At 46.8% G+C, this 69,851-nt stretch overlaps 2 protein-coding genes and 3 long non-coding RNA genes across 10 annotated transcripts in view; 3 read left to right on the forward strand and 2 right to left on the reverse strand.

Moving 5' to 3' along the window:
• Window positions 1–2,164: 2,164 nt before the first annotated feature.
• TSN (translin) lies at window positions 2,165–10,466 on the reverse strand. Of its 3 annotated transcripts, none has more exons than XM_008543544.2 (6): window positions 10,090–10,466; window positions 8,795–8,888; window positions 7,712–7,808; window positions 5,611–5,726; window positions 4,826–4,905; window positions 2,165–4,161 (listed from the first exon to the last, which is right to left on the reverse strand). In XM_008543544.2, exons 1-6 carry the CDS (start codon window positions 10,153–10,155, stop codon window positions 3,928–3,930), a joined length of 687 nt encoding a protein of 228 aa, XP_008541766.1. In that variant the 5' UTR covers window positions 10,156–10,466; the 3' UTR covers window positions 2,165–3,927. The 3 variants fall into 3 exon arrangements, with proteins under 3 accessions (XP_008541766.1, XP_070437127.1, XP_008541768.1); XM_070581026.1 differs by having other exon boundaries at window positions 5,599–5,726; window positions 10,090–10,357; XM_008543546.2 differs by lacking the exon at window positions 4,826–4,905 and having other exon boundaries at window positions 10,090–10,356.
• A 15,534-nt stretch (window positions 10,467–26,000) lies between these two features.
• Window positions 26,001–36,752, forward strand: NIFK (nucleolar protein interacting with the FHA domain of MKI67). 3 transcript variants are annotated; one of them, XM_008543542.2, is made up of 7 exons: window positions 26,001–26,213; window positions 27,143–27,280; window positions 32,029–32,137; window positions 33,888–34,099; window positions 35,431–35,493; window positions 35,633–35,689; window positions 36,193–36,752. In XM_008543542.2, exons 1-7 carry the CDS (start codon window positions 26,109–26,111, stop codon window positions 36,379–36,381), a joined length of 873 nt encoding a protein of 290 aa, XP_008541764.2. In that variant the 5' UTR covers window positions 26,001–26,108; the 3' UTR covers window positions 36,382–36,752. The 3 variants fall into 3 exon arrangements, with proteins under 3 accessions (XP_008541764.2, XP_070437128.1, XP_008541765.2); XM_070581027.1 differs by having other exon boundaries at window positions 26,003–26,213; window positions 35,610–35,689; XM_008543543.2 differs by having other exon boundaries at window positions 26,039–26,213; window positions 35,636–35,689.
• A 14,259-nt stretch (window positions 36,753–51,011) lies between these two features.
• Window positions 51,012–52,435, reverse strand: LOC139076741 (uncharacterized). The gene is made up of 2 exons (XR_011528648.1): window positions 52,221–52,435; window positions 51,012–51,699 (listed from the first exon to the last, which is right to left on the reverse strand). It is a non-coding gene; the product is annotated as an uncharacterized lncRNA (long non-coding RNA).
• LOC139076740 (uncharacterized) lies at window positions 51,523–53,839 on the forward strand. Its single transcript, XR_011528647.1, has 2 exons — window positions 51,523–51,673; window positions 52,410–53,839. It is a non-coding gene; the product is annotated as an uncharacterized lncRNA (long non-coding RNA).
• Window positions 53,840–68,532: 14,693 nt separating this feature from the next.
• The window catches only part of LOC139076745 (uncharacterized), a 145,356-nt gene continuing 144,037 nt past the window's right edge, over window positions 68,533–69,851 (forward strand). The window contains exons 1-2 of one of the 2 annotated variants that reach the window (XR_011528652.1): window positions 68,533–68,617; window positions 69,789–69,851. The exon at window positions 69,789–69,851 is cut by the window's right edge and continues 132 nt beyond it. This is a non-coding gene — a long non-coding RNA (uncharacterized lncRNA). Of the gene's footprint in view, window positions 68,618–69,788 lie in introns of those variants that run through there. The other variant, XR_011528651.1, reaches the window with a different exon arrangement.

Raw genomic sequence — 69,851 nt, forward strand, 5'->3', positions numbered from 1 at the left:
AAACACACATGCACCAGAGAAATGTCTTTCAAACAGGAGAATCTTCGACAGCAGAGGGAACAACTACAGATTGATCTCCCTCTTCTTGTCCTCCACCAGGCAAGAGTGGCCCTGGGACATCCTTTCTCCCTCCCAAGCCCAATGAAGTTTGTGTGTGACCAGAAGTACTACTAATCATTTAACATTGCCCACAACTTTCAAAGTTTAGTTTGTCCAACTCTCCATCTTCCGACTCTTATCCTACAAGGTAGGATTTCACTGGGTGGATAGCAGGCCACATGTCCAGTTCTAACCAACGAACAGCCAGAGGAAGTAATGTCACTTCCAAACCAGAGCATGTGTTTGTGCAAAACCCACCACAGTTCTTTCCCTCTCCCAGAGGAACAAGCAATGGTCCATTTGGTGGCGCTCTGTCAGCTGGATGAGGACAACGTGGAGCAGACCCCCCAGCTAAACTGCAATGAATGGGGAGTGCAAGTGAGAAATATACCTTGTTCTCTGTGACTTCTGGGGGCTGTTACCACAGCATCACCCAGCCTCGCCTGACAGTCATGAGGCTCTCTGGCTATGAAATTACGTATTTTAAATCTCTCTCCCTGGGCCAGCCTGGTGACATGGTGGTTAAGTTCGCATGCTCTGCTTCAGCAGCCCAGGTTCACGGGTTCGGATCCCAGGCATGGACCTACACACCGCTCATGCTGTGGCAGCATCCCACATACAAAATAGAGGAAGGTTGGCACAGATGTTAGCTCAGCGACAATCTTCCTCACCAAAAAAGGAAAGGAAGAAATAAAAAGAAAAAAGAAATCTCTCACCCAAAAAATCCTTCTAAAGACTCATTATTCCCCTGGCTTCCGTGACAAGCCCCCTCCCTGTCCCATCAACCTCTCTAACCATTTCTCCATTTCCGCGTGGATTCTCCTTCCTCGACCTCACTCACTAAACACTGCTGTTAACCAGTTTTGTCCTCAGCTCATTACTTTTCTCATTCTACATGCCCTCCAGGGAGATGGTACCTACTCTCCTGATTTATCCACCACAGATATGCTTAAGCTACTACCCAAAGCTCTCTCCAGGTTAGCTCCCAGCTTCCCTCCAGCCCAAAGTCCTGCTAGATACCCACCTGGCTGCTCTACAGGCATCATAAAGCCAACGCATCCAAAAGCAAACACCTCATCTACCCAGCCCCCTCCAGACATGTTTTTCCACCCACGACCCCCACCCTGGTTAACAGCACTAAATCCACTTAGTCATCCAGACCTGAAACCTGACAGTAAAGCTAGACTTCTCTCTCTCCCAACCACCCAGTCTAGTCAACTTCACCTCCCTTAAAGGTTTGTTTTTATTGTTTGGGGAAAGGGAAGATTGTTTTTATTTGTTTAATGCTTATTACAGTGAACACTAAGAAAACAGGGTCAGGAAAAGTCTCTTTTGGTGTCAGGCATAACAACGCTCTACCCAGAGGATAAATAGTTCAGTCCAGACCAAGAAACAAGCTCCCTATAATTTCTGAGTACACAATTAGGAAACTGTCAGTGGCAACCTGCATATTCATCTCATCTCTTTAGCTACTTGTTTAAGTAAAAGTCTCAAAACACTCCAAAAGAAGCTCTCCTTCTTTATTAAAATTCTCTTAAGCATTACTCATATTACTGTTCAAGTTTAAGACACAGCAAATCTTATCAAGTATTTATGAAGTTCTCTTCTTCTTGTAAATAAATCTACAAAGAGAGCATCCATTAATTCACCTCTACTTTCTCTAACCTGCTTGATTTTCTACAACTGAAAAAAGTAATTCTGGTGTACTAAAACCAGAGCCAAGACTTCTCAACATCTTCAGTTAAAATATTTGTAATTTTGATAAACCATAATGAACATCTGAAATTATACAATATTATAAACCATTATGATCCCAATAAAATTAGTGGGGAAAAAAAATCTTGTAATTTCCCAATCAAGGTAGATCACACACGTTACCTGCACTTCACAGTAGAGAACTCTGAGTGCTTGGTGTCCTTCGATTATCTTAACTGTTACACAGCACTATGCGCTTATCACCCTGGTCTTCTTTAGCCTCAAAAAGACATTCAGAATTTATCCTCCATATAGAAGAGTTCTCCTGGCAGCAGAATAAGTTACAAACAGACCCAAAAAAACGCCAAAAAACAAAAGAAAATTTTTTTATTGCTTTACAACAAGCCAGCAACAAACACAACTGAATAATTATAAACATGACACTTCTAAATTCTCAAATGGAGTTTAAGACCAGAATGTGCTTCTCCACTTAAAATGCATTTGTTAAAACTGAAATCCACAACTTCTGCCAAGAACTTTAATATTCTCAAGCAGAATCCATACAAAGAAAACTATTCTCAAACTTACTGCATGTCTGATGATGTAATTAAAAGCCTTTTATGCTCAATCCAGGCAGTGTTATTTGTACACATTTTAGACGACCATCCTAGGCACTTTAAAGATCCTAACACTTTTTCTTTCTACAAACTCTTCTGCAGAAAGAGCTATCAAGAAAATTGTTCTAAAATCCAACAATGCATAGCAATTTATGCCTCATTTCTACTTTCCTCATGATGGAAAATTTGGTCAGTCCTTAATTCAGCCTGCTAACAGCTCCGATGGCAATGCCAAATGTCCTACTATACCAATAGGAAGCCCAAACTAGTATTAGGCATGAGAGGGGAATACGTCTAAATACTTCCTATTATTCTAGAAACACTTGCACCCTCCTTGCAGTGAGCTCCAAAAAAGCCGTGGATTAAGTCACCATTTTAATACTTTCAATTCAACAGCAAAAGTTACATGGCAAGTATTCTTAGTACTACCTGAAAATGGGGAGGAGGAGGAGGAGGGTGCCAACAAGATTTAAGTGACTTGCTCAAAACTGCAAGTCTAAAACCTGACTGCTGGGATAGCCATCGACAACCGAAACTGCTTACTCTAAAAAACATGACCAAATCAGCTGATTTTTTATTTTTTTTAACCCAAGGTTTTCTCTTTCTTCCAGACAAAGCACAGCACTTTTCTCTCAGAACATGCCAGTCAGGGTATTGCTAATTAACGTGACTGGGTGGCTTTACTCTCCCAGACCGAACAGTCGAGCTGGCTGCTAGAAAAAAGGTTTCGGAGCTTAGAAATCTAGCATATGCAGTGTTAGTTGAAGATGTGTGTGAAAACAATTTGTAATTGCTACAAGAGCAGAATGTTAAGGCAACATCAGAAAACAGACGTGTTTAAAACACTAAGCCCTACTCCCCACCTGGTAAATAGAGCCAAACGATAAGATGTTACTCAATCCCTTATACAAAAACTTCTCAAAATAATCTGTGGAACTTGACTTTACAATTTAATCTTTTCTATTTTGATGGCAGTGAGAGAGAACTCTGGGGCTTTAACTCCCTTGCAAAAAATTTCAACATGTGATTTACTCACAAGGCTTAAAAGAAGAAAGGAAAATATGAAATAAATTGTCCTTTGCATGGCAACCATCCTTTTTAATTATCTATTTTTATACTGTATCCAGGCTATACCTGGGTATGGATGGCTAATTTGGATATAGAAAACATCAAGGATCACTTCTGGAAGAATCACAAACAAGACAATAAACTCCGCAGTCAACAGCATTTGGGTAAGCAAGAAAAGGACTTTACACAAAGAGAGTGACATTTACACTGTCTGACAGAACTAAAATACACTGAATACAGAGCAAATTCACTGAAATAACAAAGCAAAATCTGTCTTTGTAAAGGCTATTCTTTTATCCCCCCCAAAAAGTGTTTCAATTCTGATACTTACACCACACAACTGGTTAAGAAAATAAAGCGCGCGGTGTTTAGCAACGGGGGCGTCCTAACTACCGTGAGAGGCACTGGCGACCACCGAGCTCAGCAGGGCCAGCGCCGGGAGAGCCTCCTATTTCTCTACACAAGCCGCTGCCGTCTCCTTATTGAAGCCCCGGATGGAGAGATCGTAGACCACCTCCTCTACTTTCTTCACGTCATACTTCAAGCCGTCGTAGCGCTTCCTCAGGGAGTCATTTTTCAGGTTGAGAAGGCGGAAACCGGAATCCAGCTCATTGATGAAGGTGGAGATGTGAAGGGGCCGGGAGTAGTCTCCAGCAGTCACACTGTTGACTGACAGCCTTGACTGCCCAAGGAAAGACGAACGGGGACGCGTTACAACACGGCTCCTCCTTAGCACGTCCTCCACATCACAACTGGGAGACCCTCAGGCCACAAAACTTTTCCACAATGGCCTTGATAATTACATTTTTGACAACTGCGTAGTATTACTAACCAACTTAATAACTTAAGAAATCATTTCCCTTTTGTTAGAGTCTCCATAGTCTACAATTTGTCATCAATTTGAGTAAGACGATAGTGCACACCTTTATAACAGCTTTTTCTTCCCTTAGAATTTTTTTTATAGGACAATTTCTCAGGGAAGAGATTAAGAGGATAAAAGCAAGAATAATTCATACAGTTATATAGTTAAATTGCTCTCTAAAACAATGATATGAATTAACAGTTACCAGGAATATATGTCTTGCCACTACTTTGGAAGGAAGAAGTATTACCATCCTTTAAAAATTCACCCGTTAGCAAGTATGCACAGCCACCTCATCGTTTAAACTGGCATTTCTCTGATGATTAGCAAAACCTAACGCATACAGAACACAGTCAATGACTACCTGGTGACCAATAGATGGCTTAGAAAAGAATTAGCCTTCCTGAATTTTTGTACCTATTTAAAAAAATGACAGCAAGCTGGGAAGATCAAAAAGCAAATGGCAAATTACTAAGCTTCTTACCAGTTCACTAGCAAGAATGAGAACTCCTGAGAGATAATCTTCTACATCCAGATGAAATCCTTTCTCTCGATCTGGCTCAACTAAAAAATATATGAAAGTAAAGATAAGGTCATGAGGTAAATACAATTTAAGCTTCAGAATATAAAAAAATACATATATACACACATATATATATATACACACACATATACAATTTCTCTCCAAGTAAGTGCAAAAAGGGTGAATCTTTTAAAACTGTCTTTTTAATGTGTTCACAACCTTGGCAACCAGCCCTCCCTGTGGCTTTTTTAAGCTCTTAAGCAAAATTCAATTTTCTCTTCCAGTCTTCTCTCAAAAAGTAGTACCATCAAGAATGGTATCTAGTTATGCCAAAGAATACCTTTGTTTTTCAAAGACGCATGATGCAGCACTTACAGGAGAATTAACGGTACCTACAAGTGACTTTCAAAGGGTTCGCACATGCACACACACGCGCACCCACTGGAGACTCTGACGCAAACGTTAAGTGGTGAATCCGCGTGGGCTGAAACAGGTGTTCACTGTACTATTCTTTCAACTCCTCCTTAGGCTTGAAATTTTTAAAAACGAAATTTTAAAAACTAAAAGAAACACCCAAATACAAAGAACAAGCCACTACATACTTTTAGTTTTTGTTTCCAAGTAACTGGTTTTCTGTTTAGCTCTTACTCGTTTTCATAAACAGAAAGTATAAGCAGCAGGCCCTCCCACCACAAATTAAGCTCCCATGCCCCACTCTGCAGAGCAACACTGACCAAGACACTTACTGCCAAGAATTTCTGTCACCGCTTCTCGAGTCACTAGCGTTTCTGACTCCAAGTACACAACAAACGCTGCCAAGAAGACCAAGCGCTGCAACACGAACCTCCAGTGCTCGTGAAACCTGCGCAAGCACAAGCGCATTTAGGCGGAGGCACTGGGGCCCAAAGACACACAGTACAGTCATGCTCACCCATTTCAGGAGTGCCATGCTTCTCGAACAGAATCTTACGGGAAACCCAACATATAAAACATGTAGAAGCAATATGACATTTAAATACATTACACAGATTTAGCATACATTTTGCAAGTTCAAATTTATAACAATTATCTATTTCAGGTTTAATAAAGAGAAGCACGATGCAATTTCGATGAATACAAAAATTTACAATTGAAGATTATGGATGAGAAGAGCAACTGTACTTTAGAAGTTTAATCAATAAAAACAATGATGCTGCTGAGAGCAATAAGAACTGGCAACTGAAGACCGAGGGCCACTGCAAGCGCACAGCTGCCTCAACACCTCACTGATGCCCACCTTCTGATCCGAGCGTGGGCGATCAAGAAAACCCTGATTCACACGTCTAAGAAATAACGACTATTCGCAATCACTAAACACATGGACTTAAACCTCAGGAAACTGCAGTAGTTTAACTGAACTAGAAGCCTGAAACAGGAATAAGAAATTTTAAAACCCCTGCATATTTATGCTATGCCTCCTGATTTTCACAAGTAGCAAAACATTCAAAAAATTTTTCAACAAAATGCAGATCAAATAAAACCTTCTGAGGGCCAAATCAGCCAGAGGGCAGCCAGTGTGTGACCTCCAAACCATAAAGTGTCCAAAGACTCTGCCAAACCTATTGTCCCACTTCTCTAAGCTTCATTTCCTACCTTACAGCAGGGGTCAGCAAACTTTTCCCGTGAAGGGCCAGACAGTAAATATCTTAGGCTTTGCCAGTCACTTTCACTCTCTGACTCATATCCCTACTTGGGTGTTTTGTTGGGGCTTTTTGGGTTTATTTTTTATTTTTTTTTTTGAGGAAGATAAGCCCCGAGCTAACATCCGCTGCCAATCCTCCTCTTTTTGCTGAGGAATACTGGCCCTGAGCTAAAGTCCATGCCCATCTTCCTCTACTTTATATGTGGGATGCCGGCCACAGCATGACTTAGGTGTGTGCCCAGTATCCAAATCCAGCAAACCCCGGGCCGCAGAAGCAGAAAACGCAAACTGAACCGCTCCGCCACCAGGCCGGCCCGTTTCGGACTTTTTGTAACAACTCTTTAGAATATAAAAGCAATTCTCAGCTGCCTGAGGCAGCAGGTTACAAAAGGTTTGCTGAGCCCTGCCTTAAAAAAACCTTGTGAGGTTATACTATCCACTCTCCACATATGTCCTAATTATTTATTTCCCACATACGTGTCTTAAAAGAACAACTTTTTCACTGAGAAAACAAACATAAGTAGAAAATTTAGGTTCTTATTTACCATATTTCATCAATACTCAGATGTAGTTTTTCCCAGTTTACCATCTGAGAAATCAGGATGCATTTTACAATCTACATGTTTCACAATTATGATTGGCAACAATTTTTCTTCCCTAGTGGTACATAAAATAATGGCGTTATCTTAAAATTAATGCTGTTGTAGAGTCAATGAGATATGGCTAAAATATCAGCTAAATATGTGACCTGATAGTGAAAGTCAAACTTTGAGGTAAAACTCAACTCCATATATACTGTCACCTAATCCCATAACCTTAATCACACAGATAGGATTCATCCAATCTCACAAATAACTTGAATGTACTAAAAAGATAGTCTCTATATTGACTTTCATACAACTCATATTTTCTTAATTACTTTTTCATTGCAAAAATTACACATATTCCTTAAGAAAACTTTGAAAGTAAAAGGAGGGAAAAAAATAAAATCACCAATTTTGTCACCATTAAAATACCACCACTACTAACAGTTTGATTCTTTTTCTTTCCATTGTTTCTCCTACATAGAAGGATTTCTACCTAGTTCTAAGCAATCATTCAGTACACGTAATTTTTCTACCTTTTTTCACTTAACGTTGTAAAATAACGCTACTTTTCTTACAAACCTGTAATACTGTTCAGCAGGGAACTTGGTCTTCAAAGATGTTAGATGTGTTTTTACTGTACCAAAATGTTCTCGAGCTTTCAAACACCTCTTTGGAACTGATCAAAAAAGATAATCAAACATAATAATGAAAGACTTACCAAATTTCAAATACAGTTCTTGGTTTATAATCTATACAGCCTACCTAGAAATAAATCAACATTTTTCAAATTTCATGACCAAATGTAGGGTATGCATCTCTGCTTTTCAACCTGGCTCTCAAAATTTAATCTCTGGTTTCCCTAACGATTAATCAATAAACAAAAACTTACTGAAATGGAAGGTTAGGAAGCGTGTGGGTATGCTGTCATACATAACCTCATCCCTAATGGGCTGTGCACCAGCTGCTATTCCTAGTCAGCACTCAATGCAAGCCTAAAATTGGACTGCTTCCAGCTCCCATATTTGGTCAAAAAGAAGCTATCAATTATTCTCAGTCAGTCTGACCAATTTCATATCACTGAGGGAAAATGACCTTCATCTGACGCCTACAAATTATAGTCATAGCATTCTCTACCTCAAAATACACTCAGCTCTTTCAGTTGTGCTGGCTACATCTTACAACGGAGGTCTCATGTCTAAACTTATCATACTTGATCTCCATTCAAGGAGCTGACTGTAAACACACTGAAAACTTTTTACACTGGCCATTTCATACCTATGGATGCATATTAAACCATACTCAAAGACTGAAAGGTTGGGTTTTTTTTTTAAAAAGCCAAATAAAAGTTGCTAGGTACACAAGAAAGCTATATGAAACTACTACAATTATCATCAGAACTCCATCACAATAGTAAACATTCCTATTTAAACCAGTAAAACCTATTCAAAACATAAGTGAAAAATCAACCAAAGTACAGAATTCTGTAAACCCATAAAATGATCAACTCACTTCTAGAAATTTTTACTCACCATAAAGCACAAGGAAAATTTTTTCATAATAAAATGATACAGACATAAAATATCTTCTGGATAGAAATCAACTCTTTAAAGGAGAGATTGATAAATTAGATAAAAACCTTAAAAATCAAAATAAAGAACTTACTGTCCTGAAACCCAGCACCCTGATGGACCCCTTGCAGTAGAGTTAAAATCTCTCGAGCTGTTTGTTCTAAACTCTGGACAACTTTTCGGATTTCCTAAAGAATTAAAAATCAAAGTATCAGATAAATTCAACCATGTTATCACAGCCTCAAACCAAATATATTAAATACCATATTTGATCCATAACATTTTCACACACATTCAAGACACTAACAATCTTTTACAAGGACTGAACTGGCACAGAAAATATCCAGGTTTGAACCCTCACTTTTCCGCTTATTTCCTCTGTGAGATCGTTAGGAAGTCAGCAAAAAGCCTTAGATGCCTCATGAAGCCTTCAAAGGATAATCGCCACCCACTCACCCCAAATATCCCACTGGAACACTATAAACCTCAAAAGAGATGAGGCATCTGAACATAATTTGTAAGGTGAAGAATGAAATGCAATTCAAGAGTTGGGTATTTTTCATTCACTCATTTTACAAATACTCACTGAGCACATGTACAAGCTAGGCATTGTATAAATTACTGGGGAACCAAGCAGATAGTCCCTTCCTTCCCGCAGTTAGTGTGTAATGGGGAAGACCGACGTTTAAAAAGTAAAAATCGCCGAACTTTTTAGAATGTTAATGCGATACTAGAAAATATGACAGGGAAAAAAATCATTTAGATTGCGACGTCAAGGACGGGAATATGAGATAACCGGGAAAAGAGTGGAAAGGATCGAATTCCAGAAAAAGCAAACAGTACACACAAAAGTCTTGATTCAGAAAAGTATTTGAGGAACTAGAAAAGTGAAAGTGAGGTAGAGTGAACACAACATACAACGAAAGATGGCGAAAATGAGACGGACGGATGGGTGGGAGGGAAGGAGGGAGGGACACCTGTGGGCCACAGTACAGTGTAAAGTTTTATCCTATGTAGAATGAGAAGCCATAGGAAAGATTTAAAGAGAAGTCACACGTGCTTTTAAAACACCAACAACGAACACATGAAACGCGCGTTGTCTGAGTCCCGACTGCCCAGCCTTCGACCTGCACAGTGTCTAAAAGTAAGGAAACTGACACTCAAAAAAAGTAGGTGATGCCGAGGAGCCAAGACCCGAACACAGGGAATCACAACAGAGCAGCAGGATCGGGGGTGGGGGAAGGCACGTGCCCTAAGCTCAAACAAGAGGCGTATCAACCCACCCCCAGAAGCTTCCCCGCCGCTCGAGACTGAGCGACGGAGGAGGGCCGGGCGACGCGGCCCAGCTAGGCAAGGAAAGGGAAAGGGGATGGGAGAGAGGGGGCTCGCCTCTCGGATGTCCTGCTCGGCAGCCAAAAAGCCCTGCAGCTCCACGAAGATCTCGCTCACAGACATGGCGCCGGCTCCACAACAGTCAGCCAGCGCGGCGACGGCGGCCAGCGAAAAGCGTTCCAAAGACAACCAGCGCAGTCGCTCACAACGCCCGCCGCCACCGCCAAAGGCGCCGCCGCGTCCACCGGGCCCTACGCTACGGCCGTCGCTGGGGTCCTCCAAGGTCCACGGCGCGCAGAAGGCCGGGCTGTCCGCTGTGCTGCCTGAGGCACCTCCCTGCCGCGTCTAGAGGCGGGGCGCGCGCCCAGGGGGCAGGGCTGGGGGAGTGGGCGGGGCTTCCGTCTGAGGCTCTTCAGACAGGCATCGCCAGAAACAGCCCACGGTGGGGGGGAGGGGTGGTCCTCGGAGCACGTGGGCCTCGGGGAAGCGGGGGCGGTCTTGGCGGTGGTGCGGGCTATCGCGGCTCTTAGCCTGCAGGGTGTATTTGTTATATGCGGCGGCCGATGGGGGAGCGGGGAATGCTTCGGTGTTAAAGAATATCACAAAAAGCTGGTTGCAGAAAAATGTGGAGAGGTTGCAATCTTCGTGTAAAAGCGAGAAAAAACTGCGTTCGTATTTGCAAAAAATACACGGGAAAAGGAAAGTTTACGTGGGACTGTGTGAATAGGGGGTGGATTGAGAGCGAAATTTTTCTCAGTGTACTGTTTTTATTTTAACGCCTTCTCCGAATGATTGTATTACCTGTTTTTAAATTATGTGAATTTTTTAAGCGTGTACTGTTGGAAGTTTCTCTTCCACTCAAGTTAACACTTCCTTCTTCCAGTTCCCCTTTATTGAGGCAAGCGCCGTAACGATTTTGTTTGTCCTTGCTGATTTATTCAATGTATCTACCCTACGAGTACAAATGTGTATGTGTGTGTAGGATGCACTCTCCAAATGAATTAAAGTGATTACTTATATCAACTAAATGATAGTTGATTTGCTTTGTGCCAGACATTATTCTAAAATTTTACACGAAGGATCATATTTTACCTTCGTTATACTTCTGTCAAGTTGATGTTATTGTTATCTTAGAAGTAAATATGGTAACAGATTAATTGACTTGCCTAAGGTCACATGCAGCTAGTAAGTGATGAAGCTGGGATCCAAATGCTTTGTTTTAATCTCTATGCTATCATCATCTATTTAGCACAATAATAATTGCAAGGGACTTTAAATACCTTATCTAACTTGTTGACCCCCCTACAACTCTATGATGTGACAGGCTAGAAAAGCTCAGTTTTAGCAACTTACTCAAACACAAGATTTTTTTTTTGCCTGAGTACCTCTGATATCGGGTACCATTTCGTGGTTTGACATTTTAGGCAGTAGAATCTGATAATTCACAAAAAGGACGAAAATAGCAATGGGAGCTCATTTTTATTGACTTAGTATCTGCCAAACATGTTCTTAGCAGCGCTTTTTGTATATTAACTGACTTCATACAAACCCAAATTCATTTTTCAAATCCTGTAACATGTCTTTCCATGCCAAATCAAAACAAAGATTGTGACTTTTAAAATTCTAGCAGAAACAGGAGTCTGCCGAATCACTTTTTTCCAAGATCTAATGTGGTTTTTAAGCATCTCCTAAGAATATCTTTTTCTCATTTGTCAAGTTAGAACTATTAAAACTCTCTCTAAAATTTAGGAGGATTGTCAATAATGTGTGCAAAAGGATACTTTCTCTCCCTAGGAATTTGACTATTCTAGGTACCTCAAATAAGTGAAATGAAACCATATTTGTCTTTTTGTAACTGGCTTATTTCACTTAGCATAATGACCTCAAGGTTCAGCTGTTTTGCAGCATGTGACAGGATTTCCTTCTTTTTTAAAGCTGAATAATATTCCATTTTATGTATACTACATTTTGTTTACCTATTCTTCCCTCCATGGACATTTAGGTTGTTTCCACCTTTTGGTTATTGTGAATAATGCTGCTATAAACGTGAGTGTGCAAATATCGGCTCAAGTCACTGCTTTCAATTCTTTGGGGTGTACCACCTGAAGTGGATATAGGATAATACTGTGTTCAGTTTTTTGAGGACCATCCATACTGTTTTATAAGCCCCCTTTTTTTTTTCCTGCTTTATCTTCCCAAGCCCCCCCGTACATAGTTGTATATCTTAGTTGCAGGTCCTTCTAGTTGTGGGATGTGGGACGCCGCCTCAACGTGGCCTGATGAGCGGTGCCATGTCCGCGCCCAGGATCCAAACCCTGGACCACCGCAGCGGAGCGCGTGAACTTAACCACTCGGCCACGGAGCCAGCCCCCTATAAGCTCTTTTTTTAACAGCTATTTCCATTCTACTTCTCCCACAAGAATTTTAACCTAACATAAAAATATTTATTGTTTAAAATCTTTTGATTATCCATCATAATTTTCTACAAAAATTAAATTAAAATGTAAATTCCTATTATGAGGTTCTAGATGTTATCATTTTGAGATTATCATTCAACAGTACACGGTTGATCAAAACAACATAAATATATTATAAATTTTATAAATATTAAACAAGAAAACAAGTTTTAATGGAAGTGATCCCTAAATGAGATGGATAGGGCTATGTTCTTTCCAATTAGTTCATGTACTCGTGGATGAGTGTTTTTGTGTGTGTGTGTGTGTGTGACAGATAGCTGAGAAATTTTATTCACAGTAATTGTGGAGGGGCCTTCCCCCATTACCCTTAACAAGAAGCAATGCAGAGCCTAGCAAACTCTCAATGGAGAGTCCTAGCCAACATCCTCACTGCATCAGTTAATACCACTGGTGCCTCAGCCTCCTACTGGGCAGCAGCACCTTCAGCACTGTCTTCATCAGGCTCATTGCAGCAGCCATAATGCAGTTCCGACTCACCCCCTCCACCCCCACCCCCGCTGAGCTCAAAGAGGATCTGGCTTCCTCAACAGCTGCCCAGAGGGACTGGGCACATAGCCTAAAAGTGTGTGAAGTTAATGCTCCATGGGGCAGTTTGATCAGTGAAAGGCAGAATGTGGTTAGGAGCCCACAGATAAATTCCTTGCCCTGCCTCTTCCTAACAGACTGTTCTAAGAAACAGTAGTTCCTTACATCTCTCTGGGAATGCACAAATGCCCCATGTAACTTAGCAACCAACCAGCTTACTTATGAGACTGTGGCCAGTGTGATAACACATTGTCTTGTACTTGCTTTCTGGCCTTTGCTACCTCATTTCCTTTTGTCTCACTCTCAATGACCTGGAATTCACCCACTCACTCACCCACCCAAATAAAATGTTAGCACCTAATCTTTGTTTTAGACTTTGTCTTCTTGAGAATTCAGACTAAGATATTCATAAAGGTAAGTGGAAGAGAATGGAAGGAGTTCTCTTATACCAATTTCACTCAGTTTCTTAAACCCCTTGCTGGATATTGGCCAAAAATAACAGTGATTTATCATCCATAGTTGTTTTTAATGACTATTGGTGGACATTTCAAACAGGCTTTCCATCAATGCTTTTGAAAGCAAAGAATTAGATACGAACTTACCAAAAACAACTTATGAAAAGCTGTGTTGTCAGCCATTAAATTATCTGCATTCCCCACATCTATACCAATATTTCCAATTGTTCTTTTGTCAGGTGACCTAAAAGCTTAAGCAGCCAAGGGCAATGCACCAAGCAATGCATCACAGTAAGATCTGAAGGTGTGAGAAATTTTACTTTCTTTTGTAAATTGGAAGAAAGAAAGTCTACAGCTCAGGCAAATCTAGGAGAAAATGGGACTTGTTTCATATGCACCCAAGTCATTTGCTAAGCAGCTGTTCCTTCCCATGGCCCTCAGCCTCTCCTTGAGTGTCCGCCAGCTTCCGCCAGCTTCATGATGGTCATACCTTGAATCCCCAAACTAGTCTTGGCCTTGTTAGTGCTGGCCTCACTGGGTGGCTGATGTGGGAAAGTTCCACACTCTCCTTTATGATCTATCCCTTAATTGCATTTAAGTACACCAACGTGAGGCTTTGCCTAACAACTTTTAAATTGCACTGTTCCCACAATCCAAAAAAGCGCAAAATAAAACAGGCAAAAAGTCTGTTAATCTTTAACATCCTTTTGTTTTCAACCTGCCTGTATCTTCATATTTGAAGTCAGTGTCTTGCAGACAGTATATAGTTGGGTCATGTTTATAAGTCACTCACCAATCTCTGTCTTTTAATTGCTATATTTACATTTAATGTAATTATTGATATGTTAGTGCTTAAGTTTGCCATTTCTTTTTTTCTTTTTGTTTGTCTTCTACTTTTCATTTCTCTGTTTTATTTTTCCTACCTTCCTGTGAATATTTTCTATGATTCCACTTTATAGCATTTTCTTAATGTATCTCATTGCATAGCTTTTCAGTGGTTGCTCTGAGTATTGCATTATATATACATAACTTATTGTTGTCTACTGGTGTCATCATTTTATCAGTTCAAGTGAGGTATGGAAATCTTACTTCCCTATCTCCCACTACCCTTCTCCATTTATAATATAGTTGTTAAATATTTCCTCTACATACAGTCATAGCCACATCAGACTGTGTTATAATTTTGCTTCAACAATCGAAAAAAATTTAGAAAACTCGAGAAGAAAGTCTATTGAATTTACCCATATTTTGCTTACTATGTTCTTTCTTACTTCCTGATGTTCCTAGCTTCCTTCTTTTATCCTTTCTTTTCTGTTTAGAGAATTTTGTCACCTTTCTTTTAGGGTAGATCTGTTGGCAACAAATTCTCATAGTGTTCTTTCATCTGAAATGTCTCGATTCCCCCTCTATTCCTGAAGTATATTTTCACTGGGTATAGGATTCTGGGTTGACAGTTCTTTTCTTTCAGGCTTTGAAAAGTATTGTGCCACTTCTTTCGTGGTTTCTGATGAGAAATCTTCTGTCATTCTAATTGTTTTTCCCCTACAGGTAATGTATCTTTTTTCCTCTGGCTGCTTTCAAGATTTTTTTCTCTGTCTTTAATTTTCAGCAGTTTAATTATAATGTGTCTTGTGGATTTCTTTGAGTCTATTCTGTTTGAGATTTTTGTCTCCTTCTTAAATCTGCAGGTTTATGTCTCTTGCCAAATTTTAGGAGTATTTTGACATTATTCATTTAAGTGCTTCTTCAGCCTTGCCTTCTCGCTCCATTCCTTCTGGGACTTCGATGACAATAATGTTAGATGTTTGTTATATTCTCACAGGTTCCTGAGGCTCTGTTAATTTTTTTATAGTCTGTTTTCTTTCTATTGTTCAGGTTTGTAATTTTTATTTTTCTATCTTCCAGTTCACTGATTCTTACCTCTGTTTCCTCCATTCTGCCCAACTACTCAACTTTTTATTTTGGATATCATATTTTCAATTCTAAAATTTCCATTTGGTTTTTATATTTTCTATTTCATTGCTAAAACTTTGTTTCTTTGCTGAAACTTACTATTTCTTTCATTCATTTCAAGTGTGTTCATAATTGTTCATTGAAGAATTTTATAATGGCTGCTTTCAATCTTTTTCAGATAATTCTAACATCTCTATTATCTTGGCATTGACATCCATTGATTATCTTTTTCATTCTGTTGAGATCTACCTGGTTCTTGGAATGACAAGTGGTATTTTATTGAAACCTGAACATTTTTGTGTTATGTTGTGAGATTCTGGATCTTATTTACACTTTGTGTTTCAACTGGCTTCCTCTAAAACTGCCCCAGCAGGAGAAGGGGGATACTGCCTTGTTACTGCCAGAATGCAGGTAGAAGACCAGGTTCCCCACTTGGCCCCCATTGACACCCAAAAGTAGGGGCTCCTCATTTTTGCTGGATGGGAGTGGAAGTCCAGTCTCCCCACAGGGTCTCCACTGACACTGCCATTATCAGTAACTGACACTTATTATCAGCTGACAGGGATGAATGTCCTGGCTCCTTACTTGACCTTCTCTGAGGTCATCATGGCAGCAGGGTGCCACATTAAGCCTCATGAGGATGGAAGTCCAAGCTCCCTACTCAGACTCGGCTGGCATAGGTGGGGGTGGGGCCACAGTTTGTTCTGTGGTGTTTGGCTGGAGTAGAGCCATTATGTCTAATAGTTTTCTGTCTTGCTAAGCTGCCCCTTTCTTTCTCCTTTGTCTAGAGGGAATAGGCATTTGTTTGGATTATTTTTTTGTCCAAACTTGTTGGCACTTCTGGGTTGCCGGCTTCTTCAGCTAAAATTCTGAGATAAAAATAATAATCACCACCATAATAATAATTAAATAAATAAAAGTCTGAGCTATACTAGGCACAAAGAAAATAGATGGAAGTCACCGCCATGTCATTTCTCTGATTGCCAAGTCCCTAGCTGGTCTGCCTCCTTCTCTCCACTTTTCAGAGTCTCGTGTTTGTGTTACATGTAACATCACAGATTTTAGTTGCATTTAGTGGGAAGCATAGGAAAAAGTACATCTACTTCATCTTTCCAGAAGCAGAAGTCTCTCAGGAGTCTTTTTTAATAGAATTGACAAATGTCAAGAATTCTGAAAACCCGGTTCTGCTCCAGGCAGGGGCCGTAGTCGACATTTAAGCAAGACAATGAAGAAACTGCAAGGAATTGACAGAACTCAGCCCTCCATTCAGAAGTCACTGAACATGCAAAGTGGCAACTAAGAAATAATTCCTGCTTTCCAGGAATTTAACTTGCCCTCTCCTGGGACCATTGACTGTATTTAATACACAGCCATGCTGATTGGAGCAAGGCCCTGGCACTCGTCCTTCTCAAGGCAGCTGTGGCCAGGAGATTTGGTAATACAATCCAGGGCACGGCTGATCAGAATGAGGATCTTCGGGGATATTAGACGGGAGATGGAGCTCTGCTTACAGTGGCAAGAGTGTCGGGCCACCCGAGCTGCTCCACAACTGTGGGGCCAGTCACCGGACCATGGGGTGCCTGGCCTTTTCCAACTCAACAAACAGCTCAGTCTTGTTTACAGCAGTGCTGTGGGTTGGCTGGGGTTTTGCTGATCTTGGCTGGGCTGGGCTGGGCAGCAATTCTATCTTGACATCAGTTGAACTGGGCTAGGCTGAGCTGGACAACTTACTCTTCTTGGTAGGGCTTGCTTGTGTGACTCAGGGTCAGCTAGAATTTGGCTGATGAAGGCTGATCCCAGCTAGTCTAGTCATGCCCCACTTCTCTCTCTTTCTCCTCCTGGGAACAGCAGGAAAGCCCAACAGTGGATTCCCATGGCAATTGCAAAGGCACAAGCAAGCCACTAGAGAGACATTTTCCAACTATATCCAGCTGTATGGAGAACGAGTTGGAGGGGCAAGTGCGGGTAGGGAGAGATCAGTTAGGGGCTATTGCTGTACTTTCAGGGAGAAATGGTGGTTGCTTCCACTAGGCTGGTGACAGTGGATGAGTCTGGGTGCTCCCCGAGACCTGTGTCTGACCAGAATAGAGCTAGTGAAAACCTGGATGGAGGGGTACAAATTAGGGAAGGCACACCCTCTGGGCAGCCGAGTCCCTCAAAGCACCAGGCCTAGTGGTGGAGCAGAGCACTGGCTGGATTTCAGCCTCCTCATCCCTGGGGCCAGTGGCTTTGTGCAGGGCACAGGTGGCACACGCCTCCTGTGTCCCCAGCACTCAGCTCACAGCCCCCAGAGACCAGCACTCAGGAAGTATTTGAATGCAGTGGCAAGACCCAGAGTGTTCAGGGAACGGAATGCACTTCAAGATCACAATAAAAGTCTCCAAACTAAGAAAGCCTCCCTTCCATAAGAAAAGCCAGTTATAAAGAGAAAGACAACAGCTCCAGCAAGGCCTTCCTGAACCTCATCGAGAAAAAGAAATATGCTTTCATCAAATATCCAATTTAGAGAAAATCTCCCATGAAAATATAGAGATATCTGCTTCCCAACGCAGATATCTTTGGAAAGCTATAGGAAGATCAGCCATGTATATAAAGATCTGGACACTTACAAAAGACAAAGCAAAATTTCTCCAGAAAAATTGGAGTGAATCCTGGCTATTATCAAAGCCCCCTTATTTCCCATGTAAGAAAAGCTCATGATAATATGTTGAGAGCTGTGCTGACCGAGAGAGACCTCCACAACTTAAGAAGATGCACATATCAAACAAAAAAATATTGAAGAAGAATGCAAATGTTTCCAAAAATATCTTTGTGTCCCAGATGTTCCAAATGAGACATTTGGCAGAGGCCCAAGGAGACGTCCCAGAGAATGCCCTGGATGACCAGGATTCTGAGGAAGGACCATCCAGAGACTTTAACGGCACCAGGATCCAGGTCCCAGTGTCCCATGGACCAGATGCCACCAATCCAAGGTCAGAACTACAGGAGCAGGGTCCCTCCATCAGGCCACCCCCATCCTGGCACACAGGACCCCCACAAGAGCAAGACAGAGTGGGTCCTGATGCTCCTCAAGCTGGCCAACTCGAGAGACCTTTTGGTTCACCCCTCCTTCCTGAAGAGCCACTCGCCCACGCTGGGGTCCTCCTGTCAGAAGTCAGGCGTTTCCGAGAGTCCTAGGGGCAGCTCTTGAGATGAGGACCCTCTGTCTTTCTCCCCATTGTGGAAAGTGAAGAAGCAGCTCCCCAAGAGTGGTCTTTGCCAGCCCATCGCATCCTCCCCTGGCAACAAGCCCTGGATTTGGTCTTCCATCCAGACAATCTGAAAACAGAAGTGAGCCACCTTTGGGCTGATCCTACCTTGTAGTGAGTCCACTTCTGAAGATTCAGAACCATGGCAAGACGATTTGTCTTCTCTACTAAACTAATTCTGATTTTGTTCTCTTTCAGTTTTGTTGCTATTAGTTAACTGATTATACAATGGCTCTAATGGAAATGTGATAAAATTACACTTCATAGGATAGTGTTTTATGACCATAGATTGTTTATATGTGAATCTTGCAAGTTCATTGCTTCCATTTTATTTTGTTTGTAGGTAATGTAATTATAATGTAATTATAGTATTTTTGAAGTTGTTAACAATTTCACTAAAATAATCCAGAAACACTGAGGTCATTTTTTGTCTTCTAAAATAATTTGTTTTTCTCCTTTGGTTTTGTCACGTTCATTTAAGTGATTATACAGCAGCTCAAAGAGAAATGTCATAGGATTATAACACTTAGGATCGTGTTTTATAAATTTACATTGTAGAAATGTTCATCTCATTAGTAAGTTGTTTCCATCTTGTTTATATCTACTAGTAGACGCATGGTGTTCTTTTTGTTACTTAGCAAGTCTCTTCTGTTGATCCAGAAACACAGCATTTTGTGGTCTCTCTTCTAGAGTAACTTTGAATTTTCTCTCACTTACTTTCACTGCTCTAGTTAAGCAATTATATACTTGCTCAAATGAAAGCTCAGAAAAATTGCAATTCCTAAAATTGTGTTTTATAAATACCGTTTAGAGTCATTGTTTACTCTCCTTCCATTTCCAGAGAGTGTAAGGGTAGGATTTGGGTTGTTGCTGTTACCAATCCCCACAACATGAACAGGGGTAGGAGTCTTACACGAGCAGTCTTGCCAGTGGGGACATGTGAAACTCAAAGTCCCTTTCTATAGACCACGGGCTGAATCACTGTAGTGATAAGACCAATACATTCACTATATATATATATATATATATATATATATATATATATATATTTTTTTTTTTTTTAAGCTCTAGGATCCCTTTCATCATGCTTAGGTGAAATCCGACCCCCTCTGGTCCTGTGGACCAGACCACAAGGTCCCACCTGGGCCCCTCCGCCTCGCCCACCCCTGGTGCTCTCTGTGCTCCTGTCCCTCAAGCATACCGAGCTCCTCCCTGCTCTGCCCTGCAGGTCCCTCAGCCCCACAGGCTTTTCCCTACTGTGTCTCACTCTTACTCAACCCCGGGTCTGAAATGGCATGTCCTTGGAGAAACTCTCCCTGACCTCCCACTCAGAATCAGTCCTCCTGTTCCTCTTTTGCATCCTACCTTTCAACTTGCCATAATGGCCCTTATCTCAACATGCAACAGATAATTTCCATGTGATTACGTGTTGACTGTGCACGTTCATCCACAGCTCCATTTTGTTCATTTTCTGTATCCGCTGCTTTTCGGGCAGAGGGTTGTGGGTGCATAAGGCATTTGGAGGGACAACTTCCTTGCGCGATATTTCAGTTGGGTTATGCCCTGAGGACGATGCTCAGCAAACAACCTCCAATCTCAGTGCTCACAGCAAACATTGCTCTCCCACTCACTGGCCTGGCTCTGCTGGGCTCAGCCAGACTTGGGTCTCAAGTCTGCTCCCTTCTCTCACGTCTGTTTCTCATTCAGGGGCCCAGGTTGAGGGAGATGTGGCTGCCAGGGATGTTCTTCTCGTGGTGGATGGCAGAAGAGAGTGAGGAGAACAGGGAATTCTTCTTAACACCTCCATCCAGAAGTCGCACAAACTCTTATCTTCCGACATTCCTCTGGTCAAAGCAAATCATATGACCGAGAGCCAGTGGATGGGGAGCTCGGCTCCGCTGACGGGAAAGCACAGCGAAGGGAAGAAGGAAGAATAAATGGTGGACAAATAATAGGATGAAAACAGTGGTGTCCGATTCAGTGTAGGATGTCCCGTATCTAGAACAGCCAGGTGTTAAATGTCATTTGGAAACCCAAATTCCCACAACCGTTCCACATGCTCCTGAGGGGGCTGAATCACCCCCTCCCCACCCCACTGAGAACCTGTCTCAGTGCCTGGAAACACTCGACAGAGCTGTGGTGACGACGGGATCAACTTCGTCAAGTTGCCCTCCAATTCAGTTGTAAGAGTTTACACACTGTTTTCATGTGTAAATGTCTTTCAAGCGCTGAAAATCTGAAGAGGGAGTAAGGCAACCTCACTTCACTTTTAATTTATATTTGAATGATTTTTCTTATGTATATTGAAATTCCTCTTGAGAATTCTGTTTTTTTACACATCTTTCTGTTAAAGTTTTTGTCTTTCTCTTATTCATTTCTAATAAACTTTGTCACTTAAAAATTAATATTTTCTCACTTTACAATTTTTAAAATAACTTTTGAAATGCAGACATTGTTAATGTGATTTTATTTGTCAAATGGACATGCCATGTTTACTAACCCAGTTAGTCCCTTATCACAGGCTATTTTGGTTGGTTCCAATTCTTTCTTTTATAAATAGCATTGTGATGAAAGTCTTTGTAAGCCCTTATCAGGACTTTAAGATCATTTCTTTTCTTTTTTTTTTTTTAAGATTTTATTTTTTTCCTTTTTCTCCCCAAAACCCCCGGTACATAGTTGTATATTCTTCGTTGTGGGTCCTTCTAGTTGTGGCACATGGGATGCTGCCTCAGCGTGGTTTGATGAGCAGTGCCATGTCTGCGCCCAGGATTTGAACCAAAGAAACACTGGGCTGCCTGCAGCGGAGCGCGTGAACTTAACCACTCGGCCATGGGGCCAGCCCCTAAGATCATTTCTTTCGATAGGTCCTATTTATAAAGTTCTTGACATGTTTTGCCAAATCACTGTGCAGACAGGTTGAACTCATTTCTACTCCCCTGCCCACACGGCCAGAGGAGCCAACTTGACTGCACTCTCCCCGATGTGAATGTTAACACTGCGGACGTTCTGGGCTAATTTAAGGGTGAAATTATACCTCATTTAATAATAGCACAGAAGACTATGTAATAAGTCGTGCATTTCTGCAAGCTTCCTTGGAGGGCAAGAGGGGATGGAAAGAGAAGACTGGCTGGGAGTTGTGGTCTGCAGTCTGAGAACAGGAGAAAGGAGTAAGGGAGTCAGAGGGAAGAGGGAGAAAAGGGAGCCTGACCTCGGGCTGTGCCTCATTTGTTTTCCTCACGGCTTCAGGACATGAGGCCCTGAATGGTCTGTAGACTGAATTTTTAGTTTGTCAGCTCACATTTACTGAGGCTGCACTTTTGAGGCTAGTGACACAGATGGGTTTCTCTCCACTTCTTCTTCTGGAATTGCCCCTTTCAGGCCCGTCCCCCCAAACCCCTGTGACTGAGTAAGGGGCAGCTGGGCAGGGCCAAGCAGGCTGACTTATAGCGGGGCCCACTAGCTGGGGTAGCACGTTGGATGACCCCACGGGGACCAGGCAGGGAGGAGAACAGGGCAGAGGGAAGGCGGGCAGGGCCTGCTGTGTCCCTTCTCCTGCCAGCCCTCAGCCCCACCCCACAGAGCGCTCTCCTCCTAAGGCCCAGCTCCCTGGACACAGCACACCCTGCTGCTTGCCCAGCGCTGCCGCCCGCCCCACCTCATATCCCAGCCACCAGCCCTCACCATGCTGGACCCCTAGCAGGTGCTCCAGCCCATAGATGGTGACGGTGGCACCACGGGAAAGACATGCTGTCATTCCACCCCAGCAGAGGGGTAGCATGGGAGGTCAGCGGGAGAAAAGGAAGGGAAAGACCTGCAGTGGGCACACTCAGCAGTCCACTCAGGGCTACATGGCAGTGCCCGGAGGCATTCTAGGGTGCCACTGGCATCGAGTGCTGGGGAGTGGGGTACCAGGGTGGTGTGTACGGGACAGTCCAGCTCAGTGAAGAACTGTCCCACCCAAGGTGTCAGTAGCTTCCCCCTCTCCATGTGAAAATAGAAACAAGGAAGGGAGGGAAGCAGAAAAGGAAGGAAAGAAGGAAGAAGGAGGAAGAGGAAAGATAAGGAAGGACAAAAAAACACATCCCCAGCCTGCCACCTGGGCATGAGGAAGGCCACCTGCCTGTCTGATCATTAGTAGTGTTGCTGCTGCCACTAAGGAGTGAGGACTCCCTCCAAGGAGACCTCAACAATTGCTCCACCCAAACCCTTCTTCAGGGATGAGAGAACTGAGGCCCACCCGGAGAGAGGGAGGGTCTCCCCCAGGCCCGTGGCCGGGCGGTAACGCGTCTCTGGACTCTCTGACCAGGACGCCACATCAACTCCTGTGACCACCTGTCCAGGTCCCAGAGTGACCTGTGGGCCCTGGGAAGCAGAGGCCCAGCAGAATGAGATGTTACCCAGCAGGGCCAGGGCGAACGTCAATGGAAATCACTGTTGACTGAGAGAGACTGACCACGGCTCAGAACGGGGAGTCGGAAGCAGGTCCAGTCTGGGCTGCAGTGGGGATCCAGGGGCTGAGACTCTGTCCCCACTTAAGGGCTGACTTCTATGGTCTGGCGAAGGGCTCAGGAGGGGGTGGCCTGGCATCCTTCTGCGAACATCCAGGAGCTCCTCCAGCACCTGGCCCTAACAGGTAGCTCCCAAGAGCCAAGCCAGGGCCAGGCCCCGTGTTGTCCCCAGGAAAACCCTTCAGGCTGCACCCATCATGGTGCCGGATTGTTTCCTGGGGCTGCCATTACAAATTACCACACACAAACTAGGGGGGCTTACGGACAACAGAACCATTCTCACAGTTCTGGAGACTAGAAATCCAAATTCAAGATGTCGGCAGGGCCATTCTCTCTCTGAAGGCTCCGGGGAAGAATACTTCTTTGCCTCTTCCCAGCTTCTGGTGGTTGCCAGCAATCCTTGGCGTTCCTTAGCTTGCAAGTGCCTCACTCCCATCTCTGCCTTGATCATCACTGTGCATTCTCCATGTGTGTGTGTGTCCAAATTTCCCTGTTTTTATAAGGACAGTAATCATTGGATTAGGGCCCACCCTATGCCAGCATGATGTCATCTTAACTCAATTATATCTGCAAAGGCCCTGTTTCCATCACATGTGCCAGGGTTAAGACTTGAACATATCTTTAAGGGGGACACAATTCAACCCAGTACAGTGATCACTTCCCCAAATCCCTACTCCTGCTACTCAAAGTGTGGTCCACAGAGCATCAGCCTGACCTGGGAGCTTGTTAGGAACACAGAGGCTGAGGTCCCACCCCAGACCTAGGAATCAGAACTGACCTTATAACAAGACAGCCAGCAATCTACATGCTCATTCAGTTTTGAGAAGCCTTGGGTCACCACCCCGCTGGGGGAGTAAGGGGGGGCCAGGAATTCATGTAGGTGGTTGGGAAAACTGAAGAGGGGATCTCCCAGAAGAGAACCGTCACTTTGCTGTCTTCCCTTCTCCGCTCCTCCCTTCTCCTCCCCTCCCGAGGAGCTATGAGATACATCAGGTTTCTTCCTTATGAAGAGGGGAGTGTTCACACACACACACCCTGCCCCAAGGGAGAGGAGCCCAGAGCTTTTTCAGCATCCCCTGGAATTTGGGAGATACAGGGACCAGTAATTGACTCATACATCAAACATCTAAGGTTGCCCAGCCAGGAGGCCTGCCCTGTTGCCATGCAAAGAGGAAAAGAATCTCCTAAACAGAGATAACAAAGATGTGGCCCTTACCAAAGGAGCAGGATACGGTCAGCTTAGAAAGGCCCTTCCAAGAGGAGCACTTGGACACCAGGCTGTCCTCCCCAGGCGGGTGGAACCACAGGCAGGCTGAGGCGTCAGCAGCCAGGCGAGGGAACACCTCAAAAGTGCGCTTGGAGAGAGCCAGCAACCCAGCAGGGGCCACATCTGAAGGTCTCCAGCCACAGGGCACCTGCCAGTCAAGCCCCTTCCTGCCACGTCCTTGCGGTCTCCCCATCTCAATCCTGGAGAAGCCAAAAACAGAAACGGGGGTGCAGGGCAGAAGGTGGAGCCAGCGAGACAGCGCTGTCTGTGACTCCTTGAGAGACTTCTCATCTGAGACAGGGCTGGGCTGGGGGAGAGGAGACATTTGATAGTAGATTTTGAACACCTGGAAAACGCTTCTATACACTGATATCTGAGGAGCTCTCCCGGGGCGAGCAGGAACAAGCCCATGAAAGGAGCAGGCCTGAGAAAGAGTAAAATTGCGCTCTGCTTGCACTCTCCTGAAAACCCAGCTTATTCATGAAAACGCAGTTGTAAAAGGGCATTTCACAGGAAGAGCTGACCTCGGCCACAGGGCCCCAGAGGGCTCCCTGACGGGTGATGGGGGTGAGGCAGGCAAAGGCAGGCGAGTCCCTCCCAGAGGAAGCAGCCGCCCTCACTGCACAATCCCCCCCTTGCCACTCCTCCCTACAGACTTCCCAGCCCTCTTCCCCACGGACACCTGGGCGCCGGCCAAACTCTGCCCTCATTGGTTGCAGAACGCCTGCCCCCACTGTCCCCAGCCCAGCGCTGCTCTAACCTGTCTCCCTGCTTCCTCTGCTGTCCCCCTCCCACCCTCACTGGAGCAGTGTTTCAAAGGTACAAACAGCCACAGCCATGCTTAAAACCCTCACATCCCCTGCATTTACAACACGCAAGCCCTTGAGCCCCAGCCTGCCCCCTTGTCCGTCCCCTCACACACTGAGCTCCAGCCACACAGGCCGATTCCTTCTTTCCAGCCCTAAGGACACTGTACGCGCTGTCCCTCTTGCCGGCCCGGTGGGCTTCTAGGTCTTCACACGCGGCTCCTTCCAGCCTTCAGGCCTCAGGGCAGATGCCACCTCCTCCAGGAGGCCCTCCTTGGTCACCAGTGTGCCTATCCCCCATGGGGCTCCTATGTCTCTGATTACGCCAATCCCACCCTCAAACGTCCTTTATCCACCCCCTTCCCCCTCTCCCCCCCGAATCTGTAAGTTCCCTAAAGGGCAGCAGCAGAGGGACACAAAGTAAGGGCTCAAAAATAAGTGAGTGAAAGAAGAAAAATAAAAAAGAATGAAAGAATGGTTAGCAAGACTTCAAAACCACGAGTATCATTGGGATTTCTTTTTAAACTCCCCCCCTTGAAATTGGCTGGCCGCAAAGTGGGCGTGAACAAGTTACTTTCTGCCATCTTAGGCAGGCGACAGGCGTCAGAGAGAGGCCAAGCGGCGCCCGGCCAGCAGAGGGCGCCCGAGCTCACCCCGGCCCCGCCCCGCGCGCCGCATCCCACCCCGCCCGCCGCACACGCCCCCGGCCCCGCCCCCGACGCACGCCCCGCCCCCGCGCCCCGTTGCGCCCCGCGCCGCCTCACTTCCGCTTGGAGAGCGGAGGGCCCGGCACTTCCGGCGCGCCGCGTGGAGTTCGGCGGCCTGTGAGCTTGCAGCATGGCGGTGTTTGCTGGCCCCGCCAAGAACCTCCTGTCCCTGAACCCAGAGGAAGACACCAAGTTCCAGAAGGAGGTGGCGCAGGTTCGCCGCCGCGCAGCCCAGGTGAGCGGCCGCCGCGGGCCGGGCTAGGGCCTTGGGGACGCGCGGCCCAGGGCCGCTCCCTGCCCGGCGCGCGGCGCCCTCCCGCACCCCGCCGCCCCCAGGATCGCCCGGTGGGCGCCGACCTCTCGGGCTTGTAGGCCGGGCCCCGAGACGGGAGGTGACGCTGGTCGGGGGATGGCGATGGGGTTTGCGGCGAGGCCCTGGGATCCTCGTGTGGATTCGGGGAGGCGTGGGGGACGAGAGGAGAAGGAGCCGGCTGCTGGGAAGGGCCCTCTCGGGCCGCGGGGCAGCCCCGGCTTGGAGCTCTCGCGCGGCCGCCTCGACCCCGATCCGGAGGGTTTTTCGGCCTTCCTGGTGGTTTTGGAGTTCTCAAAGGACAGTATTTGTCAAGTTCCCTTTGCCGATTAGGGCCTCTGACATCAAGTTACATTTGCCTTGATTTTTAGCAGAAAATACACGTTTGAAAACTTAAAAGTTCTTGTAATAGGCAAGGGCACGATGACTGAGATGCGGAAAGGTCAGTCGGCCTTGTGAAGTCTCGGAAATTGTTCGGTTGGGTGGGTGCGACCGAAAAGACATCTGCACACAGAGTTGGAGGGTATGTCGTGTGGCGTTCTGCGGCCTGAAGGTTCAATTTAAGATAGTGCGTTCAAGGGCTGACTTGCTTCTCCCTTGAGTCAACGTACAGTTACTGAGCGTCAACCTCGGGCTGGGGGCTGGGACGCAGGCTGTGGAGACAATCTGCTGTGACGATTGTCCTCGTAGGGGAAGAGATTAAACAGCTAGCTCTTTAGTTACTGCTCTGCCAAGTGGAAGTACAGGGTAGGTTCTTGATCTCTTGTCTTGGACTGAGAGCGGAGGGGTGGCAAGTTGTGCTGCAATGTGATTTTTTTATTAAAAAAATATTTATCTGGTCTTTCTGTCTTCAGCGACAGGAGAAAAAAAAACTCACTCCTGGAGTAATCTATGTGGGCCACCTACCTCCAGCGCTTTACGAAACCCAGATCAAAGCATATTTCTCCCAGTTTGGCACTGTTACAAGATTTAGACTGTCCAGAAGTAAAAAGGTAAGATTTTGGTGTTGAATTTAGATTTTCTTCTTCAAAAGGGTAGCATCTTTGATAGTTGAGAGGATGTCCACATTCTACTGCTTATCACACTTCACTCTAGAAAGGGGAAGTGGATGAGGTTTAGAACCTGAAACACCCACAAAAGCAAAATCAGTATTACTCTAAGTGTTTGCTTTACTATTAAAAAAACGTAAAAAGTGGCATAGTGGTTAAGTTTGGCATGTTTCGATTGGGCAGCCCAGGTTTGTGGGTTCGGATCCTTGCACAGACCTACACCACTCATCAGCAGTGCTGCGGCGGCATCCCGCATACAAAATAGAGAAACACTGGCACAAATGTTAGCTCAGGGCAAGTCTTCCTCGAGAGGGGAGGGGAAAAGGTGATTGCCTCAAATCCTCAGGTTAAATTGGCAGTCCTAGTAAATGAATCATATTTATCCTGTGGCTATTGAGCTAGGTGTATGTGAGCTTCAGTTTGAGGAGCAGGTTCATACATCTTCTTGTATTAGCCTCTGGTGTGGGCACCCCTACGGTAGCAAAGGTTGTAAGTGGAGAGTTAAGGATAAGGACCCTGGAGCCAGGCTACCTAGGCTTGGGGTCTGGCTCCACAGGTTACTAGTTGTATGACCTTGCACAGTTATTTCACCTCTGCATGCTTCAGTTTTCTGGTTTGTAAGATATGAGTACCATAGCACCGACCTCCTAGGAGTGTCTTATGACAGATTAAACACGAGGTGATGAATGTAAGGTTCTCAGAACAAACCTAATGCACACAGTAAGCTGTATGAATGTGATTGTTCTGTTACCCCGCCTCCTGGTAAACAAAGATCTATGTGGTTTGTTTGAGTGAGAGACGAGTGGCCCGCTTTGTTCCTGCACACATACACTTCTATTGGTTGTAACTGTAGTCCTCTCCTTGTTGGAATCTCAGGGTTTTCGATGCAGTTTTTCCGCATTTTTCCACTTGAGTTATAAAAGATCAAAGTTAAATTTTATATTTGATTTGGCATCTGAGGGGATAAGGTATGCATCTATCATCTGCCTGTCATAAAACCTCAGGTATTAAATTTTGTCAAAGCAACATGTCAACATTAAAGGGAATTTTAAATTTAAAGTGACCTGGCATTTTTTCCAACCTAACCAAAGTAACATATTTTCTTTGTATTCCGTCCATTTTTTTTTCCGTTTTCGTATTTGTAATGGTTTCTTATTAGATGGGTGAGATATTTCAAACCTCCTAAAGTCTACTAGAGAGTGATTTAGTGACTGTTCAGGTATCTGCCATTTGCCTTTATCAGATGTCAGCTTGATCTTGTATTTGTTCCAGATCTTTGTTCTTTAAGAAATTGATTATAGGTATACTTGAGGTCCCTTTTGTACGCTTCCCCAATCCTCTGCACCTTCTCCCCGTGCCCAGGGAATTACAGTTCATGAGTTCAATGTTTTTCATTGCTATGTGTGTTTTTAAATGTTTACTGTGTGTTCATGTATCAGTATACATTGTACAGGGGCCCGCCCAGTGGTATAGTGGTTAAGTTCGCCCACTCCACTTAGGCAGCGCAGGGTTCACGGGTTCAGATTCCAGGCACAGACCCACACACTACTCATCAAGCCATGCTGTGGCAGCATCCCACATACAAAATAGAGGAAGATTGGCATAGATGTTAGCACAGGGCCAATCTTCCTCACCAAAAAAAATATGTGTACATACATTGTACAATATTGTTTTAAACTTATATATTTATCATTCTGCGGCTTAATTTTTCATTCAACAATCTGTTTTGAGCTTTATTGATGTAACTCTGGTACATTGATTGCCACTGCTGTTTCCTTTGCTTGAATATACTAAAGTTTATTTATCCACCTTTCTATTGAACATGAGAGATTTTTTATAATTTTTCAGTCTCATAGGTGAAGTTGCCAGGAACATTCTTTGTGCAGGTGTAGGCAAGTTTCTCTAGAATAATATTTTTCAGACTTTTGACCCACAAGAAGTTTTACAGCACAAGCCAGCACACACATATAGAATGTAAACGTAACTGAAATAAAAGTCATTTGAGATAATACTTAATCTTTCTATGTGGTCTTTTAAAAATACCTTTCTGACCTACTAAAGTGATTTTGTTTCCTCTAAAAGGTCAAACTCTGAGTTTGAAAACTGCTGTTTTGCAGCATATCCTCAGCATCACTGGGTTGCAGATGGTCGTGGTTTTGCATCTGCCTCTTTGGGAGGTTGAGCAACATTAGGTGTTGACCGGCCTTGGGATTTCCCTCTTCTGTGAATTGCCTGTTCATATCTTTTGCCCTTTTTTAGTATTGTCTTTTTCAAAAACTCTTTTTTTCCTTTTTGTGGGACATTATTTTGTAATATGTTTTCCCATATTGCAGTGTAGTCATTGTTCCCCCCAGCTTTGTATTTTGACACTGTTCAAATCTACAGAGAAGTAGGAGGAACAGTGTCGTGAGCACCCCTGCCCCTCACCTGGATGCACCCGCATCAGTGTCCTGACACTTAGCTTCATCTCTCTCTGTATCTGTAAAATGTGCCCACTCTGAACCTTTTGAAGAAAGTGGCAGTCATACTACTTTCTAAATACTTCATCATAAATCTGCTAAGAATAAGGACGTCCTCCTACATAACCACAATATAATGATCTATATTATGTATGTATATAGAGTACTGTCCATCTTTACACATCCCTGATAGTTTCAGAAATGTCTAGCTATTGTTTTCCCTACCCGTCTGGAATCCGATCAGAGTTCGTCCATAACTATTTCTTGTTGTAGCTCTTCAGTCTATCTAAGAACAGTGTCCTTGTCTGCTTGGGTTTTTTCCCTTGATATTGGCTTTTTTGAAGAGTTTGGGCCAGTTGTCTTGTGGAAGGCCTGCTCCATGAGGAGGTGTGCTAAGATTCACCATTTCCAGCATCGTTACATAGTAAAGCTACCACCTTGCTACTCAGCCCAGTTTTTACTGTTTGGTTGGTATTTCCAACATCTTTCTGCAATTACTAAAGATTTTTTTGTTATTGTTTTGGGGCACGTGATGTGTATTTTTAAGTTACTTTTTAGAAGGTTTACAGTGTGATACATTAAGTTGGATTTCACAGTGGCTCTCTCTTCCACTCCACCATCTTTCCCCTCCCTGTCAAGAGCTTGGATTGTAAAAGTATTTTCAAACGTTTAAATTTTTACCAGAATCCTCCTATAGCGGATAACTACTCTGAGACTCAGAGTTGTGGACGTGTCCAGGTTGCTAGTTGGTGGCACAGAAGTGAGCCTCCTGACTCCCGCTCTCTTAAGCTGTGCACCTTTCAGTGGTGTCTTAATTTCCAGCATCACATCACCAATCTTCATCCATATCCAAAAATAGATTGTTTAATGCAAGATTGTAAAATATTTCTAGTTGTTGTCACTCATAATTGGACCTGTAGAAGAGGAAGAATTCCTTTTTCTATTGCCCTCCTCAGTTCTCTGGCTGGGATCGTGTAAGCTGGACTGACTGCAGACAGATTAGCAAGAGTAACATAAACAGAAGTACGCTTCCACGTGGGAGTGCTCGGGGATGCATTGCCCAAAGGGTTGGTGAGAGCCTGGCCTGTGTAGCCTCTTAGCAGAGGGACATGCGTTTTTGGAGAAGTGACAAGACGCAGGCAAAGGGCTTTGAGTTTGTAGGGCTGCAAATTGTGGGAGGCAAACATACGGAAACCAATGGTAGGTAGAGTCTAGTGAGTTGAGTTTGTTACGTAGGTCCCTCTGACATCTGTCTTTCTGGTGGAGAGGAGGGAAGGCGTTTTTGTAGGTTGACGTCCTGCTTTTGGGCAAATAGGGTAAGAGCAGAGAGCTTTTCTTGTATCTGCTTCTCAAAAGCTCAGAATAATCCATCATCAGGTGGCAGATAAGGAGGGCATATCCTGCCACCCGGCACTGACGTTTCCCGAGTACCTGACAGATGCCCTTCGGAGTGCTGTGGGTTATTTCATAGCAACCCTGTGAGAGTGGTTGTTTCGTCCCTAGTTTATAGAGTGAAAAACTGAAGCGTAAACGTTACTTATCCAAGTCAGTGTCAGAGCCAGGGTGGAACCTGGATGTTCAGGCTCCAGAACCCAAACTCTTGTTACTAAGACAGGGGAGAAATCTGCTTTCTGTTGGGGCCCAGAGGCCGGGAGCGCAAGATGCGCATTCCAGAGGACGAGGCCTCTTCCTTCGCCGCCGCCCCCCACCCCTACCCGCTGTGAGGACAGCCTGTCCTGGTGAACCCGAGCGTGAATGCAGGATTTTAGTGATGAGCTTGGAGACGTGAGGAGGTGGTTTCTTTTCAGGTGTTAAATATGAAGAGGGAATTGTATTACCTGCGTTCTTTGAAGCATCGCACTGTGCTCTGGGTATTGTTAATACGTGAGTAGTATGCCTACAATGAGGTCAATAATGAGGAAAGGACCGTCAGGACCTACCACCTTTCCTGTGTGTGATGGTGTTGCTATTGCGTACATTCCAGATGCAGTAATGTGTTTATCACAGGTAGTCAGAATCCCAGGACTACCTCCAGATCTGGCCTGTTCAGGTTATTTTACATCTTTTCGTTTCCCGTAAGAGTCCCCACGCTATGTGAGTTGCCGTTGGAATTAAGGGTGCCGTGATGTTTCGACAATGAGGCTGCCGTATGTTAAGTTAATGCATTTTAGGAGTTTAATGACGCCTTAGAATATAACTGCTCTACTTTTTGTGGTGCATTTTCCATTGCAGACTGGGAATAGCAAAGGCTATGCCTTCCTGGAGTTTGAATCTGAAGATGTTGCCAAAATCGCTGCTGAAACAATGAACAACTACCTTTTTGGTGAAAGGCTCTTGAAGTGTGAGTGCTCTCCTCTTGCCTGTAGGTTGCGGGGATGTGACTAGCCCATGGCTTAGCTACACGTGCACGCTGCATTTCATCCCTGGGTGATTCTCTTAAGGAATGCTGCAAGGATATAAGTGCATTTTCCAGACAGATTCTCATTGGAATTTTAAAATCTTCGAGAGTGAGAGCTGTTTCTGTGCTGAGATGGAGTTGGGACAAGTTGCTTGAGGAGTACGTGGGGAGAGCAGCTGACCCACCCCCAGTGGGATGTGGAAGGCTTCCCCGAGCACGTATCACTTAGGTTGAAACCTGAAGGTTAAACGGGAGTGAGCCAAGGGGACGGCCTAGGAGTGAAGGTTGAGACGGTTCCTGGCTGAGGGGACAGCAGATGCAAAACCCGAGGTGACTGAAGGTACTTGCCTCTGCAGGAATGTGAGAACAGTAAGAGATGCGAGAGTGGAATAGAAGACATGAGAGGAGGTCAGGTCATTGAGGGTTATAAGTGTGGGAGTTTAGAATGTGTCCCGAGGGCAGTGGGAAACCATTGGTTGGTCCTAGGTAGGATAACGCTAAAGGTGAAGGATCGCATTTCAAAGCTCGGTGACGTTTCCACAAGCAAGGCCCTAAAGAGTAGAGGAGAAGTTCACCTGCCGAAAGTAGAGCCGCCAGCTTGGCGTTCCTGGAACATCCCTGTCTGGAGCTCCTGCCCTCTGGAGGGAGCTCAGTTCCCGGCCTCCCTGTGTTCGTGGTGCAGTGTGGCCCTGCCCGGTGCCAGGTCACATGCATCTGCTCAAGCAGCTGATGAACCTGTCGGCGTAGCCTCTCTCTTCTCTTCCTCTTGCTGTGAGAGAGAGCCCCAGGAGCCTCGCTGAGGTCGTGAACCATTCACACAATAAAAACATGGCTCTTGCCAGGAGAAAACGGGCCGAGTAGGTGACCTAGAAGGTGTCAGGGGACTGTGTGTCTAAGATCATCACTGTGCCGTATTTGACTTTTGAAAGAGAGCACAAGAGGTTCTGAACTCTGATATGAGTGAGATAGGCCGCATGGTCTTTTTCTTTTGAATGGAAGTTGTTTATTTTGGAGGTGACCTCAGGAAAATACTTACTAGGGAATAGAGGAGTGCGGCAGAGTGGGGAAGGAAGTCACTAAAGGTGTCTCAGCAGGAGAGTTACTGCCTGGGCGCCTGGGCACCGTCCTGCTGACTAACACTGGGAGTCAGACTTATTCCGCCTGACAGGCAAGGGAACCAGGGTCTTATCTACCAGCTCCCTGTCCATCTCTGGTTGAGGGTTGCTTCCAGGGGTTTGGGCTGGGCTTTGCATGTGGGCCCAGTGTGCTTCCACAGCAAGAAAAGGGCCCTTATGCAGAGATGCAGATAAGGGCTGTGCTGCCTGCGACCTCGAGAGGGGCCCAGGGGATATGAGCTGGGAACTGACCGCCTCTGCTCCAGGGGTCCCACGTCTGAGTGGGACCCTGTTAGCTTCAGAAAGCCGAGACTTGATGGCCCCAGGACCCTCCTTTGTACTCCTCAGTCTCGCAGTATCCCCGCACCTGGACCAGTTCCTGCGCGCAGCGGCTGTTGAGGCAACAGTTGCGGACTGTCTGACTGCCCTTTGGGCACCTGCCCTGTTCTTTTAGGCTTCTCCATGTAAATGGGAGATGCGTTAGCTTCCTTGTGAGGGGGATGGCGCTGGGGAAATTCTAAAGTTAACATTAAAATCCTCTCCCTCCCACTTGTTTGAAAACTTTTTTCTTAATATAGGTCACGTTATACCACCTGAAAAAGTGCATGAAGAACTTTTTCGAGAGTGGCACATGCCCTTTAGGAATCCGTCGTATCCAGCAGTGAAACGATATAACAAGGATCGGACACTTCTTCAGAAGCTACGGATGGAAGAGCGGTTTAAAAAGAAGGAAAAATTACTCAGGAAGAGATTAGCTAAAAAAGGAATTGATTATAATTTCCCTTCATTGGTAAATATTCCTCCTTGAAATGTTTGTGTTTTGGGGGGCTGGGCTTTGTGCCTCACTAGTTGTAACATGTTTGTGATTTTTTATATAAAGTATTAGCCCAGGGCTATCCTATACTAGGTTTGAACTGAATTGTTGAAACATTGTAGGTTCTTCCTAAGTTTGTCAGAACAGATTCTATCGTCTCCATTATACAGAGGAGGGAATTCCTGAAGGGGATTAGCTGATTTGCAAAACTTTTGTGATGTTCTTAAACTGCTGAAATTAAACCTCTGTTTAACTAATTACTATTGAAGGTGTCACTAGCAGAACTAACTGATGATTGGTTTATTATATGCTATGAGTAAATATCAAGACTGTCGATCATCCTTTTTACCTCATTCTAGTTAAAATTTTGTTTCTTGTTCTTTTAAATTGGAAATATTCATAAGTGTATATCAGAATTAGCCAGTAAGCATCGATTCTGTGATGAAATGGCAGGGGTTGAAATATAGCAAGCCTGCTTACATGAAGATGAGTTAACACAAATTTTCCTCAGTCCGTATTCCCTTGCTTGTTGAAGAAGGAGACCGTGCCGAATCTCTTCTCCCTCCTTCACGGAAGGAGAGCTACATGTCCCCACCCACAAAACGGGAATGCAGGTCCTTAGGGCGTGGCTGGGCTAGGTGCAGATCCTGTTTCTTTTCTTGGTTAAATCCTGAGATTGTTTTGGGTCTTCCATAGACCCTATCAGATTATCTCCAAAAAGCTGATGAGTTGGTAAGAGATGGCATCCATTCCCAGGTTTATTAGGCCTTGTCAGCTTATCCAGAAACTAGAAGACTGAGTTACCCTCCTTTGGCCCAGTTCCTGGTTGTTAATTCTTTGCCCAGATCCCAAATACAGTCTTTGACAGTGTGTGTTAGAAGAGCATTCTGTCCTAGTCCTGGGGCCCTGGACCTTGTGGGCCGTTCAGGAGCTGGGACAGTGAAGCTTGGAAACCGGCCTGGAAGCACTGCCTTTCCTGTGGCCCGTCTGGGACTCTGGGAGCGGGACTGCTTCCTCCACAGTCCCGGACTCAGCCAGGGCGGGCCTCCTGCGGGGCCTGCCTTTGCAGAGTCTTCCGAATTTCACCCTCCCGCCTCGGGGCTCTGCGCAGCCAGCTCCGGGCTTGGCTCCACTTCAGTCTCTGCAGCTTCTGCCCGTTCCTCAGGCCCCTCTTCCAGTGTCGCACTGAAGATCATTCACTGTGTTTGTGGATTTTGCTTTTTAAATTAAATTAAGGATCTAATGGTAAGTTAAAAAATGTAAATATGTGAGACTGCCAGTTTATAACTTTTTTATGTTTACTTAAGGTTTTACACACAAAGGAAGAAAATGCTTTGAACACTGATCTTCAGAAATCGACCAAGAGACAGGTAAAATTTTTACTTATATTACATGCCAGATGTTAGAGAAAGATAAATGAGAAAATATGTTCAAGACAACTATGACAAATATGCAAATTGATGAAGTCTTTTAAAATTAATTGAAGAAATTTTATTATTTTTATCTAAGAAGAAAAAAGAGGTTTCGATCACTCCCGACACTCCTGAGAAGACTGCGGATAGCCAGGTAAAATTTTCTTCAGTATTCTGGGAGGTGGGTATTGTAATTTGAAAGAGGAAAAGCAGTTTCTGCTCTGTCATGTTGTTAAAATTTCGAATTTAACCTTCTGACTCTTGGCTAAGTGCTCGCTGGTGACTAAGCCGATACACAGAGCTCAGCAGAGGTCACCACTGTGAGCTGGCTGCAGTTTTCACCTTCTCCGCAAAGTGCCTGAGTCAGTAGGGAGAATGAGGCCACTGTTCTCATAAATGTAAGATTTAGGGTTTTCTAACTAATACCCTCTCATGGAGCGTATTGTATTCCAATTGCGAATTTCCATACCAAGTTCGAGATACCCCTTAAGTCGTTTATTAGGTGCAGTTGTATTCCCAAAAGATGGAAAAAGGCCTAAAGTCACACGTCATAACTTGTGAAAAAGAAAATAGAGGGGAGGTGCTTGGGGGGTAAGTCACTCATTCTGAATATGTTCCTCCATTTGTGTGTTGTAATCTTTTATTTGTTGAATCCAGGGCCCCACTCCAGTTTGTACACCAACATTTTTGGAAAAACGAAAATCTGAAGTGGCTACAATGAAAGATGATGATAAAGATAATGAAATAGTTTTCAAACAGCCCATATCTGGTGTGAAAGAAGAAATACAAGAAACTCGAAAAGCTGCACGTTCATGGAGAAAAAGACGAAGAAAGAGCAATCAGTGATTCTGAATGTATGAAGTATGATATTTCTTCTGAAAACGTGGTTTTATTGTGAGGGCTGATTCCTCGTGTTTAACTAGACACAGCAGAATGTGTTGACAAGATTTTCGGAGGAAGAACTGTGGGTTCCCGTCAGTGAGGAAAGCGGGCATTCCTCGTGGCTCGCGCATCCTTGCTGCACCTCAGGGTGCACACCAGCTTGCGTAGCTGGGGCCACGCGGCCTCTCTCTCCTGGTCTCTAGTTTTCTTTGCAGATTTTATAACTGTCTTTAGTTACTCTATCTGGATAGAAGGGTCACCATTAACTGCAGGTTTCAGTGCTAAACTGCAGCCTTTGTTGTCACCGTCAAATAAAGGAAAGGAGTAAAATCTTGCATGCCCGTCTACATGGTTCTCTGTCGGGCCGAGCGCATTTCCCCCGTGAGGGCACTTTAGGCGTCGACGTTACCTGCTTGACACTGGGAGTGAAGTTATGTGCAGAGTGGGCAGGCAGGGAAGCATCAGTGCAGACTCGTTTACGCGGATGTGGTCATTTTTACCAGTGTTAAATGGGGTTTGGTGGGCTGCCATGGATTAACAGCTACCATTTTCCACCACTACCATCTGATGTGGGGTCACATTTCAGGATTCAGACAGTGACCAGCAGATCACCTTTTCTTAATTTCATTTGCGTGCAAGTGTGACTTGGGTGTCTTGAAGTAAGATAGTAGATTTTCGCCTTCTCGGCTATTTTTAAGTTTCTGATGCCCTGGAATGTGTTTATATGAGCTCGTCCAGATTCATTAAAAACACCCATTTCACCAAACATTTTGTCATCTAACGTTTGTTAAATCTTTACTATGACAAGATACTGAGCTCCGTGTTCCAACACAAAGTGCGAACAGTAGGCTTTCAGTGTCCGCAGGAGCAGGTTTTACCTCTGGTGCCTGGCACAGAATTCGTTCAGTGTGTATTTGTTGAATGAACTGCCTCCCTTTTTGAACCATCTCTGAACTTTGTGGGTCTGGACACCCCTCTGGCTCCCCTTCTGGGAAAGTGTCGGAAAAGCCTCTCGAGGCAGCCTGTCATGTTCTCTCTCCAGCAGGCACATGCACTCAAACACATACACGCCTGTGTAGCAAGATGAGCTGACTTCCTCGTTCCCAGCCTGCACCCCCCCCACCCCCCACCCCCCTTAGGAAGGTGCCATTCGTCATCGCCTGATGTGGAGGGGATTTTCTAATACACCCTGGAACTGGCAGGAGGAGATTCCACCTTTAGCATATCACGGCCATGGATGTTTTTGTAAGACAAAAGCTTGAAGTTACACAATCATAAAGAATATTTTCCTGTGGTCTAGATTAGGATCTTCAGAAGAAAATTCATCAAGGTGTGGGTTTGATTTTCAGATTTTGTAGGGAGAACGTAAGGCTGGAATCGAGTGGAAGGCCCCTCAGCTGATAAAATACGAAACATTTGCAGTAATAGCAAACGAGGTGTAAAAGGGTACAATTCAAAATTGTACAAACAGTATGACCACAACTACATAAAAACGCATTTTTTAATGGGAGGTAAACATCAAAATAGTAATATGGAAGCATAGTATGTGTTGCTATGACTTATAATTAGAACAAAAGCTGTAAAGGAAAAAAGTAGTTAATCCTCAGAAGGTTCAGTTGGAGCCAGACATTTCACCAGCTGCGTGTTTGCCATAAGCTGGGGTAGCAAACGAATACGCTTTTGACAGAGTGCAGAGTGAGGCTTTCTGTTGCTGGTGTTACGTGGAATGCAGTGGCCAGAGACTGTCACCCTGGCTGGCTGGTGGTGTGAGATGCGATGGTGCGAGAGTCCCTGGAACGCAGCAAAGGCCGTCTCTTGTTCCGACTGACCTGAGTCAGGGAACGGAAGGCAGCTCCCCTCCGCCCAGGGACCGTGACGCCGACGGCTGCCATCCTCAGCCCAGGGGTGTTACACGTGGAATCGTTCACGCTGCCTGTGGGCAGAAACAGGCACTCCGCCCGAACCCAACGACACCGCGGCTCGTCCTCTGGACCACAGGGTGGCCAGCTATCCAGTGCAAGTCCCACTGGCTGCCGGGTTTTGTTTTACATGTTTCAGTGGTTGAAAAATCAAAAAGTAAATTTGATGGCACATGGAAATTATATGCATTGCAGATTTTAGCGGCCATAAGAAAAGGTGCGTTGGGATACAGACACGTTTGTGTGCGCACTGTCTGTGGCTGCGTTTGTTCAGCTGTGATAGAGCCCGCATGTCCTCTTGTCTCAGTGCTGCTGCCGCTGCCCTACAGACGGCAGTGACGCGGTTTGGGCTTGACATGCTTGGCCACAAGTATCGTGGTACATGAATTCTATGTTTTTATTACCGTTACGTACTCGTCACGTCAAAACAAGAACAGGAAGCAGACTTCGATTGTCACACTGAGGCTCACAGTGGAGTGCGGGCTGCACAGTCAGATGGGACAGCATCGTGTCTTGCAGCGACCCTCCACCTGTGCTCACAGAACACGGTCCATGTTGCTGTTCCCAGACTAAGCGCTCATTCCAGCATTCCCAACTCACGGGAAAGCCACAGCCCGGCAGTCAGGATATCTTAGATGGAATACCTCAGCACACGGTTGCTTGACCAAAAAAATGAGAATGAGGACGTAACTAAGGTTTCCAAGTGGCTTATTTGTTCGCTGAGTAAGGAAAGCCGTTTACTAATGACGAGGTAATTAAACTGTTTGATTGCAGCCGCTGAAGAAATGTGTCCAGGTAAAGTGAACTTTTTAAGGCTTGCTAGCTCTTCAGTGAGAACAGCTCCTTGAAGACCGAAGGACGCAACGTCAACAGTCAATTTAAAAACAAGGCAAATGATTTCGAATTTTTTCCAGAAGTCAAAGCCAAGTTTGAAGTGCTAACGTGACCGTCTGGTTCCAGTGTGCCCAGGACCTCTCTGGTTTTAACACTGGAAGTCCCATGTTCTGGGCACCTCCTCAGTCCCAGGCTAATGGGGATGGTTTGTCACCCTAGAAATGACTGAAGAGTTAGCCTCCATGAATAGTCTGTGTGGAGCAACTATAAGCAAAAATATTTTTAAATTGAGAAAAAATTCAGCACAACCTGAGGTGGAATCTTCCAAGATGTGCCACAACCGATGGTGGTAAAAATATGTGGGGGACAGAAAAAGCTTTAGTTAAACAAATGTACAGTTTGAAAATACAAGGTGTTTAAAGCCTGTTCATTGAGTTATTCACCAACAGGTACTTGTCAGAAAATAAGTGAATGTATCGTGTGTTACTGAACCAACAGTGACACTGGCGCACTTCATTTGTTCTCAGGGCTGAGCTGTCATGAGTTCCATGAATTTTCGACAGAAGTAGAAACTAAGAATTCTGACTTGTCCTTCCACACCACAGCTGGATGGCTTAGTGGGGGTGAAGTTCTACTGAGAATTGTGAGTTCAGGGCCAAGGGTAGAAATTTCTGGGTGGGAAGAACGTCTCTCAGCCATTATTGAACACTGAGTGGCTTTAGAAATTAGCTTTTGCTGCAGACTTGAAGTTTCTTAATGAATTTCAGTCAGTGAATTCAGTTTAGAATTACAAGTCAAAGCACCACTTCTGTTTGAGACATATGTTGCTAAAGTCACTCTGATGACAACTAACGCCTGATACAAGAAGTGTCACGCTGCCTTATATACTTGCTGTGCTGTCAATGTTAAAACAAAGTTAACCACACAGATTCACAGCACATATATTTTCCAGCCTCAAACTCCAGTCCCAGCAGTGTTTTTCAGACCTCGATAGAAGTGCAAAGGAAATTTCCATATTCCAAAACCCATTTCACTGTGGGATTGCAAAGCTCCCACCTGTCCTTAAACTGAAGGTGACTAACTGCAGTGTAACGAACAACATGCTGAAAGCAAACACCAAGGCAAGAAGCTAACACAGTTCTACCAGTGCCTGCCCAGGAAGGCATATACTCAGTTAAAATCGCATGTTTGGGAATCGATACCAGTACGTGAGAGTTCCCATCTGTATGAAAAGACGTTTGAAAAGATGAAACACATAAAATCTTATTAGAAATCACCATTAAAAATAAACATTTGCAAATGACTTTGATGATTAGAAATACTGACTTCACATCTGCTACAAAAATTAACTCAAAAGGTGTCATAGACCTAAATGTAGAACATAGAACAAAAAACTTGTAGAAGAAAAATCTTCACGACCTGGTGTTAGGCAGAGAGTTCCTAGACATGATGTCAAAACCACGATCCATAAAAGAAAAGTTGATCAATTGTACTTAATCAAAATGTAGACCTGCAGGGCTGGCCCGGTGGTGCAGGGGTTAAGTGCCCAGGTTCTGCTTCAGCGGCCCCGGGGTTCACTGGTTCGGATCCTGGGTGTGGACATGGCACCGCTTGGCACGCCATGCTGTGTCAGGCGTCCCACATATTAAGTAGAGGAAGATGGGCATGGATGTTAGCTCAGGACCAGTCTTCCTCAAAAAAAAAAAGGGAACTTGCTCTTGGTTAAGACATTAAGAGAATGAAAAGGCAGGGAACAGACTTCATGAAAATATTTTCAAAGAACTTTCTATGCAGAATAGACCTCTCAAAACAGCCCAAATTGTTATAGGGAACCCAACTTCAACCTTCTGACCAAAATGGAAGGTACTATAGACTATTTTCAACCCCTATATTCCCATTAAGGACTCGGGCATGATTTAAGATATGTGATAATAATGAACATTTATTGCATATGTGCAAGTGTCGGATATTGTTGAAGCACTTTAAATATATTCACTCATTTAGTCAAAACAACCCTATGAAGTAGATACTGCCCTTCCTGTCTGAAAGATGAGGAGACTGAAGTCCAGAGAGCTTAAACGACCTGGGCAAAGAAGGTGTATGGTGAGCCAGCTAAGCTGACTCCAGCCTTCCAAGTTTCCTTCCAACAGGAGGAGCATGAGGGCTGGATTTTTGGCAGCCGTGGAAAAAAGGGAAGATGCAAAAGCCTTGCACGGACAAGACCTGGTGGCTCTTTGAATTGGAGGCAGAAATGGGGCACTGGGGCAGGCATGGGAGAAGGAGGCAAGTAAGGGTTTCGTCCTTAGGCGCTCAGCTGTGAGACGCAGCAGTCCCCCCTTATCAGCGGGGGAGACGCTCCAAGACCCCCAGCGCATGCCTGAAACCACGGACGGTACTGAACCCGACAAGTGAAAGCAGCAGGACACTAGGTGGCAATAGATTCCAGACACTAAAATATACAGTCAACTCCTCTCACTTAGAAATTGGCAAAAATGCAGAATTATTAAAGATTTATACCCTAATGTTAACGTATTTTTTTAAAAAGACCTCCCAGAGAAGCATCATTTTATGCGCACACAGCACCAATTTCTAGACAACTGGAGGGCGGGAATTGCCACCATGAAATGACTCAAGCAATGGAGTGCTTACTAACCTCCTCTGGGTAATTGGTTATTCTTTTTTTTTTAAAGATTGGCACCTGAGCTAACAACTGTTGCCAATCTTCTTTTTTTTTCTGCTTTTTCTCCCCGAATCCACCCAGTACATAGTTGTATATTTTAGTCGTGGGTCCTTCTAGTTGTGGCATTTGGGACGCCACCTCAATGTGTCCTGATGAGTGGTGCCATGTCCGCGCCCCGGATCTGAACCAGCAAAACCCCGGGCTGCTACAGCGGAACGTGTGAACTTAACCACTCGGCCACCGGGCCGGCCCTGGTGATTCTTGAAAACTATCTTTGCCAAAGGATTTCAGATCACCAGCAAGGCAACGTCCCAATGACATGAACCATGAACGTCTTTGGCTTATGGAATTGCATGTAGTTGTGAATAAATATAACTTAGGTTAATTGGGCAACAATTATGAGCAAATCGTTTTGTAATTTGGTGTTCCCCAGTCTATATTAGAATTTGGTGGCTCTATTTACAAAGAAAATGTCATGCACGAGAGCTTTGCTTTCCTACCTTAATCCCTCTAAACCCAATCTTTAGCCCTGGTGTTCAGAGTATTTCCTATTTTCCATTCTTTGTGCTCATTTAGGTTTTATTTTTCACTCATGAGGCCTGAATTATAAGCACCAAGAGAACACTGGACTTAGAATTTGGGGCATTTTTCTACTTCAGTTAGTAAATCTTAACATTTGGAATTCTTTTTCAAGTTATATCTAGGTGATATATTTCTGGCCTTTTTCCTCTCAAAAACAAACAAAAACAAAAAACATAACTGTTGGGGAAGTTAGGGCTTAACTCGGGTCAGGAGTTAATGTCCCATTGATCCAATTAGGGAACGTTTCACATACCCATCTACAAACTTCTCCTGTTCCGGGAACCCATCTGCTTTATAATTATGTTGCTTACCATGCACCTCAGTGGTCTGCTCACTTCTATTTGTACTAACAGAAAGAAGGAAATGAACTTGCAGTGGTATTACGGAAGTTACTGTTCTGTGCTGGTAAGTGGCCAATTTTAGAATCTCTCCCGTTATAAATAAATGCTGTCAACTCCAAGATGGCCAGGAAAAGAAAGTCAGACATTTGACACTTGCCAGAGTTTCCGTAGCAAATGTGCCATGAGCAATACTGTTGTCCTCCGGCAGCGTCACTCACAGGTTCTGTGACCTGATGGTTCCAAAGGGAAGTGCTGTAGCCTCAGTTTGGGTCAAAGCAGGACTTTTGCAAGAGGAACCAAGGAAAGGACCCTAATTATCTGTCCAAAAAAGAAATTATTCAGGGGCTGGCCCGGTGGCACAGCGGTTAAGTGCGCACATTCCGCTTCTCAGTGGCCCGGGTTTCGAGGGTTCGGATCCTGGGTGCAGACATGGCACTGCTTGGCACGCCATGCTGTGGTAGGCGTCCCACATATAAAGTAGAGGAAGATGGGCATGGGTGTTAGCTCAGGGCCAGTCTTCCTCAGGAAAAAAAAGAGGAGGATTGGCAGTAGTTAGCTCAGGGCTAATCTTCCTCAAAAAAAAAAAAAACGAAAAAGAAACTATTCAGATGCACTTTGGCAGTGATACAGGGCAATCACAGGCGATTTTTCTCTTCTGAAGGAATGTCTATTTTTCCTCTATTTCTGCTTTAACTCCTAGCTGGAAGATAAATATGACTTTTTTCTAATTCGCTTTTTAAAAAAAATCCCTGCTGAGGCATGCCTGGCATAATAAAAATGCAAACAAGTAGTTTAGTAAATGCAAATTGTGTAACTGTTTCCTCCCTTGCAAATTTGTGCTTAGCCGGTTATCTGATTTGACGTTAGCATAGAACCAGCCACACAATGGCGTAAGTTACTCATTTGCTCATAATTTATAATTTTCTGGTGACTTTCCTTTTTTAAATTTAATGTATTGCATGAATAAGTAGTAGATGCAAAAGGTAAAAAGTTCAAATGGCTCCACGAGGCATGGGGTGAAAAGCCAGTCTGTGTGCACACGTGGCTTGCTCTGCTCCAGCCCTGCCGCGTCATGCCCTCCCGAAGCCCTGTGGCCTCTTCGCCCAGCTCCTCAGCCGGGGAAGCCGCCCCCTCAGAAAGCACTCGCTGCCCATCACTGGAATAAAGAGACCCCGTTGGTTCCCCCCATTATCTGTCTACTCACCTTCTGAGGTACTGTGTCCCCACCCCACACCCCCACATTTTAAAGGGCAGGAGCCTTGTCTTGTTCAGAGTTATATCCCGGGGACTGAGACAAAGCCCAGGGATTAATCCATGCAAAACGTACTTGTGGGTGCCTGCCCTGGGTCAGGCGCTGGGGATGAGCAGTGAGCAACACCGGTAGAAGTCCCTGCCCTCATACAGCTCACCTTCTAGTGTAGCGAGACAAGCAATTACCAAAGAAGGAAAGGAAATATTCAGTATGGCGGAGAGTGGTAAGTTCTGTGAAGAAAAATAAAACAAGAAAACGGGGTAGGGACTCCTAGGGGTGGAAGCAGGGCTCCCATGTTAAGTGCGTGGTCAGGAAGGCCTCACCTTGAAGGTGACATCTGAGCAGAGATCCCTTAAGGAGGGGTGAGTTGTGTAGAGATCTTGGAGGAAAAGCTTTCTAGGCAGAGGAAACAGTAGGTGCAAAGGCCCAGAGGTAGCAGTAGGCTTGGTTACTCCAGAAACAGCGAGGAGATCAATGTAGCTGGAGTAGAGTTGGGAAGGGGAGAAGTGGCAGGCGATGAGGTCTTCAGCAAAGAGGGAGGAAAGTCAAGAGATGCCAGACGGGGCAGCACCACGGAGGCCGTTGTTAACTGTGGGCTTGGACTGTGAGTGAGGTGGGAGCATTGGGGGACTTACCCCTAAAAGGCTCATTACCGCCCTGGAACAGACTGTGCAGACACAGCAGGAAGTTGGTGCTGTTGCAGTAAGCCGGTGGGCGTTCATGGTGGGTTGGCCCAGGGTGACAAGAACAAAGGAGATGAGAAGTGCTGGCATTTTGGATTATTCTGAAGGTGGCCAACAAGATTTGCTGGTGATTTTGATATGGACGTGACAGAAAAAAGAGACGTCAAGTTTGACCCCAAGAATTTTGACCTGAGCAACTGGAAGAACAGAGCTGCATTAGGGAGATGAGGAAGACTGTGGGCAGGTGTCTGAAGGAAGGTGGAGGTCAGGGGTTACGGTTTAGACATGGCGAGTTGGAGGTGCCCGTTTGACATCCAGGTGGAGGTCAAGTGTGCGGCTGGACATACAAGGCTGAAGTCCAGCAGAGAGTTCTGAGCTGGAGGCACACATTCGGGTGACAGCCATGAGACTAACTGAGATGGCAAAGGAGCGAGGGCCCTGGAGCATTCTGTGTGTAGAGGTCAGGGCAATGAGCAGGAACCAGCAGAAGAAGGAGACATCGGTGGGAGGAAAGCCAGGGTGGAGGGTCCCGGAGTCAAGCGAACAGAGTCTTATCAAGGGGAGACAGTGATCACCTGGGTCCCCTGCTGCTGGAAGGGTCAAGGGAGATGCAGTGAGACGAAGCCAAGGATGGGCCACTGAACTTAGCAATGTGGCAAGGACCTTGCAAAGGATGCCTAGCTTGTTTCCAGCCCTGAAATTCTGAATTATCCTTTCGGTTTATACAAGTTATCAAATTTTGAATAAAACAACTAAGTAAAGAAGGAAGAGTGAAATCAGGCTAACGCGGTCCCCTCGTCAGAGGTAGCCTGATGCCTCCGTACACTAGCGCGAGGATGGGAGCATGAGCCCTCCCTGCCCCCGAAGCTCCTGGTTCCTCGGGACATCAACTCTGCTTAGAGACTCTGGCTTTAGACTGAGTCAGGCTTCAAGCCCAGTTTAGCTGAGCTCCCACATCTTTCTCCCCATTACAGTTTTCTTTCTTTTTAGAGCAGGATGTCTTCAGCACCAAAACTTCTGGAAGTTACAAATCAGTTTCTTTCTTCATCTTTGGCTCTGCTTTAGAAAAATCTGACACTGTCCTAGGGGATGTTCTTTTTTTTCCCCCCAATTATTTTAGTGCTGCTGATTGATCTGAAAAGCATCATTTCTCTAATCAATAATTATATATTTGAGAAATTCACGGACAGGTTAAGAAGGAGGATCCCATTGGAGGAGACAAGGCAACAAGGGCTCAGGCTCATAGAAGATTGCAATCTTGCTGATTTTTAGGGAGCCTGCCTCAAACTTCTCCTGTGATGCTCAGCATCCAAGTTTTTGTAACATAAATGATTCCTCCTATTGGGGTCCTTGGCCTGCTCTTAACCATGCGTCCTGGATCTGTCCTTGGCCTTTGTTCTTATTCTCCCTTGGTGAGTTCTCTCTCTGTGCCGTGACTCTGACCACAGGCAGTCATCGACGGTGTATTGGAGTTTAATGGGCAGAGTGTTTTCTTTCTCAACGGTGCATAAAATAACGGAGTGTCCTACAGTCCAGAGGTGTCTCAGATTCAAACAACTCTGATACCAGCCATGTGCAGACTGTCCCTGCTGGGCACCTGCATGGCTGTAGGTGTCCCTTCTGTGTGCCCACGGCTCTCTGCTTATCTCTACCTCTTATCTTAGCTCCCAGCACACCATTTTTTCCAATCAATATTAGCTACTTATTATTTTCTTATTTCCTCTATTTACACAATGGAAGTATTTCTCAGTAACTCGTTTTCCTTTTTTGGAAACGGTACTCTGTAAACCAAAGGCATTGCCATTCATTTCTTTTCTCACTTGGTTAATTTGTCCCCTCCCAGGACATGAAATTGACATGTATCACGTACATCCTGGGCCTCAGCGGTGGTGGAGGCAGGAGGCCTGGGGAGGGACTCGGGATCTGGGCCCTCTTCTGGCTCTGCAGGAACTTGCTGCCTGCCATGGTCCAGCCCCTTCCCCTCTCGGAGCCTGAGTGTTCCCATCAGGGGAAGAAGGCACTGAATTAGCCGGTCTCTGAGGTCTTTCTTGCCCTAACTTCTAGAGTTCTCCATCTGAGTCCACCCCAAATCCTCGCTGGAGAAGAAGCCCTCTCTCCAGCCCAGCCTGCGCTGGTGAGACCACGCTGACCTGAGCACCCTGTGCCTCCTCTCTGGTGCAGAGTGGAGCCTGCCTCCCAGGCCCACACCCCTCGGCCACCCAGGCCTCCCCAGTCACAGATCAGTGGCTGACATCTAGAGAGCTGTTTTGAGGCACAAATACTGGAAACAGAAAAATGAGCATGAGCTGCGAGGAGCCAGGGGACGCCCTGCTGCACTGCCTACTTTCTTGTCTGTCTCCTCAGGACTGGGGCCTGTTCAACTCTGTGCCCACTCTCACCCCCTCGTCCACACTCAGCCATCAGCAGCACAGAATATGTACCCAGGAAATGCCCAGCGAGTGAAGAGGTCACATGGTGACTAACGACAGTGTAAGTGGGAGAAATGCCCCATCAGATCAGCTGATTGGAAAGGAGTAAAGTAAAGGAGGAAGTTCTCTGATGCCGCTGTGAGCTTAGGGAAGACCTAAGACCCAGAACACCGAGGCCCACGTGCTGGGAGATTAGTACCCAGAAAAGGACTGCGGCAGACACGCGTGGGTTTTGCCGGCCCAGCCTCCTTCCCTTGTGCATCTGCCCACCAATTTGCCTTGAGTTTCCCACCCCTCCCCCAAGAGCCCCTGTGATCTGACTGGGGTGACCCCAGCCAGAGGTCTTGCAGATGCCGCAGGACCCAGGCCACAGGCACAGCACGGAGCCGAATGTGAGCTCCTCCGAGGCCTCCTGGTGAAACAGCGGGAGTCGTCTCTCTTCCTCACGGGTCCAGACCCGGCGCACAGCCCCGAGCACGGGCGGCCCTTTGGCACCACGGCAGCTCCAGCCCGAGAACAAAGCCAGCCCGCGGGACAGCTGAGCAGATAGCTGGAAGGACGCGGACTCCTGACGCTCCTGTTTGAGCCCTTGCACCAGCCACGCCCCACTTCGCCTGGACTTTCAGGAAGGTGTGCCAACAATCTCCTTTTTCCCCCCTTAAGCCACTTTGAATCAGGTTTCTGGCACAGACAACTAAGAATGTGCTAATACAAGTGACAGATGTTTTAAAACTGGCAGACTTGAAACAACTGCAGGCTTAAAAGAGAAAAGTCTTAGCTAACACACAGCGCTGGGAATGCAGTGTCAGAGGGGAGCCCGAGAGCCGCGCTGGGAGGGGAGCGGGCGGCAGGCGCGGGTCCCACCAGGCTCGGCGGCCACAGCGCTGGGCTGCGGGGGCTGCAGGGCATCCTCCCGTCCTGGGACAGGAGACGGAGGCCCCAGGCTGCGCGTCCTTCTCCAGCAGCATTGCTGCCTTCAAACAGTGCTTCCAAAAGTGTCCGCAGGCGGACAGAAAGGGCTCTCAGGAGCCGGGGGAGGGCGACACCTCTTTGCCAGCAGAATGCAAGGAGGCCCTTCCATACTCCTGCCGCCCCCGGGATGGCCAACGGGGGAGCCCCCGCCCACATTTACATTGTAAACATGTGCATAATTTAGCCTCTCTTTCTCTGGTTAAACATTACCCACAGCTGCCTGCTGGATGGAAAAGATGGCCAACAGATCACTGAGCAGGTATGTGTCAGGAAAGAAGTTCCCGCCGACAGCGACAGCCGGGATGTTGACCCTTCATTTTAACAGCCGGGGGTGAGGGGGGAGGTCATAAAAGTCACCTGTGCAGAGGGTGTGGGGTTGCTGTTTGTTGTCCCCCCAGATGCTACATGTGCAGGAAGCCAGGACTTTCTCTGAGGTTATAACCACCTCACATTCATTCGTGGGCAGGTCCTCTGAGGAGATAACGTGGGCAAAGTTTTTATTTGTTTTTCCTTCCAAAAACCATGATTTCAGAGACGATTAGAAATTTGTTCTTCTCTCCAGTGCTCTGAAGCTTCCCACGTGTTCCCCAGAAACAAAACAGACTCTCCTGTCACTTTCTTTAGGCACTTCTTGCTGGCGAGGTTGTTACTTAAACTACATACCAGGTACAGAGAGGAGATTTTAGCATATTTATATACGGACCAATAAAACATATACATGTGAATATGAGTCTTATTTTATTATTTGTTTAATGCAAAAGTATCGTACAGGCGAGCGAACTCAGGCTCAGACCTGTTAAGCAACCTGTTTAAGGTCACAGGGCCTGTACGTAGGCAAGAGAGCATTCTCTGAGTGTGTCGGACCAAACCCCGAGGTTCTGTCCACCTTCTGCCACCTCCAGCCACGTCCATGAAGGAAAGGCAACATTTAAGCAAGGAACCAAACTGTAAATTGATTCTCCCCTGCTCAGTGTTCCAAAAGCACTTACTGTCTTTGTCCCTCATTTTTAAAAGTCAGCTCTATTGAGATGTAATTTACATACAATACAATTTTATTTATTTCATCTTTAAAAATTTAAGCGGACAGTTGAATGAGTTTTGACAAATGCATACACTTGTGCAACCAGCACCACACTCGAGATATATATTTCCATCACCTCGAAAGTTCCCTCGTTCCCATTTGCCGTCGATCTCCTCCCCCAACCCCTGGCTCCCAGCAGCCTCTGCCCTCATTTCCGACCCCATAGTCTGTCTGTACTATAATGTCAAGTGAATGGACTCGTGAGGCATGTCCTCAGTTTTGTTTCTTTTACAGAACACGATGCGTTCAAGGTCATGCATGTGCTAAGAGTTTGTCCTTTCTATCACCGGGCAGCGTCCTGCTGGGCGGATGGAGCAGAGTTGTCCAGGCATCCGCTGAAGGGCTTCCGGAGTGTTTCCAGTTTCATACCATGGATAAAGCTGCTGGAAACATTCATGCGCAGAGCTCTGAATGAGCATATGTTTTCACTTCTCCTGGGTAAACACCTAGGACTGGGGTATCTGGGTTATAGGATGAGTGTATTTTAACTTTATGGGAGTCTGCCGAACTGTTTCCAGAGCAGTTTGCATTTCCACCAGCCACGTAGGAGAGTCGCAGCGGCTCCACATCCTTACCCGTACTTGGTAAGGTCAGTCGGTTTCATTCTAGCCATACTAGTGCGGGTTTAGAGCTGTCCACTGTCGTTTTCACATCCGCCCCTCGTCCTCACAGACAGCCACAGGCTCAGGAACAGCGCTCAGGACTCAGCACTCATGGTCTTCTCTAAAGGTCGTAGCTGAGGGAGGCGACTCCCAGGGACCCAATCAAAGCACGTGGAGAGAAGCTTCGCCTCTGGAGGACAAACCCGAAGCCCGGCTTTGTTTCAAGCTTAGTTTACCCGTTACCCACCTGCCTTGTCATCAAGAAGACTAATCTAACTGGGCGGCTGCTCTGGGTTTGAAAGGAGGGGCTGACTTGGCTCCACCCACTGCCACAGTCTAGACCTCAACCTCCCTGAACCCGCTGGGCGTCTCCTCGGGACCTGGTCAAAGAAGAGGTATATTAACAGTGTGTCAGGCACCGTTCCAAGCGTTGGCGACCTGGTCTCGGCCCTCACAGAGTTTTTTTTCTTTTTTTTAAAGATTTTATTTTTTCCTTTTTCTCCCCAAAGCCCCCCGGTACATAGTTGTATATTCTTCGTTGTGGGTCCTTCTAGTTGTGGCATGTGGGACGCTGCCTCAACGTAGTTTGATGAGCAGTGCCATGTCTGCACCCAGGATTCGAACCAACGAAACACTGGACTGCCTGCAGCAGAGCGCTCAAACTTAACTACTCGGCCACGGGGCCAGCCCCGCCCTCACAGAGTTTACTGTCCAGTGGAGGAGACAGACACTAAAGAAGTAACTACACAAGTTGTGTGTGTCACGAAGGCAAGTACAGTGACCCTTAGGCACATAACAAGTGGACTTAACCCGATCCCGGGAGCAGACAGGTGCTCAAGTGTTCCAGGAGCGGAAAGAAAGTGTGCAGAGCTCCGAGGAGGAGGCTGCAGGGGGAGCTGGATGAAACAGGTGACGCCCAGCCCGGCCAGAGCTGAGAGAGAACACCCAGAGCCCGGCTCACTGCAGCGGGGGCCTCGGCCACCGTGTTTTCGCCAAGGTCCCCAGGCTGTCCCGAGGCCCCCAGTGCTTGAGAACCACCACCTGGAGGAATGACCCACCGGGCCACCTTGTCCACACCGCGCCCAGCACAGCCCCTCCCCGGATGGAGCTGACTCCCGGCAGACCTGCTGGAGTTAACTCTCCACACTGGGCAATCCTCTCGCACTTTGTTAATTTTTTTGCAGACTGTGGGGTTTTTGCTTTTCATTATTATATGCCCTTATTTTTAAAATCAGCTTTATTCAGGTATAATTTACATACACCAAAATTTACCAATTTTAAATAAAAAATTCAAAGAGTTTCGACAAATATATACAGTTGTAAAACGACCATCACCTGAAAAAGTTCTCTCCGGCCCTTTGCAGTCAGTCCCCGTCCGCCACCCCGGGCCCTGGCCACCGCCAACCAGCTTTCCGAAACCACAGTTCCACATTTTCTGTACTTTTGCGTGAATGGAATCATCCGGAATGTAGTCTTCTGTACCCAGATTCTCTCCTGTGTGGAACGCTTTTGAGATGCGTCTGCTGTGGCGGATCGGAGTTCACTCTTTTTAGTGGGGAACTGGTTTCCAGTGTAGGGGTTGCTACAATTTGTTCAGCACTTGATGACACGAGTTGTTTGTGGTGCGTGTCTGTTACGGATAAAGCGTCTGTGAAAGACGAGCACGAGTCTGTGTGTGACCGGGCTTTCATTTGTCCTCAGTGAACACTTGGCAGTGGGATGGCTGGGCCACCTGGTGCGTGTAGCTTAACCCTATGAGAAGCCGCCACCCCGGCCCCAGAGTGGCGTTTTGCATTTCCTGGCAAAATGTGGGAGCGCTCCAGCTCCTCCACGTCCGTGTCGACACTCGGCGCGTCCGTCTTCTTCACGGAGCCGTTTCAGGTTGCGTCTCCATAAAACCAATCTTCCTGCGGGAAAAAAACACGGGTGAAAGGCACAAACGCCCCGTCAGGCGGCTTTCGTAGGAGTGTGGGGGGGACCGGGAGGGCTGGACGCCTGCGGCCGCTTCCCCCCGCGGAGCGCGGCTGCCGGGAAGGGCCGGGGAGGGAGGATTCGCCTTCGAACGCGCCCAGCGCCGAGCACGGAGGACACGGGGACGCGAGCAGGGCTGGCCGGGAGCAGGCCGCGCTGGAGGGACAGGCCGCCGCTGACCCGTGGGGGCGGGGACCCCGCCAGTGGAGGGGGAGGGCGAGGCAGAGAGAGGGCTCTTGTCTCCTTGTGAAGTGAACCCTCCCAGGCCGGGAGTTACAAGTCGTGCTTAGCTGTGTTTTGAAATAACTCCCTGTTACAGCAGCTCCCGATTAGTTCCATGCTAACCTACAAAGCAGCTGATCCTGGGGGCACTGTGTCCCCTCGGGGGCACAGACCCTCCCCACGAGTTGCTCAGAGATCAATGAGGAAATGAAGGGCACTGACGGTCATTTCTGACCTGTTTCCAAGGACGGATTCTCTGACGCCCTCTCAGGTCTCTGATCTAGTCATTCGTGGCCTCTTCCTGAGTGGGCCTGGACACGCGAAACGGCAGCCACGCAGCCAGCATCACTGCCACTCGGGTGACAAGGTGATGTTCAGGGCCCTGACTTTGCAAAGTTTAATTGACACAGTTTCTGTCTTCCAGGATTCCAGCAGCCGTGCCGCTAAGGCCGCAGGCCCTGAGGGGCCATCCTCAGCTCTGTTTCCCAGAAGCCACACAAACCCCTGTTTTCACCCCATCTCAGAGCAGACTGAAATGGGGGTCGCCCGCAGAAAGGACGCCACGAAGACTGAGCGGCTATAAAAGTGTGGCGATCAGCCGCACAGCTCCCGCTCGCCAGGTCTGTCAAGAGGCCAGGCAGCCCGGAGCGTTCCCAGGGAGACAAATGCTCTCTGATTGGAGAAGAGAAAGTGGAGCTCCGGCTGAAACCACTTTGCCTTCCACAGCATCTTTTTAATCCCTTTGTCTGGTGCATGACATCAGTTCCCAGAACAGGGGGTTATTAATAACTGTGGGACCTTTTCCCAGTCTCCAGATCAATTGGCAGAAGCCTCTGGTTACTTCCTTCTGGATGCTTCTGTTATTCAGAGCTGGAAGTGGCCTCCTCCTTGAAACCCGTGTAGTTTTCACCTGGTTTGGGAATTGCACGGTGCCTCCCAGCCCCTAACCCACTGAGCTGGATCGTGAGGAGGCCTTGCCCCCGCGCACCTTCCTGAGCTTGCTCAGCGCTCGGCTGGCGTCTTTGCTCCGCTGAGATGCTCCTGCTGTCCCCAGGGGGGTGCAGCCCGTGCCTCTCCTCCCGCTGGCTCCTCACTGCCAAGTGCAGACCCAGTGATGACAGGATCTGTGGAGTTGGCCAGATTTAGCACAAGATCACTTTGAGCTGGCTCCTCAACTCGTGCCTGGTGGAGGCCCCCAGTCAGCTTCTGGGCAGGTGCTAAGCAAGCCCAGATCTCAGTTTGTGGACATTGGGGTGGACACTTCTCCAGAAGGAGGTCCTTGGCAGCAGCTCGCATGGCAGGGGAGGGTCATAAATGCACTTGCCCTCAGCTCTCCTCTTGCTCTTTCACCCTCTCTGGGGCCTGGCCATGCCCGTGGCTCTGCCAGGATCTCCTCTCAGGAAACTGCTGCTCCTCTGACTCTCAGCCTCCAGGCTCCCCACTGCCACCTGCCCACTGGCCATGTCGCCAGAGATGGCACACTGGCATCCTATCCCAGCAGGGCACCGTGTGATGGACAGGCCTGGGTTACCTCCTGGCCCCCAGGCCAGTTAGCTCCCCGTGAAGAAACTAAGACAAGAACGCCTGCCTGGTGACGATCGGCGATGCTGAGGGCAGAGCCCGCCCACGCAGCGCACAGCAGGCGCACTCGGCCCAGCAGACCTCGTCCTCCCCGCGAACCTGCTCGGCCTCCTCTCGCTCCCGGGTCAGCTAAGGGCATCATCGCTCTCTGAGTCGCTCAGACTGATGACACGGCAGGATTCTTGTACATCTTTCACTGGTCTGTTTTGTTCTATTGTGGTGAAATATGAATAACAGAACACATATAATATAAAATTTACCACTTTGACCATTTTTAAGTGTACGGTTCAGTACATGTAAGTACGTTCACGTTGTTGTGCAGCCATCCCCACCGTCCATCCCCAGGACTTCTCATCTTCCCCGGCTGGAACTCTGTCCCCTTTAAACACTGACTCCCCAGGCCCCCCGCCCCCGCCACCAGCCCCGGCAATGCCCTTCTACTTTCTGTCCCTATGAAGTTGACTTCTCTAGGGACCTCTACAAGTGGAATCACACAGTGTCTGTCTTTCGGGGTCTGGCTTACTTCCTTTAGCATACACTGTCCTCAAGTTTCACCTACGCTGTAGCATGTGTCGGAATTTCCTTCCATTTTAAGGCTGAATAATATTCCATTGTATGTATTTACTACATTTAAAAAATGCACTTATCGGTCTATTATTTTAAATAGGATTTTTGGAGAGGAGACTAAGGCAGAGTTTTAAAACCCACACACGACAGAAGAGTTCACAGTGCAAGCTGTCCCCTCCCAGCCCGAGGGCAGGGCATCCCTCCGTCCCGGCCGTCTGATTCCCCTCAGGAGGGACCTTCCCTTTCTGCTTTCCCTCGGTGCCCACGGCCCAGCCCTGGTTTCTGCCCAATGCCCTCGAGCTCTCACTGGTTTCTCCACCCAGACTCTGCCTTCTGGAAGCTGTCCTGCACAGGCTGCCAGAGGGGCTGCCCTAAGGCGAGCCCTCACCCTCACTGGCACATGGCCTTCGAGGCTGCCCACCAGCGGGTCCCAGCTGACCATTCCAGCACATGTCCCCTGACACCGGGCTGCTTCCTTTCTAAAATGCCTGGGAGACCTTCTTTCTCACAAGAGTCAGCACAAAGGAAGGAGGCAATATCCTTCCTTAGAAAGTTCTCCGGGCCAGTCCCGGTGGCCTAGTGGTTAAGTCTGGTGTGCTCTGCTTGAGTGACCCCCAGTCGGTGCCTAGGCGTGGACCTACATCACTCGTCTGTCAGTGGCCATGCTGTGGCGGCAGCTCCTACACAAAAAGAGGAACACTGGCAACAGATGTTAACTCAGGGCGAATCGTCCTCAGCAAAAAGAAAAGGAAAGAAAGGAGGTAAGTTCTCTGAACTCCTCCTGCCACCCCTACACCCCTACCTGAATTTCTCTCTCCTTCCTTTGTGACCCCACAACAGTGACCCTCTTCTGACTCCGCTCTGTGGCCACTTGGTTACTCTCCAATCTCTCCCAAGATGAGTAAACTCCTGGCAGGAGGACAAGAAGCTCATTTATCTTCGAGTGTCCCTGGGGCCCGCCACGGGCCTGCCTGGAGGAAGCGCCGTGGGTGTCTGGAATCGGGAGGGCAATGCGTGGACGACTTCTTCACACAGGCCTGGGTGCAGAGGCGGGTCCATAGGAGCCTCCGTTCCCTCCGAGCGCGGGCGGCGACAGTCTGCCTCATGGGCTTGTTCAGAGGACGCAACCAGTATAAGGTCAGTATAGCTGGTGTTTGATAAAGGTGGGTCCTCCCAAATGGGAGCACGACTGCCTGTTAGGGGCCAGGCGTCCGTGACACTCACCCACGAGGACAAACAGACCTCGGCGCAGGGCTGCGTCCCCCTCTCCTCACAACCGAGGGGAGGGAAGTGGGTGGCTCAGATGAGGCCCCTGTTCCTGCAGCAGGGCAGGGGGGAGGGGTGCCTCAGTGGTGTCTCCAGTTCCAGGTACCGCCAGCGGCTCCCACAGATGCGACAGGCCCCTGTGGAACTGCACTTAGGGGCAAGGTCACATGCTGAGGCTGCACGGAGGCTGCAGCCCACCAAGCCCCACCCCTGCGTCCTCCCCCTTGCTCTTTCCCAAACTTCTCCTCCAGCTCCTCCTGCGGGGCCCTGAGCAGAGGGGAGGCATTACCAGAGGATGGGGTGCAAGTGTACTTCGCCCCCAGCCCCCAGTGCCACGATGCTGGGTTCACTGTGGCCTCCCCTATACGGCAAAGTCTTCTGGTTCCTTCTTACTTGATGGGGCAACCAGAGAAGCCTCAAACAGGGAAGCTGCTCCTTCAGCCCTTCGCCCCTTCTTAACCATATTTACGAAACGCTTACAGATGTCAGGCGCTATGGGGCATAACCTGCTTTCATAGGGACTGACGACCACTCCGTCGTCAGTCCCAGCCACCCCTGCCCCTGGTCGGCCGCCTCCTCTTCCTGAGTCTGGCCGCTGGACGCCCCACCGGCCAGGCCCCCCAGGTGCAGGGTGTGGCCTTCTCCAGGTGAGGCCGGGTCTCTCTGGTCTCGTGCTTTTCCGCTTCGCACATTTTGTGGACATCTCTCATCTGTTGTCATCTTCTTTCCCCATTTCTTTGTCTTTTGGATTTATGCCTGTTTTGATCCTTTGATTAGTTTAGTGATGTTTCCCGTTGGAAGTAGAGAGAGATTCTGCTGTTCCAGCTGCCATGTTTAACTAGAATTTCCTTCCAATCTAATTTCCACTTGAAGTTTTTTTTTTTTGAGGAAGATCAGCCCTGAGCTAACATCTGCTGCCAGTCCTCCTCTTTTTGCTGAGGAAGACTGGCCCTGAGCTAACATCCGTGCCCATCTTCCTCTACTTTATATGTGGGATGCTGCCACAGCATGGCGTGCCAAGCGGTGCCATGTCCGCACCCAGGATCCAAACTGGCGAAACCTGGGCCACCAAAGCGGAACGTGTGCACTTAACCACTGAGCCACCCAGCAGGCCCCATCACTTGAAGTATTTTTACAGTGATTATGGAGTTTGGATATGTCCAATTATAAAATAGTATTTGCTTACGTTAGAAATTTGGAAAAATATAAAGGTACAGAGAAGAATACAAAGATCACTCACAATCCCAGAAATCCCGAAATAACCACTCACCCTTTTGCTGTGCGTATACACAGTCTTCAAAGATACAGAAGTAAGCTCTTTCTGCTGTCTTGAACCCAGCACTGACATGCCAAGGCCGCTGTCTCCACCACAGGCTTCCATTGATGGGCGCTGCCAAGCCTCACGGGGACACCGAGTAATCCTTGCTCGGCCGATCTGGTGCCTCTCGTCCTCCCGCCGCCCCCTCACCCCCGACCCCATTTCCCTCCGTCCACACCGCCCCGGAGATGTTCACAAGAAAGTCACCTGCAAGCCAGGTCAAAACCACAGTGCTCACCTGCAGTGCCCGAAGGAGGGTGCTAAGGGACGTGGAGTGTCCCCCCAACTCTGTCATCTCCAGGGAATGTGCTGCTAGACCATGAGAGAACTGAGAGGAAAGCGCCCGCCGTGCCCCCACTGCGTTCCAGTCTCCCACCAGCGGCCGGCTGTGTATGGCCCTTGACATCCGCAGCGGAGGACTTCCAGGGTCCTTTGGGAATCGCTGTGGTGGGGGAGGTTGGGTGGGGGGAGAGGGGGTTGTCCTGTCAATCAGCAGCTGTTCAATCCAGCAAAGGAAAATGCCCCACTGTCTGAGCCGTAAGACACTGAGGATGTGGATGTGGATTCAGAACTTGGACCAAATGGAGAAAACGGTTGTACCAGAGACCAAGGAAATGCAAATTAGAAAAACAATGAGATGCATCCTCCCACCCTCTCCCAATATATTGTAGATAAGCTCAAAGAGACTCACCAGCGAGACAGGGACGCCTATATTGCTGGTGGTCGTGTACAGTGGCAAAATGCTTTTGGAAAGTAACTTTTCAATAGCATTGAAACCTTGAAATGTTATGTCTTTTGATCTAGTAATTTTAGTCATAGGGCTCTAGCCTGATAAACAAATGGCAAGCAATAGGATATAGTGGAGTATATGAGGGAGCCATTTGGTGTAAAACTTTTTTGGCCTAACCTTGTTTTTTCCAAAAGGGCCTAACTTGGCCATTGAGCATGGACTGTGTATCTGTTTTAAGGATTTGCTCTGTCCCAAAGACAAGAACAAATGCCCTTAAGATAAAGGTGCACCTTCCCCGACCTTGGCATCTCCTTAAGGATAAGCAACTCTCTCTAGACTAGGAAGTGATTGCTGTGCTCACCTGTGACCACCGTGGTCGAGACCATGGATCTGCCACCTGCTGTGTCCACCGAGACAGCAGACCTACGACCTGCTGTGTCCATCAGTCGCTGTGCCGACAGGGCAATCTCGTGACTATTGTAAAAGGGACAATTCAATCATATGTGATACACTCTCTTTGACTGTATATGACCATTCTGTACACCCCCACCTCTTTGGAGTGCTCCATTCCTTTGTGGAAGTACTCTCCCGGGCGATATGGTCCTCAAATCTGGCTATAGTAAATTCACCTCAATTTTGATTTATACATTGGTTATAGATTATTTGTGTCGACAAGCCTCAGGAAAGAATTCTAAATGTAATAGAAGCTTTCTGCACCAAAATATCAATTGCAGCATTACTAGTAATGTCAAAAACAGTAACCGTCTCAAAGCCTAACAACAGGAGAATCATTCCGTGAATTGTGTTTGTGTAAAGTTTATTACAATATGACCAAAGGATTGTTATTGAAATAAGCGAAAACAGCCAAACCCAATATTTAGTATACAGTTGGATGATGGCTGTCAGGATAGGAGCAATGTATACACTGAGAAAGGAAGCAAATACACTCACATTTGAATGCTAGCTATCTTTGGATGAAGGGACAGAGATTTTTTTTTCTCTCTACTTTTCCGTGTTTTACAAATTATCTATTAACTAGTAATACTTTTATATTTGGAAAAAGAATAAACCTACTTTTTAAGGAAAAAATAAGCCAGTTTTCCTTCCCAGCAGTCAAACGACTGTGCGTTCAGATCACAGGCCTCTCTTAGAAACAGAATTAACCTGGGCTCCTCTTGTGCGATCCTTCATCATGTTACTGATGAGGAAACTGATTAAAGAGGGCAGCTCCCCCAGTCCTGCCCCCGGCCCGTCTGCCCCTGGCCCCACACTGCCTCAGAGAGTGAGCGAGGCACGTGGGACCCACCGGTCCCTTAGCCACATCTCAGCGAGTGAACGATGACTGGGATGTGGTGGCTGCTTCTGGGGAGTGACGGGCATTCCACATTCTTGAGGAGGGGGAAGCCGGGCTGGGAAGATGCTGGGCCTCATCCGACTAGGAGGCCTCTGAGCTGGTCCCTGACTCCTCCCCAGGCGTGGCTCGGGCCACACGGTCCCCCGTAACTGCCTGTGCTCGGCCCCCTTTCCTCACTCCGGCCTTCCTTCCACTGCTCCGTCCACCTCAGGGCACTTGGTTAACTGGACTTCCTACTTGGAAAGCTGTCCCCTCAGTCCACAGAGCTCTGCCCCCAGTCAACTCCTGCCCAGCCTTCCAGTGCCCCTTCCTCCAGGAAGTCTTCCCTGGCCCCCAGACCAGGCTCTCTCGCTTGTTTTCCCCACAGAGGGACCGCCACTGTAATTACATAACCGTTAATGTCTGTCTCCTCCTCTGGGCCACACGGCCCTGCGGGATTGTTTACCCAACCTCTCTGGAAACGAAGCGTGCTGGCAGATAGTGAGCGCTCAAAGCACAGCAGATGAACAAACGAATGAAGTTACTGGCTCTGCCCACTCCACCAGGGGCAGGGCTTGCGGGCTCGCTGCCTGTCTGCTCCCTGGGGCAGCCAAACCATCCGCTGCCCTGGGGGAAGCCAGTGTGGCCTCACCCGCTCATTTCCGCTTCCACTGGTCAGAAGGGGTTCGGGGAGAAGCGGAGGCAGGGCGCAGTTTTACACAGAATGGCTGGGAAAGGCCTTCGTGAGAAGGCGACACTTCAGCACAGACCTGCGGGAGGCAGCAGAGCAAGCGGCGTGGCAATCCGGCGGAAGAGCACGCCAGATACGACGCGGCACCCAGGTAATTCTGAGTTTGACACGAATGTTCAATACATCTTTAGTGTAAGTATGTCCCAAATACTGCGTGGGACACACGCTAGAAATTACTCATTGATTATCTGAAATTCCAGTATTTGTATTGAATTGTTTCACTTGTTACGATAAGAATGTATTGCTATTGTAATTTGAAAAGCATCAAATAAAATTCTGAGATAAATGAACAGGAAGCATTCTTTAAGGAATCTCTAAGCCCAGATATAGAGGTAAACTACTACCGACCACACGCCCTCTGAGGTGACCGCTCCTCTGAGGTGACCGTCCCTAACTCCCGGACAGCCCCCTTCCTGCTCCTCTTTCGCGTGTATACACATCTGTACTACTTTCCGAGGGCTGTGGTCAAAAGTTCCACAGTCTGGGTGGCTTAAACCACAGAAATGTAATCTCTGAGAGTTCTGGAGGCTGCAAGTCCACGGCCGCGGTGCCCAGGGCCACGTGCTCTCTGAAGGCTTTGGGGAGGACCCTCCCTCGCCTTGGCAGCCGCCGGCATTTCTCGGCTTGCAGCAGCGTAACTTCTATCTCTCGTGTTCTTCCTGCTATCTGTGTCCAAATTTCCCTCTTCTTAAAAGGACACTAGTCATTGGACTGGGGCCCACCCTAATCCAGTATGACCTCATCTAACTTGATTACGTCTGAAAAACCCCTATTTCCAAATAAGGTCACAGTCACAGGTCCTGGGGATGAGGACTTCAGCGTACCTTTCTGGGGAACTCAGTTCAGCCCCTAACACTTAGCTTTAGGGACTGCACACCATTCCGGATTGTTGACTTTTTTTGGTAACTTAAGAATTGCTTTATAACACACATATGGCAAAGCACACAACTACTAAGTGTACAACTCAATGACTTCTTACACATGTACATACGTGTGAACCCACTCCCCAGATCGAGTCACAGAACACGCCAGCGCCTCAGAAGGCTGTCTCGGGTTCCATCCCGGTCCTTAACTGCAGTGTTTGGGAATCCCCAAGACCCTCCCACTTCTGACACCACCCGCAAGTTTGAGGGACCCTAAGACAACTGTCAGCTTCAATCACTCACTAGAAGGACTCACAGAATTTACTGAAAGTTGTTATACTCATGGTTACGGTGTATTACAGCCAAAGGATATGGATTAAAATCAGCCAGAGGATTGTATAGGGCAGAGCCCAGGAAAGGTCCGTGCACGGAGCTTCCAGTTGTCCTTTCCCCATGGAACCGTGGACAGGGCTAACTTCTCTCAGCAGTGACGTGTGACAATAGCACCAAGGGACTGCCAACCAGGGAAGCTCGCCCAAGCTGCGGTGTCCAGAGAGTCTTCACAGGGGCTTCTTCAAGTAGACGTGGTTGACCCCTTCCTGGCGGACCTTAGCCTCCAGTCCCTCGGATGGTCCATCTGACATTGCACAGCTCAAAGCTCCCTCCACAAATCACAAGGTTAGACTATCCAGTGTGGCGCAGTCCAGCCCCCAGGTAAACAAAGGCACTCCTACGAGGCAGGGAATTCCAGGAGTATAGAGATCCCCTCCCGGGATCTAAGGGCGGACCCCTCTTCGGGTAAGGGTAGTTCTCTACCACACAGTAAGCTTCCCCAGGGAAACAACTGCTCTGACCTCCATCTCCATAGGGTAGTTTTTGAACTTCTTCTAAATGGAGTCATGCAGTAATCATTCCTTTGTGTCTCACTCCTTTTGCTCAACATGGTGTCTATGAGGTTTGTCCTCTTCAGTCCTGTGAAGATTGTGTTACGTGAATATACCATGAATTTCTCATCCTGAGAAACATTCTACTGTTGATAAACATTTGGATTGTCTCCGTTTGGAGCTATTTTGAACATACGCATACATGTCCTGTCGTAGACATAGCACTCATTTCTGCCGGGTAAATCCTCGGGAGTGGAATTGCTGGGTTATAGACAAAGTTTGTTCTTTTTTAAAGATTGGCACCTGAGCTAACAACTGCTGCCAATCTTTTTTTGTTTTCTTCTCCCCAAAGCCCCCCAGTACATGGTTGTAGATTCTAGTTGTGAGTGCCTCTGGTTGTGCTGTGTGGGACGCCGCCTCAGCGTGGCCTGATGAGTGGTGTCATGTCCGCGCCCAGGATCCAAACTGGCGAAACCCTGGGCCGCCAAAGCAGAGTGCGTGAACTTAACCACTCGGCCACGGGGCGGCCCCTGTAGATAAACTTACACTCAGCTTTAATAGATGCCGCCAGCGCTCCAAAGCGGGTGGACTTTCTCCTACCCCTGGTTTCTCCTTCTCAGTCTCCTTTGCTGTTGGCTCCTCATTTTCACAACCTCTCGATGTTGTGTGTCCAGGGCTCAGTTCTTGAACCGTTTTTCTTTTCCGTCTATACTCACTCGCTTGCCTATCTCACCCCGTCTTATGGCTCTAAATACTGCTATAAACTGGACTGTCTCTCCCCACGCACCGCCCACCCCGGAATTGTTGAAGCCCTAATCCCCAGGGTGACTGAATTTGGAGACTGGGATTTTAGGAGGTCATTAAGGTGAATTCGGGTACGGGAGAAATCCTAATGTGATAGGATTCGTGGCCATACAAGAAGAGGAAGAGGGCCGGCCTGGTGGCGCAGCGGTTAAGTTCGTTAAGTTCGCACATTCCGCTTCTCGGTAGCCCGGGGTTTGCTCGTTGGGATCCCAGGTGCGGACATGGCACTGCTTGGCAAAAGCCATGCTGTGGCAGGCGTGCCACGTATAAAGTAGAGGAAGATGGGCACGGATGTTAGCTCAGGGCCAGTCTTCCTCAGCAAAAAGAGGAAGATTAGCAGTAGTTAGCTCAGGGCTAATCTTCCTCAAAAAAAAAGAAGAGGAAGAGAGAGAGGTCTTTCTCTCTCAAGGCAGAAGCACCTAAGACAGGCCCTGTGAGCACACGCGGAGAAGGCAGCCGTCTGTACCCAGGCAGAGAGCGCTCGCCAGAGCCCAACCATGCTGGCACCCTCATCTCGGACTTCCAGCCTCCAGAACTGTGAGAAAATCCATCTGTCGTTTCAGTCACCCGCTCTATAGCATTTCGTTATGGTAGCCTGAGCTAAGGCAAATACCATCTGTACGTTATCTTCAAAATTTATATCTCAAGCTCAGACTTCTCGCTTGAACTCAGGCCCATAAATTCAACTGCCTACCTGATGTCTTCACTTGGATAACTGACAGACGTCTCAAACTCAGTGTTTCAAGCTAAGTGCATGCTCTCTCACCGAATTGGTCCTCTCCTCATTTTCCCTCCTCAGCTGATGCCTGACCCTCTTCTTCCAGCTGCTCTGGCAAAACACCAGATATTATCCTTGACTCCTCCCTTCCCCTACACATCACATCCCATTTATCAGCACAGTCGATTGGCTGTACCTTCAAGATATATCTAAAAAATGGACCAGTTATCACTCTGACCAGTGCCACAACAAGCACCTCCCATCTGGATCCTGGCACCCACCTCCAGTTCTGCCCCCACTCCTCCTACAGTCTGTTCTCAACACAGAAAACAGAGTGGTCCTGGGAAAATGTAAGTCAGGTCACAGTACCTTTTGGTTCAAAACCCTCCAATGGCTTCATCTCATTCAGGGTAAAAGGCGAGGACCTGCCTATGGTTTATAAGGCCCCAGGTGGTCTGACCCCTGTCATTTCCTGCTCATTTTCCTCTCATTTGCTCCACTCCAGCCCCACTAAGCCTGTGGCTGTCTCCTTCCTCATTCCTGTGCTCATATATTTTTACACACGCTCTTCTTTTTCCCAATTGGGCTTATGAGATGTTAATCTATTTATTGGTCTTTGCAAAGTACCAGTTTGGATTAATGAATTGCTGCTTCTCCCCTCTTCCTCCTCCTTCCTTGGTCTGTTTTCTCTCTATTAGTGTCAATATTTATTAATTCTTTCCTCCTTATTTCTTTTGGTCAGTTTCGTTGTTCTTTTTGTGTTGTTTAACATGATAATTAAATTATCTTGTGTGCTCTTTCTCCTTCGTTGTCTTCTTCAGCAACGAAGTAACTTTAACACGTGTTTGGCCCCGCTCTGCTTTTGATGCATCCCACAGGTTTGGGAGGAAGTGTTCTCCTTTTTTATTACTTATAAGATAATTTACAATTTCAGAGTGGATACTTTGTAGAGGAGGGACAAACTCTTCCTCTCCACTCTTAGGATCACCGGCCGGAGCCAGGAAATCAAACTGATAAAAGACAGGGTAACAGGAGAAAAAACCTAAAGATGTACCTACGCACATGAGTTCACAAAGAAACGTGACTCAAGGAGGCGGTTAAATTTGGGGCTCAGAGACCATCTTGGTAAAGGGCGATAAAGTGTGGAGAAGAAGCGAGACAAAGGCAAGGGCTTTGGAGCTTCTGCAGATGAGTAAGTTTGGGAAGGAGACTAGCAAATACATGGCAAACAAGGGCTGCTTCGTAAGGCGTGTTTTACAGATGAGAATCATCTCAGATGAGGCGCTGCCTCCTGTCTGCAGGGTACTTGTCTTCCTGCAGCAGGAGAGGGAGACACCTTCACAAACGGAAGTGTCTGCTACCTTTACAAAGGGAAATTTACGTCCTGCTTTTAGACAGAAAAGGGGAGGGCAGAGAGCCGTTTGCCATCAGCTCGCAACAATCCTTAGCCGAGTGGCATCTGATCCCCTTCATCTTCTTTGATATAATGATTGGGGAGTGTATTTCCTAATTTCCAAGTAGTTAAAATTCTGCTTACTTTTTAAATTTTTACTATGTTGGATTATGATCAGAAAAGTAAGGTTGACACTTTTTTGAATTTGTTCATTATTATTTTGTTTTTTTGACAAAAACATGATCAATTTTTGTAAATGCTCCATGGACATAAAAAAATTTTCAATGTGAGAGACATTTCTCTATATGTCTATTAAATTATATATTAATAATTATTTGCTTTTGCTACATGGTTAATTAATTTTTATCTATTAGGAATTTTTTTTAAGTTAAAAAAAATTTTTTTTGAGGAAGATTAGCCCTGAGCTAACATCTGCCACCAATCCTCCTCTTTTTTGCTGAGGAAGACTTGCCCTGAGCTAACGTCCATGCCCATCTTCCTCTACTTTATATGTGGGATGCCTGCCACAGCATGGCTTGACACGCAGTGCCATGTCGGCACCCAGGGTCTGTACCAGTGAACCCCAGGCCACCAAAGCAGAATGTGCAAACTTAACCGCTGCACCACCTGGCTGGCCCTATTAGGGATATTTTTGATAGTGTTTTCTTTATGTATTCAGCTCCTAAGTTGTTTAGTGCATGTAGGTTTATTTCTATCATATCATCTTCATTAATTGTATCTTTTATCATTTCATAATATCCTTCTATTCAGGTTGATGATACTTTTACCTTAATTTTTACTACTTTTGCTTGTTTTCCTATCTTTGTCTGTCCCTTTAATTTCAGCCTGTATATATCACTTCATTTTATCTACACTTCTCATTATCAGCATATGGGTGGGTTTCCATTTTAATCCGATTTAACACTCTATCTTTCTTTGGGAGAATTTGGTCTTCCTTTTCCCCCCCAGATTTGATTAAATTGCTATTTATTTCTTTTTTCGCCCTTTTTTTTAAAGATTTTTTTTTAAATTTTTTTCCTTTTTCTCCCCAAAGCCCCCCAGTGCATAGTTGTAGATTCTTCGTTGTGGGTCCTTCTAGTTGTGGCATGTGGGATGCCGCCTCAGCGTGGCTTGATGAGCAGTGCCATGTCTGCGCCCAGGATTCGAACCAACGAAACACTGGGCCGCCTGCAGCGGAGCACGCAAACTCAACCACTCGGCCACGGGGCCAGCCCCCTTTTTTTCCCCTTTTTAATTGGTGAGTTCTAGCATACTTTTTAAAGTTCTACTGCTCATTAGTATTCACGTTTCTCTCTGCTACTACATAAAAAACAAATAAATATTTTCACCTCTAAAATTTACCTTCCTTCACAGCTTTACTCTTTCCCAAAGGAAATTGTTCAAATCAGTATTTTTCAAACAGTGAGTTCCAATCCTCTAATGAGTTGTAAAATTAATTTAGTGGGTTGTGATCACTTTTAAAATAAAAAAAGAATTATAATAGAAAAATTCAGAGAACATAAAACATAGTAAAAATTTTGTTTCAAAAAACCGTGCCTTTGGGCCAGCCCAGTGGCGTAGCAGTTAAGTTCGCACATTCTGCTTCAGCAGCCCAGTGTTCGCCAGTTCAGATCCCGGGTGCAGACGTGACACCGCTTGGCACGCCATGCTGTGGCAGGCGTCCCACATATAAAGTAGAGGAAGATGGGCATGGATGTTAGCTCAGGGCGGGTCTTCCTCAGCAAAAAGAGGAGGATTGGCAGCAGATGTTAGCTCAGGGCTAATCTTCCTTTAAAAAAACCCCAAAACTGGTGATTTTGATTACAGGCATACCTTGGAGATATTGTGGGTTTGGTTCCAGACCACTGCAAAAAAGCAAATATCACAAGAAAGGGAGTCACACACATTTTTTGGCTTCCCAGTACATATAAAAGTTATGTTTACACCGTACTGCAGACTATTGTGTGCAATAACATTATACCTGGAAAAACAATGTATATACCTTACTTAAAAAATACTTTATTGCTAGAAAATGCTAACCATCATCTGAGCCTTCAGCAAATCACAGTCTTTTTGCTGGTGGAGGGTCTTGTAGAAAATGCAATACCTGCGAAGTGCAATAAATTGAAGCACAATAAAACAAAGCATGCCTGTGGACCTGTGGGTGTGTGCACGCATTTGTGTACTGGGTCATGATAGAAAATGCATTTCTTAAAATGAGTATGTGGGGGACGAAGAATTTTTCTCTACCCTTGTAAGTTCTTCTGGCTGCTCTAAGAATTAAATTAGATTAACAAGAAAACATAAAATTTAATTTCATACATATGGGGGCTCCATTAGAATATGAGGCCTGAAGACATTCTGGCATTGAGGTTTATATGCTATTCTGAGCTAAAGAGAAGGGGGTAGGGGTCTGGGGCTTCAAAGGGGAGGAAGACAATTCACGGGAAGACGGGAGAAGCAAATGTTTGGTGAACACAGGTTTGCCGTGTGTGCAGAGACAACGGGACACAGAGAACTTTGTTACCCAGGCCCTGCTGAGCTCCCCACCACAGCTCACCCTGCTCCTCGTATTTGTCTCTGGCGATAGTTCTCCTTCCAAACACACCCTCCACCTAAATTCTTCTGGGTGGTTAAGGGGAGGGAGCTAAAGGAAAACTGCCTCGCGCCCCAGACACACATTTCGTGGTGGCGAATTTGGCTCCCCTCCAGCCCCGTCACAAAGTTCGACATCTACTGGGTTAAACGCGTTCATATTTCTCGTCGGGTGACAAAGGATCGAGTTGCGAGGCCTCGCCTGTTCCGTGAAAATTATGAGCGGGAAATTGTTTTCTCTTTTAAAGTTTATTTTCCCATTCAAAATCAGAGAGCTGAACCCTGAGAGAAATTTAGAGCAGTGATTCTCAAATTTAAGGGTGTGTAAGAATCACCTGCCGAGCTTGATAAACCACTGATTCCTGGCCCCACCTGAGATTTTGATTAGGCTTTCTGGCCTGAGGCCCATGAACTTGCATTTCCAGCAAGTTCCCAGGTGATGCTGATGCTGCTGGTACGAGAGCCATGTCGTTGAGGCAATGATGTGGAGCAGCGATTCTCAAACCTGCGCATGCCTCAGAATCACCTAGAGGATTCGTTAACACAGAGCGCTGGGTCCGGTCCCCAGCTTCTGACTCAGCAGGTCGGGGGTGGAGCCTGAGAGTCTGCATTTCTAACAAGTTCCCAGGCGATGCTGCTGCCGCTCGTCCTGGACTCACACTCTGAGAAGCGCTCCTTTAGAGGAAGGAAAGGTCAGCTTTGGTGGAGGGCATCAAGGAAAGGGAAGGAGAGAAGCCCGGAGCTGAGAGAGGACCTGCCTCCACAGTGAGGGCTCTAGGCAGCCTGGGGCCCAAGCCAGGCCACTAGGGGCCTAGTGGATTTTCCACAATAGGGAGAGGAAATAAACCATAAACAACCCACTGGGCCAACTGCCCAACAACAGTAGCCATGGGCCTGTCAACAGCCAGCCCCTAGGCCACTCGGCAGGAGACAGATGTGTAAGTAAGTGAATGCTACTGGCTATTGGTTTGAGCCAAGATGGAGGTAGAATTTGTCAGCAAGATTGTCCTCTTTCTGGGATATTTCACCCTCACCCTCAAAAGGCCCTAAAGATATTAAGGCAGAAGTATTTCAGTGAGGGGAGAGGGGTCTCATGAAGGAAATAGGAAGACAGTGGAAGGGATTTCCCCCAGGTTAAGAAGAAATAATTGTGTATGTATGTGTGTGTAGGAGCGAGACCTAGGGCTCCCTGAGCAGCAGGGCTGGACCCTGGGGAGCGGCCAGGCTCCGAGGAAAATGGCTGCCTGAATCTAGGGCGCCCCCTCTCCCCTCCAAGTGTCACATGGCACAGAAGCAGCATAGCCTCGGGGCTAAAAGGAACCTCGCCTACCCAGACCAGGGTGATTCCTAGTAATCTGTGTGAATGATGGCCACGAGGAGAAGGGGATTCAGGTGTGCAAAAGGAAAAGTGCCCCTTGCAGCAGCACTTGCCTAGGAGATAACAAGACTGAATGTTGTGTTTCACCGCTATTGGTACTCCTCAGTTAAAGCTGATAAAGGATGGTGCACTTTGCCTGACCCCAGGATGCCAGGCCCTTGCAGGACCTCACTGTCAAATTAACAAACAGAAACGTCATTAAATTGGAGTCAGGAGGCCAAGAGGGGGAGCTCTCAGGCCCTACATGGACAGCAGAGCCCAGCAGGAAGAAGAAAGACTTCCTCTTGTTGACTGGCTGGAAGCTCGGCCAATGAGAGGCTGTCACAACGCAGCATGTGAAAAGCCCCGCCCCTCTGGACTCTGTTTGCAACAGCCTTTCCGACTGCGGCTTCGCTGTAGGAAGGAGCTTCTGCTCCCTTGCTGCTGGGGGACTTGCACGTGGCTTGCCAAGGTTGCAGACCCTAACTTGCAATTCTTTGCTGATCTTAGCCACCTGTGAAAACTTGTGGGCTTACTCGGTTTGTCCAGAGTGCTAGTTTTCAGAGCTTGCCTAGAGTGACCGTCTTTCTAGTCCTTGACAGCTGACAACACACACACATTTTGTTCTCAGGGTCCTACTCTGAGTCAGTTTCTTCCCTGGCAGGGGTTCTCTTGCAAGCTGACAGACTCAGCTTCGTGACCCTCCACCTCTGCTGGTCTTCATTTTCTTTTCTGGTGTCTGGAGGTCCTACCAAAATTACCCTGACGAACCTCACTTTGCTGAGGCCAGTGTTGCTGGACTCTGAGCCGAAAGGTGCCCTTTTGTGCTCGGGTTTGGTCTTGTGGGGCCCCAGCCTGTGGGTGATTCTCGCAGTGCTGACAGAACTGCGCTCACTCTGCATCCCTGGGTTTATTCTTGTTAACTGAGGGTGACCCAGTTACCGTATCTTGTGACTTTTTCTAATTCCCAGCAGGCCTCTGTGAGACTATTTTAACTTCCAAGTTTTGTCAACTGAGCTTTCAGTCTTGGTGGCTTTTCAGGAGAAAAGCGACAATCGTGTCATTTCCTGAGCTTGCTTTCAGTCTGTCCTCTGGCTGAAGAAGGCGTCCCTTCTGTGGGTTCTGCGTTAAAGTGGGGGCTGCCGTGCTCGGAACTCTCCACCCCTCCCTCGAGGGGCGTCCTCAGGCCTGTGACGCACGCAGCCTTTCGGCTGGGCTGCACCGCCTGTCGATAGTGTGCCCTCTGGGATCATCGAGGCCAGGCAGGCAGCTCTCACACTTGGTGGGAGAAATTTCATGAATCAGATTACAAGGTTTCTTAAATTCTTTGGGAGCTCTTGTGCTAATTGGTTTATGGAAACTTATGAGTCCTTATATTAATTTTTTTAAAACCGCAAGAATTTCCAAAAGAAAAAATTGATTTCCAATGTTTTAAATGTTTTGGGTCTTTTAAGAAAACCATTCCTGCTGAGACAGCAGCTCTAAAGGGAAACAAAGATTTGGGTTAATGACATTGGTTATTATGTTACAAATAGAAGGTTATTAGGTTATAGCTCAGTGCTTTCTACAGTTGAAAGTGTTAATAGTTGTTATTAATGTAAAAAGAGGAAAATTCCAAACAATATTTCTTTCTTTTTTTTCAGGAAGATTGGCCCTGAGCTTACATCTGTTCCCATCTTCCTCTACTTTATATGTGGGACGCCTGC

Source organism: Equus przewalskii, chromosome 17, assembly GCF_037783145.1.
Source record: "Equus przewalskii isolate Varuska chromosome 17, EquPr2, whole genome shotgun sequence".
Classification (NCBI taxonomy): domain Eukaryota; kingdom Metazoa; phylum Chordata; class Mammalia; order Perissodactyla; family Equidae; genus Equus; species Equus przewalskii.

Excerpts from the sequence above, each read along its gene's own strand:
- NIFK (XM_008543542.2), top strand. The coding sequence starts at position 26,109 with ATGGCGGTGTTTGCTGGCCCCGCCAAGAACCTCCTGTCCCTGAACCCA. Across the intron at positions 26,214-27,142 it reads TTCGCCGCCGCGCAGCCCAG|CGACAGGAGAAAAAAAAACT; the intron begins GTGAGCGGCCGC and ends TTCTGTCTTCAG. Across the intron at positions 35,690-36,192 it reads AGAAGACTGCGGATAGCCAG|GGCCCCACTCCAGTTTGTAC; the intron begins GTAAAATTTTCT and ends TGTTGAATCCAG.
- TSN (XM_070581026.1), bottom strand. The coding sequence starts at position 10,155 with ATGTCTGTGAGCGAGATCTTCGTGGAGCTGCAGGGCTTTTTGGCTGCC. Across the intron at positions 7,809-8,794 it reads GGGTGCTGGGTTTCAGGACA|TTCCAAAGAGGTGTTTGAAA; the intron begins GTAAGTTCTTTA and ends TTTTTTGATCAG. Across the intron at positions 4,162-4,825 it reads TCATTCTTGCTAGTGAACTG|TCAAGGCTGTCAGTCAACAG; the intron begins GTAAGAAGCTTA and ends TTCCTTGGGCAG.